Source organism: Dioscorea cayenensis, chromosome 8, assembly GCF_009730915.1.
Source record: "Dioscorea cayenensis subsp. rotundata cultivar TDr96_F1 chromosome 8, TDr96_F1_v2_PseudoChromosome.rev07_lg8_w22 25.fasta, whole genome shotgun sequence".
Lineage (NCBI taxonomy): Eukaryota > Viridiplantae > Streptophyta > Magnoliopsida > Dioscoreales > Dioscoreaceae > Dioscorea > Dioscorea cayenensis.
This window is the reverse complement of record NC_052478.1, coordinates 13,167,414-13,239,502: the sequence shown is the minus strand read 5'-3', so window position 1 is coordinate 13,239,502 and position 72,089 is coordinate 13,167,414. Positions and strand designations below refer to the sequence as shown.

Genomic DNA, 72,089 nt, shown 5'->3' with positions numbered 1-72,089 from the left:
CCTTCACATGTGAATTTATAAATCCCTCATGTGATAACACGTGAGAGATTTTAGTGATTTAAGGCTATATTGTATTTGGTTTTACTGTCATTTTGACCGTAAGCCAAAATCCCTCAACCATGGTATTTTGAAATCCTATAGAAAATCAAATCCCTTGAAACAAGCACTTGATTTCAAAAAGACAAGGGATTTGGAGTTATATGGAACTCCAAATCCCTTGAAACAAACGACGGCTTAGCATTCAAATGACTATTGAAGAGCTGGGATTGAGCTAATAACTGAGGGACGTGTGGTTAAGTTGGGGTTTTCATGGTTGACACGTGGATTAGTTGTTCTTTGTATTGTGATTGGTTGCGATGGGATGTTATAATCTCAACAGTCGGATGTATGTTAAGTCACGGTCCCACCCATTAGTTTAAATTTGAACCCTTCATATAAAGCTTGTATGGAATCTGGATCCTTAAATAGACTTTGTAACTGAGCATTGGAAAAGAGGAATAGAGAGAAAAGAGAAACGAGAGAGATTTCTTGGTTTTCTTGTTGTGAGTTCAACCATTTCTCCTTAATTTTATTGTGAATTTTTCACTGTGCATCATAAACCCTAAACCCTAAATCCTATGCCCTAAATCCTAAACAATAAATCACAAACCCCTAAGGGGTTTGTGATTTACACTTTAGGATTTAGAGAGGGAGTTTTCGGTTTGTCATTTACGATTAAAGGTTGAAATTTAGGATTTATATAATAAAGAAAATAATTTTTTTTTTAAAAAGAGATAAAGAAAAAATGACGAGGATGGCAACTTCGCATCCACGTCATTCATGAAACTTATTTGGATAATCTATCTGGTAAAAATATCATTACTCTTTGTAAAATACAGAAATTCTTGATACTTGAGCTGGATTATGTTTATTATGGTGGATTAATTATTATTATGTTGTGCACTAGATTTTGTGAGATATTATTATAACTTATTTATTTATTTTATCGATACATGATATTAGAGAAGAAAAAAGGTGTTACACTTTACATTGCCGTAAATGAAACTAAATATACAATAATTTTTTTTTAAAAAAAGCCACCACCCTTCTACCCCTAGCCAAATATAAAAGCTCAAACAGTTACAATTTTTATTGTGTATACAGTAGTTTATATGTCTAATATAACATATAATAAAATGATCAAACAAAATAAGAAAACATTTAAACTAAAAGAGAAGAAATTCATTTTTTTTGATAAAAATGAAAAAAAAGTATTTTACAATGAAAAAGTTGTCTATGCTTTGGGCACCGCGAAATATAAAATTGACTCTCGTTGTCCCATCATATTAGTGCAAATGGTTGACTGTAAAAGCAAGCAAAAAAATAATATTTAATTAATTTTGAATGTGAATGTGAAATTATGAATGAACATTCAGCCATGACTCCAAACTTTAATACCAAGCCATCACTTTCATTTCTATTACGTCTTCAGCAATGCCACGAAGCCATTACTTCCATTTCTATTACGTCTTCAACAATGCCACATCTCTCTCTCTCTCTCTCTCTCTATATCGATATATATATATATATATAGAGATATGTATGTATACGGGTATCAGTTCTTGAGATATATATAGAGATATGTATGTATATGAGTACCGGTTATCTATGAGCATTCGTAGATAACCAAATTTATGGATATTCACAAATCACCATTCATTTGAAATGGAGCAGATGTGATCATAGGATAAACAACTCTTATGAATAGTAAAGTACTAAAGAACAGTAATCCAGTAACTCTTACGAATGATAACTATTATGAATAGTGAAAAGTGTGATGTATTCTGGACCATTGGGTCATTGATCACAATAGTTTCTGTGAGATCCAAACCGTCCAAACTGATTTTCACAACCCCCCCTCCCCCCACCCCCGATAGAAAAATTTTATAAACACCATACGCTACACCTACCGGTTCAAGACTAGTGCAATGTTTTGGACACTTTTGCAATACTTGTTGCATTCTATTCTTGTCTTTCTCTTCTTCATTCTCACTCTTCCTTTTCTTTATTGTGGACATTCTATGAATGTTCACACTAAACATTTTGCCTATATAATATATATATATATATATATACATCACTATAATAAAAACAAAAATTTAGCACTCAGGTTTGGCATGGAAATATCCAAAAAACTGTGACAAATTGATTTTGGCATAGAATAGTAACAATGCCTATAGCATGTGTGACAAATATAATTTGTCATAGAATAATAAAACTATGGCCAATTTTATCATAGTTTTACTAGATCGTGCCAATATTTGTCACGGTTATTTTGTTATGGTTTTTGGCACGATTTTGTTTGATATGGTTAATTTTATCACCGTTGTTTGTACGATTTATTTTGTCATAGTTTATTTTGTCACAGTTTTTAGCACGGTTGCTTTTGTCATGATTTTTGGCATAGTTTAGTTTGTCATAGTTTTTTGGCACAATTCTTTTAGCACAATTTTTGGCACGGTGATGATTTTTGGCACAGTTTTTGTCATGATTTTAAATTTAACATGGTTGTTGGTGCATTTTTTGTTACGTTTTTTTTGGCATGGTTTTAAATTTAGTAAGTATATTGGCACAATTTTTGTCATGGAATTTGACACAATTTTATTTGAAGAAATAAAATAAATTACAAATGGATTTATTTAATATTAGAACCTGCATGTAATTTCATCAAAATATATATTACAATATTTGCAAAATAAGCAAAAATGTTATTACAATCATAACATTACAACAATAAGGTCCAATCTAACATAACTCCACAAAACTCTAACATAAACCATGTACATCATCATAAACGCTCTACATCATCCTCCAAGTCTTCAAGAAAATTATTGGTAGACCCGGAAACATGAATCTCTTCGGCATTGGAGAGTGCTCATCAGCATGTGTTTGTGACTCTCCTGTCGGTGCTCAAGGTCATGTGGCATGCTAGAAGCAATAGGCATGCTAGAAAGGTCAATACCTTGTCCACGAAGTGTGACAAGCAACGATGATTTAAATAACCGCAACAAGCCAACTCATCCTATAACCAATCATCAGCCTTAGCACAAGACCTAGCAAGCTTCGTCTCCAATTCCTTAACTCTGTCACAGAGTTATTAAGTTGATTTAGAGAATCCCAAGCGTGGCTAGTAATTGGCTGAAGACATTTGCTTAACAATATTACCCTTTCCTATCTCTCTAATATGACTCCCGATGGCCATCTCATCCAATAATTCATCTTGGCTAATAGAATTCTTATCTACCCATTGACTGCATTTATCTACGATTGCTTTGTCTAATTCCTCCTACATCCATTAAAAAATAAACAATCTTTTGGACATGTGATTACCATTTCCATCGTAAACTATATAATTTTTATTTATTTTATAAAAAAACTACATTATCAAGACTAAAAATCCATAAAAATCCTTAGAATCATCATAATTCATTACTTAGTGTAATCCAAATAACACAAAAATATCAAGGTAGGTTTTTTCATTTTTGATACTCAGAATGTAACCTTGGAAATCATCAAACACTAGTACAAGATATTCATGCATCTTGCCATAATACACAATAGTAATTTTACCTCCATTATTATCTTGAGAATGCATGACATTGAAATTTTAAAATAAGCTTGCAAAATGAATATAAATAAATGAGATGTTAATTGACATGATGCCTTGCACTTCAAACATCAATTTACCTATATTTATTAATTGAGTTTTTGGGTGAAATCACTACACAAACATATAAATACAAATTATTACATGTTCTAATGATTTAGATATATATAATTCTCTCTCTATTTTATTATGTTTGTTTATAGTATGTGTGAAATGTTGGATCTAATTTGAACCAAATTAAACTAAGCTTAGCATGTTAAAATAAAGTGGCATAGGATTTGGGTCAAACTCAATGGCTTATGTAACGACTTCTGTAAACCATATATAACATATAACCATATTGCATGTTAAATTAAAGTGGCATAGGATTGTCATATTGCATATTTGCCAAACTTCAAGGTTGGAGGAATAAAATCTTTGTTTTATAATTGGTGATGTATATGGTTCACTAGTAATAAAGAATAATATGAAATCTAATGCTCAGCTATGGGCAAGAGCACATAAACATGTTAACATAATAAGAAATCTTATATAATTGGTGATTATAAGGTTTACTATTGTTTTTTCTTTATTTTTTTTCATGTGTGGAAGATCGTAAGCATTCTCTGACTATGAAAAACTACTCTTATCAAGGAATTGAACATATATAGCTTGTAGAATGATAGAATGAGGATATAGGTTAAGTGAAGTTGAGAAAACACACAAAGCACCCGATCAACACTATCAATCACCACATTTGCTATGTTTTTCAATTTTCTCTCACACACAAAGCATTAAATTTTAAACCCTACTTAATTGAAATCAACACAAAACGAAGACGCTTATTTTCATTATGATACAAGACAAAACTAAATAAATCAAAGAAACCAAACAAAAAGGGAACGACATTAGCAAAGAATCAGAATCTCTTGGAGTTTATCCTTAATATATTTATTTATACCATGTTAAACTTAAAATTTGAATTAAATAAAGCAATGACGCAATTTAATTTCAAATACATTAATTTTGAGAAAGTTATCGCATACCTACAACAATTTGTGTGGTGTCACTGACAACGCCCCTTGCGTATGTCCCGCAAGTGCACGGGTTTGTCGAGTAATAAAATCCCAGGTGAGTGGGTATCGTATCCACAAAGAGTAGGGAGTATAAATACTTAAATTGTTCCTTAACCAAGTGAAGATGAATAATGATTGTGTTGACAAGATGCAATGCAAACAAGAATAAAAGAAACAAGAGAGAAAAACAAAAGTAAGTGAGAGATAAGGCAATCGATATAAATGGGGTACTCGGATATTGTTCTGCCTAGGACAATCGTTTCAAGTGCAAAACAGACTATTACGCCTCCCAACTAATGCATTAATGAGTCGTGGAAATCCTTCAATAAACGGTCGCAAATCTAAGGTCAACCGTGACTAACTCTATACCATGTCCCGGAGAAGAAATAGAACAATCTCAACACCTCGCACTCGGATAGAATCACATGGATTTCTAGGGATTCCAAGTGATAAACCCTCTTCATAGAATTAGACCTAACCTTTTGATCTAGGTGAGAGGTCCCTAGTCACAATTAAGCCCTAGGTGCTAAAATCACTTCAACGCTTCACTCCGTTGCCTCTGCAACTACGCCCCAGCGGAAGGTCATCCCTTAGCCCATTCACTCTACTATGACCTCAAAGAGATTAAGAAAATGAAGGTAGGATAAACAACATCAAAGGGGAAAGGGGACGCTCTGCTACCTCTCGACTTACCCTCTCGACCCTCTCCAAACTAGTTTTGTCTAACCCTCGTGGTGTGTCACTCACTCACAAGGGTTACCAATATGAACTCTCAACCCTAGTGTCACTCTAAGGGAGGATTCAATCAATCAAGCATTCAATATTGGAACTCAAATAAAACATCAATTATTGAAAGCATAATAGAAGGTTTAATGAAACAAATACATCCTAGGGTTCACAAATCCAAATAATCACTAAGGGGTTTAGCTCTCGATGGAGCTAGGTACAATTAACAATGAAATCGAATGTAAAAACAAGCAATCCATAGAAAACCCCCTCGATAGTCATGACGATGATCTTGTGGAGAAGCCTCGTCTCCTCCAAAGGTCCCCTTGTCCAGCCTAGGACACACCTCGCCGGATCGGTGCCGATGAAAGCTCTCCCAATAACCTTCTTCCAAGTGGAGTGCGATGTGGAAGCTGAAAAACTTCTTCAAAAAACCCTACCAATATCTCTTAAAACCTTAGCCGCAACCCCCTCTCAAATTTGGAAAAAAATGGAGAAAAGAATCCTCAAATCAGGGTTGAATCGCGGCTTAAATAGGGCTGAATCGGGCATCCACACGCCCCTGTGGATTTGCCACACGGGCCCGTGGAATTTCCGCACGGGCGTGGATAATTTCCACATGCCCGTGTGGATTCTCTGGAATTCTCTTTTTCAGCCTGGTGTGAACAGTACCTACTACAATAATTTGCCACAGTACCCTACTACAGTACCGGCCCGAAACACTCCCGAATCCATGTTTTCATTGAGGTAACATTAACCGTAGGGGTGGCAAAAATTCGGGCCCGGACAAAACCGGGTCCGGACAACTACTAATATAAATTGAAAAACTTGTGTCTGGACCCGGCCCGGTTTTAAATCCGGACAAACTTGCCATGTCCAAACTGGTTTATTTTAAAACCGGGTTGTCCGGATGTTCAAATTTGTCCGAATTCTATAATCTATTTTTAAGTTAGCTCAAATATTAAATTATATAAAAATAATTTAATTCACATTAAATGTAAAAAAAAAATCAATAATCCAAAACTCAACTCAAATTATAGAAAAATCTAAGTCTTAATAGAAAAAAACAATATATGTTTAAAGTTTTTAGAAGAATGGGCTTAAAACAAATGGGCCTAAGGTTGTGGGCTTTTAAAGTTTTAGGGGTTAAAAGGGCCCGGTTGTCCGAATTTCTATGTCCGGACCCGGCCTGGATTTAAATTCGGACAACCAAGCCATGTCCGGACCCGGCCCGAATTTGCAAACCTTATGTCCAAACCCTTTTTATTCCGGGCCGGACAAAACCGTGCCGGCGGGTCCGGACAGATTATTGCCACCCCTACATCAACGGGCACACGTTCATGTCGTAGATCGCTTTGTTTTTTTTCAATAATTGGCCTCATTGGTGAAAATCTTGCTATCAATGCACAAGCCGGGATACTCAATGTGACTGTCTTTATGCCCCTCCAAACCATTGTGCTAGCTTGAATACACGGAGGTTGGCACACATTCTTTCTTTAACATTCGGCTTCACAACCCTATATGCATGAAAATATCACAAATGCACAAGTATTAGCGCTAAAACCTAATAAAAATAATGCTCATCATAAGGAAAGAACACTTCGCATTCTTATCACACAAGCACTTATCAAACTCCCCCACACTTAAGCTTTTGCTTGTACTCAAGTAAAAATTAAAATATTGAAGAATAGACGAAGGAAATATTGGAAGTACTTGGCCTTAGGTTCACCAAAGCATACAAAGAGAGCATTCCACAGGTAAAGGAAATTTCAACATTAAATACGAAAAATCAATGCTCTAGCTAAAAACTTGAATCCAAAAGGACAGCAAACCGAAATTGTGTAAGTGTGTGTGCAAACTCACTCAAGCCAACCCAAAGTATACTCCTCAAAGTTCTTAGTATAAAGGACTTATTTATCTACACAAAGTAACACAAATTAAAAAAATGGTAGTAACTTCACACATCCTCTAAGGTAGCCCTTTCCAAAGCGGCCGCTAAGGTGGCTTTCACACTTTTGAGGTGGTAGCTCTTTCTACCGAGGTGGTAGCTTTCACTCATCCTATGAGATAGCTCTTTCTCTCATTAGGGCATAACTAGTATCCGACTTATGAGAGTAGCTTCATACTTCATAGGTGGTAGCTCTTTCCACCCAACAAGCACAAGTAAACAATAAAACTATTTGTTCTTCCTTTTTCCATTTTTTTCAATTAATAAAAGAAACAACTATAACTAGTCCCTTCAACAATGAACTTGAGTTTCCAAAAGAGTTTAATGAGCGAGTAGTGCAACAAGTGTCAATCGGACAAATATTCCTAAAAATTCAAGCAAGAACTAGAGCATGAGAATATTCAATGTTAAAAAGTCTCCTAAACTCAAGAATACAATCATTGCAACTAAGGTGAACCGCCATTGGCTATGTGAGCATTTATGTCAATCAAAACTAATATAAAAGACATGTGCACTATGAAATCCCCCCCACACACACACTTAAGTTGTACATTGTCCCAAATGTACACATGCAAGTCCACTCATAATGTATATCAATCGAGAGTATATGTGGAAGAAGCAATCAAAATAATACTCCCCTAACACCTAGTGTTGCATACTGACAAGACTATCTACACGCATACACGAGGGGGTTTAGTTAAGCTAAAAAAAAAACAAAAACAACTTGAGTAAATAACAGGTAAAGCAATGCATACAACTCAAGACCACAAAATGAAAAATAAACTCAGAAAGAAAGTCCTTTCTGAGTATACAAGTCCAAAATGAAATGCAAAAGTAATAAAGACGATGAAAACATAAAGTCAAGTGTCGGTGTCATCAGCTGTCGGCTCTGCTGCTGCTGCTGCTGGATAATCAAATGGTGCTGATGGATCAGGTAATGGTGAGGTTGGAGGAGCCAAAGGTCGGCTAAACTACTGTAACCTGTCGAAATGGGCCATCACATCGGTATACTGTACTGATTGTATCGCTCGAATCTCGGTGATCTCAAACCATAATACACTCATAGCACTCTCGAGCCTCTCAATACGATCATGAGCTCGAAGAGGAGTAAAAATAACCACCGAGAGCCAGAGTGTCTCCTGTGCTGCAAAGGGTGCTTCGGTCCCCGACTGTGCAAACTGATGCTCGGGAACCTGTCGGGAATCCTCCGCTGCATCCTTTCTGCCCTTAGCGATCTCTGGGGTGGCCGTAGCTATAATGTATGCTTCAGGTCCATATCTACGCACCAACCCCATCATCCTAATCGTATCAACTCCAAGAGGGGAAGGCACGACCGTCCTTTCAGCATCTTGTATAACGTCTAAAAAACCCATCCCCAAGATGAGTCTAGTGACGTAAGGACTGGCGAATAATACTCCCACTCTCGCAAACTGGCCTGATGCCTCAAAACATCTGCCACTACGTGCCCCAGGTGAATCGACACATTGCAGACCATGGAGTATAAATAGCAAGGTTGTCAGACCCAGCCCGGGCAATGACCAGGCTAGGCCTAGGGGTCAGGAGTCAATGGGTTCGACCGGGTCGAACCGGGATCAATAATTAAATATAAAAAATATTATAGTTTTATAATAAAATTACACTCATTTACTGTTTTATTTTCTTAATAAATTAAATTTTTAGAAAGTATTTACATAACATATTAATATATTTTATTTTTAAATGTTAATTTTTGTTGGTATGTTTATGATATATATTGTAATTCTATTTATTGATTATAAATTATAAATTAATATTAATAAATATACACAATTTTGTGGTTTCTAATGAGAAAATAATAATAAATTATTAAATATTGTTAAAAAAATTAAACATTGTGACCCGATTGACCCGGCTGGGTCAACCAGTTCCCGGTTGAATCGGCCGGGTCACCAGGTTAACACCGGCTTTTTTAATACCCTGGTCAATGCGGTATACCCGGGCCGACCACATGGCCGGTTCCCGGTTTTTTCGGTTGAACCGGCCGGGCCGGTTTGGGTTTAACAACCTTGATAAATAGAGTAAGTCTTACCTGCTCAAAACAGCTGTGTTGTCACCTCGACTAGACACAGACCAGCTTAAGATCGAGTGTAAGTATCTGTAGCTCAGCCGAGATAGGCTGGTGGCCTTGGACTCTTCCGGTTCATATTGCCCATGTCCACACAAAACTCGGTACACTTGCTGCGGAGTCGACATACCCGGGAAATCCGTCGGTAAGCGTCCATACTCCTCCGTACCTGTGTAACTCTCGTCGTACAAGCCCATACGAACCGAGAACTCAATGACACTCATGCAAAACGGATGTCAGAATGCTCAGAACTGTATAACATCCACGGTATCCAAACTCCCATATGACTGATCAAACTCAAAAGATGGTAACACCTCTAGCGTTAACGTGCGAAAAGCTGGCTCTCGGATCGTCAACAATCTTCTCCAGCTTCCCACTGTTAACATCTTATCAATCTCATCGGCTAGCTCGTCACCCCGCCGAATCTCTCTTAGCACACTCAAATCCACAACGTGAGACTGACCAAAACTGAGTGCCGATAATCTCTCAAATCGAGCCTGATGCTCGGGATTTGAGAATTCCATGTGTACTTGCTCAAGTGGGGTCTCACTGGGGCGGTTAACTTCTTGCTTCTTTGAACGAGATGCCATATTTTTGCAAGAATTGACGAGAAAACGATCAACAAAGCTCTTGAAATAAAACAGCAAAATTCAACACGTTTGTGTGGAAATTCCACACGCCCATGTGTATCTGTGGGGAGTGAAAATGGCACTGCTGCATGTCAATACTCCAAAAAAATACACCTTAAAACCACGTCTAAACTCTTTCTAAACATGCATAAAACATTATAGAGTGAAAATTGCCGCAAATCAACACTTTTAATCCAATAAAAACAAGAATCAGCGAATAAGAGAGAGAGAGAGCAAAAGGTTTACCGATGAAATGGGTATGAAAACTTCGAATTCGGCGTGGAAGTTGAATGGAAATCCCTCTAAAATATCGGTGAGAGGTTGGGAAATTGATCAAGAGTGTTTTTCGAGTGTTTGGAGGGGTAGTAGATGAAAGATTCAATGAAATTTTTCAAAGGAAAATCGCTTCTCTTGGAATTCTGCACATCTACATGGGCATGGGGAAATTACCCACGCCCGTGCGCCTCCACAAGAGAGAGTCACAGGGGCAGACGCACGCCCCTGTGCATTCTTAGAAAACCACTCCTCTGTCTCTGAACGCAACCGCACGGGCGTGCAGAAAATACCTACGCCCTTGCGCCCGACCCATAGGGGCAGACCCACAAGGCCGTGGATTCTTATTGGGCAGTTCACAGGGGCAGACGCACGCCCCTGTGTCTTCTCGGGATGGAGAAGAAACTCTCTACAGAGATTCACACGGGTGTGCGGAAATTACTCACGCCCGTGTGTTTATGGAAGAGTCATCCACAGGGGCGAGTCTACGCCCCTATGTTTTTTCGGGATAAATTTGTAATTCTCTGCAGGAAAACGCACACCCGTGCGGAAATTACCCACGCGCGTGTGGACCGTCACAAGGTCATTCACAGGGGAGAGTCCACTCTCCTATGCCCTCTCTGGATGAGCTCTGAACGAAAATGCACGCCTGTGCAAAAATTCCACACGGGCGCGTGTTTTCTCTGGACACTTTGAAAACACTGCAAACTCTGCTAAAAATTCCTGAACATATAAATAAACTCAATGCCTGCCTTACAAAGCAACTTTACCAGAGAAAACATTGAAAATAAGCTCAAATGACCAAAATTCTCCACCAAAACACAATAAAGCACAAGATGACACCAAAAATCCACAAGAAAAACACAACAAAAGCATATAGAAATCAAGACACCGACACTCAAAGTCTTATTCATGCAAACACTGAACTAACAACTAAGAAAATAGTAAACGCTTGGGTTGCCTTCCAAGAAGCGCTTATTTAACGTCACTAGGCTTGACGTACCTTGTCTTACCTCACGGGGGCTCATAGATGAAAGTTTCCCTCTTACCATTAGCTTGAAAGCATGATGAGCAAAGCCTCTTGAAGGTAGAGGGGAAGTTATCGGGCTCGGTACCACCTAGCAAAGGTTCATCCAACTTGTTCGGTTCGCGCAAATCCCCAACAGACTTGGGGCATTTCCTGTGGCGTCTACTCGCCCGATTCATCTTCAAGAACATTTTCTTCATGATCCCCGTAGTAGATGGTACTTCTTCCTTTAGACCAAGCATTAGCACTTCTTCATTCTCTACTTCTTGGTCTAGCAACCCCTCGTATGGGTCCGGATTGAACATATCCTGCATATATTCATCAATTATCTCATCAGTAGTGTCAAGAAAGTAGAGAGTATCATCAAAGTCAAGAGAATGTCGCATGTCTTCGGCAAAGCGGTATATGAGCTTATCATCTCCAACCCTCAGTGTCAACTCCACGCCGTCCATGTCGATCAATACCTTGGAAGTGTGCAAGAATGGCCTCCCAAGTATCAAAGGAACATCTGCATCCTCATCGACGTCCAACACCACGAAATCTATAGGAAATATATACTTGTCAACTTTGACAAGCACATCTTCAATAATGCCCCTCGGATGTCTCACTGTTCGGTCCGCAAATTGCAATGTCATCCGAGTGGGCCTAGGCTTTCCCAAACCTAAATTCTGAAAGAAGGAATATAGCATGACGTTGATACTGGCCCCTAAGTCTGCCAATGCCATTTCTTAACCCAAGTTGCCAATGTTGCACGGAATGATGAAGCTTCCTGGGTCTTTCTTCTTTTTTGGCATATTCTTTTACAAGACCGCCGAGCAAGATGCATCTAAAATCATGGAGGCACTTTCCTCCAATTTCCTTTTGTTAGTCAACAAATCTTTCAAGAACTTGGCATACCTCGGCATTTAGGATAATGCCTCAACAAAGGGAATGTTTATATATAGTTGCCTAAACAGACGCAACAACTTCTTGTACTGCTCATCCACTTGGTCGTTCTTCAATCTAGAGGGATAAGGGATTCTTGGTTTGTAAGGTGGGGGTGCTATCTCCTTCTCCTTGGTTGTTCCCTTCTCAACCTTTATGACCTCCGGTGCTTCAACATTGGTCTTCTCACTTGGAAACCTACCTTCAACCTCACGACCACTTCTCAAAGTGATCGCCTTCACATGCTCTCGTGAATTGGTCTCGGTATTGCTTGGCAAGCTTCCCTGCGGTCTTTCCGATAGAGACTTCATAATTTGCCTTACTTGATTTTCTAGGTTGTGCAATGAAGTGGTGTGGTTGCGAAGTGTAGCCTCTACCGATTAGAACCGTGTATCCGATGATTGCACAAATCTAGTCAAGGCTTTCTCTAAGTCAGGCATTCGGGTTTCCAAGCCGGACACTCTATTTTCCATGTTTGGGGCTTGTTGTTGTTAGAAACCAGGTGGTGCCATGGCCTTTGGATGTCCTTGGTTGCTCCACGGAAAATTGGGATGATTCTTCCAACCCTGATTGTAGGTCTTTCTATATGGATTACCTTGGTTCCTAGTTGCATTACCCACAAAGTCGACTTTCTCCACCGAAGATACATCACCAATAGAGATCGGACAATCAGAGGGAGCTTGTCCCCCGCCACACCCGGTGCAAGTAGTCACGGCCGCCACTCTATTCGAAGTTAGAAGGTCTAACTTCTTACTCAATGATTCCACTTGGGCTGCCAAAGAAGTGACTGCATCTATTTCATGGAGCCCGGCCACCTTCTTCCTTTCCCACACATTTCATTGATAAATGTTCATTGCCATACCTTCTACTAACTGTCTGGCTTCTTCCGGGGTTTAACTCCCCATTGTACCTCCCGCGGCAGCATCTAGCAATTACCTTGTACTCGGATTCAACCCATTATAGAAAGTTTGAATGATCATCCATTTGAGAAATCCGTGTTGTGGACACCTCCGCAAAAGGTCCTTGAAACGCTCCCATGTCTCAAACAATGATTCCAATTCCATCTTCACGAACGATGATATCTCATTCGAAGCTTGGCTGACTTTCCCGGAGGGAAGTATCTAGCAAGAAAAGCTTCGACTATCTTATTCCAAGTCATGATGGATGCTTTTGGTAAGGAATGAAGCCACTGCTTGGCTTTTCACTTGAGAGAAAATGGGCAAGACCTCTATCTAATAGCATCATATGATACACCGTTAATCTTCAGCATATCACAAACTTCCAAGAAGTTCTCTATGTGGTTGTTTGGATCCTCATCGGCCAAACCATTGAATTGAGTTGACTGCTGAATCATCAGGATGAATGCTGGTTTCAGCTCAAAGTTCGGAGCTGTAATCGGGGTTCACACAATACTAGATTGTGTCCCCAGTATCGACGGTCTGGTGTAATCAGATAATGTTCTTTGCTGTTCATTCTGCTCAGCCATGTTGTCAGATCCTTCAACTTCCACTTTAGCTAGATTTGACGGTTCTTGCACAGGTTCTTTCCTTTTCTTCGTAGTGTACGTTCGAGTTCGGGATCTCCTTCAATTAATATGGAAGGGTTCCCTCAGTTCATAACCTGGGCTGTACCAAAAGAAGAAAAATAAATCAGAACAATGATAGAAAAAGAAGATATGAAATAGAATGAATGAACGCATGGCTAAGATAACAAAGTGCAAAGTATCTCTAAACACCTACTCCCCGGTAACGGTGCCAAAAACTTGACAACGACCCTTGCGTATGTCCCGCAAGTGCACGGGTTTGTCGAGTAATAAAATCCCAGGTGAGTGGGTATCGTATCCACAAAGAGTAGGGAGTATAAATACTTAAATTGTTCCTTAACCAAGTGAAGATGAATAATGATTGTGTTGACAAGATGCAATGCAAACAAGAATAAAAGAAACAAGAGAGAAAAACAAAAGTAAGTGAGAGATAAGGCAATCGATATAAATGGGGTACTCGGATATTGTTCTGCCTAGGACAATCGTTTCAAGTGCAAAACAGACTATTACACCTCCCAACTAATGCATTAATGAGTCATGAAAATACTTTAATACACGGTCCAAAATCTAAGGTCAACCGTGACTAACTCTATACCATCTCCCAGAGTAGAAATAGAACAATCTCAACACCTCGCACTCGGATAGAATCGCATGGAGTTCCAGGGATTCCAAGTGATAAACCCTCTTCCTAGAAATAGACCTAACCCTTTGGTCCAGGTGAAAGGTCCCTAGTCACAATTAAGCATTAGGTGATAAAATCAATTCAACGCTTCACTCCGTTGCCTCTGCAACTAAGCCCAAACGGAAGGTCATCCCTTAGCCCATTCACTCTACTATAACCGCAAAGAGATCAAGAAAATGGAGGTAAGATAAATCACATCGAAGGGGAAAGGGGACGCTCCGCTACCTCTTGACTCACCCTCTCGACCCTCTCCAAACTAGCTTTGTCTAACCCTCGTGGTGTGTCACTCACTCACAAGGGTTACCAATATTAACTCTAAACCCTAGTGTCACTCTAAGTGAGGATACAATCAATCAAGCATTCAAGATTAGAACTCAAATAAAACATCAATTATTGAAAGCATAATAGAAGGTTTAATGAAACAAATACATCCTAGGGTTCACTGTTTATATAAAAAAATATATAATAAAAATGATAATAAATAAATTAAACGAGTCTCCTAATTTAAACAAAATATTCAAAATACATAAATCTCAGGACCAGTCGAGAGCACTGATCTCAAGACGGTTTAAAATACTCAAATCTCAGGATCAGCTGAGAGCACCGATCTCGAGGCGATCCAAAATATTCAAAATACACAAATCTCAGGACAAGTCGAGAGCACCGATCTCAAGACGGTCTAAAATACTTAAATCTCAGGATCAGCTGAGAGCACCGATCTCGAGGCGATCCAAAATATTCAAAATACACAAATCTCATGACCAGTCAAGAGCACCGATCTCAAGACGGTCTAAAAATACTCAAATCTCGGGGATCACCGAGAGCACCGATCTCGAGGTGATCCAAAATATTCAAAATATCCAAAATACACAAGTCTCAAGACCAGCCAAGACTACCGATCTCGAGGCGATCTAAAATACTCAAATCTCAAGATCAGCCGAGAGCACCGATCTCGAGGTGATCCAAAATATTCAAAATATCTAAATCTCAAGACCAGCCGAGAGCACAGATCTTGAGGCGGTCCAAAATTCACAAATCTTAAGATCAGCTAAGAGCACCGATCTCAAGGCGGTCTAAAATACTCAAAATACACAAATCTCAGGATCAGCCGAAAGCACTGATCTCGAGGTGATCCAAAATATCCAAAATACACAAATCTCAGGACCAGTCGAGAGCACCGATCTCAAGACGGTCTAAAATACTCAAATCTCAGGATCAGCTGAGAGCACCGATCTCGAGGCGGTCCAAAATATTCAAAAGACATAAATCTCGAAATCAGCCAAGTGCACAGATCTCGAATCGATCTAAAATAAACAAATTTTTGGATCAGCTGAGAATACATATCTCGAGGCGATCTAAAAAAAATATCAAAATCTCAAGAGCACAGATCTGGAGGCGACCTCAATCCCAAAATCAGCCATGGATACAAATCACGAAGTAAAATAAAATAAAATAAATAAATAAAAAAATTAATTAAAAAATAAATAAATAATAAAATAATAATAATAAGTCAAATAAAATCAAATTAAAATAAAATAAAATAAATGAAATCAGATAAAAATCTATATTAAGTAAATATAATCAAATCATATAATAATAATAATAATAATACAATTAGATAAAACATAATAATAAAATAAATTAAATTAATAAATAAAAAAATAAAAAATAATAATAATAAAATAAATAAATAAATAAATAATCAATAGATTAAGTCAGATAAAAGATATATAAATAATAATAAGATAAAATAATAATAATAAAAATATATATATATAATCAAATCAGATAATATATATATATATATATATATATATATATATATATATATATCAAACTAGATAAAGACAATATATAAAATAACAATAATAATGATGATAATAATAAAAAAATTTGAAATCGAAATTAAAAAGAAATAATAAAAAAAAATAATACATATGTAATTTTAAAATAATAATAATAATATTTAGAAATATATATGTACGTATATGTAAAAAAAATATAAATAAATAAATAAATAAAATCAAAATAAAATCATAATTAAATTAAACTTAATAAAAAAATTCGTGGTGTGTGGTCGTGGTTACCACACGATCAAACCGGTTACCACACGATCAAATCGAACTGCCCCACTATGAGATAACCACCCACGAAAGATGGAGGCTGGAGAGGCTTTAAAAGAAACCTGAGGACCGAAGGGAGAAGAAGACGAAGGAACATAGAGAAAGAAAAAAAAAGGAACGAACCAGAGTGAAGGAGAAAGAACAAAAGGAGAAAAAGAGGAAGAAGCAAAGGAGAAGAAAGGAAAAAGAAGGTGCTCTCTCTACTAAATGTATATATATATATATATATATATATATATATATAAAAGGTCGTTGCCTTGCCGCCATCAGCTCGCTCGATGCCGATTATTGTCGCGGATGCCATCGTTCTGCTGCTGCTCGCTCGATGCCGCTGCTCGCCACTATTACTATCACGATCGTCGTTGCTGCCATTGCTTTCGGTAGCTACGCCTTTGTTGCTCTCATCTACCAAAGCGTTCTCGCCGCCATTGTCACTTGATGTTGTTGCTCGCCGCCATCGATGTGTCGCTATTGTCACTGCCGCCCGATCGTCGTCAAGTGATGCTCTTTCCATGAAGTCTCCAAAAGGATCCGGACAACAATAGCCGCCGTCGAGGCGAAGATAGTGACACCGACCCTTTGATACACGTGAGAAAAAAAGTGAGAGCTTGAGATGGAGAAGTCGTTTGATCACGTGTTGAAGCCGGGCTTTATGGAGGTCGTAGATTGGCATTGATCTCGTCGTTTGAAGATGGCGAATGAAGATCGTAGATCGACGATCGAACTCTATGGGAGTACAAATTCGATCAAGTATCAATGCAAAAAAAAATGAATAAATAAATAAAAATTTGTCTTGGAAGATGTAGTACTGGACTGCCGCTATTTTCAAAGAAGAAATGTGCTAAGAATAAGTGGTTGCCTCATTGGAATACACCGCAAGGGGCGGGAGAAATACAAGAATATGAGACTCGGGTCAACGTCTGCTTTCAAGGACACCCGGAGGATGCTCACTTGCTCGACTCTATAACATATTATCTTCTAGTGTTGCATGGGAAGAAGTTTAAAGCCTTGCCTGTTGATTCCTAGTAAAATTGCACAATATAAGCAACTAATGGTGTTGTTGCTGCTTTTGATGAAGTAAGAAAAAGTCGAGCTCATGGTTAGTGATGTGTCAAATGGTGGTCATCTAAAAGAAGTAAAAAATGATGATAGAAACCATTACGATGAGCATAAGGAAGATGATGAAGAAGAAGAGACAATAAAAAAATATAAGTTTTGTTTGGTTTCACAATGAAACCTGTATATAAACTTCTGAGCAGCGTGCTGCCACGTATATTGCGAGTCTTACGAGGGCATTGGTCTATTGCCATGAGAAGCATGTCGTTCACAAGGATATCAAGCCAAAAAACTTGACTTGATATGGAGGGCCATCGTAAGATTGTAGATTTTAGATAGGTTGTTCAATCAAAGAGGCGTGCCATGTGTGACACCATAGATTACCTTGCACCTGAAATGATAAAAACAAAGAACATGGCCATACTGTTGATAACTGGATATTAGGTGTTCTTTGCTATAAGCTTCTTTATGGTGTTCCACCATTTGAAGAGCCTGACTAAAATGACATCTTCAGGAAGATCATGAAGGTAGATCTGAACTTCCCACCTCGTGTGTCTCCAGAAGTAAAGGATTTCTCTGGCCTCCAAGCTTGGATACTAATTTGATGCAAAGTAACTTATAGGCCATGAACATTGTGGTTGATTAATGATAACTTGTTTTGCACCTTGGTTATCTGTCACGGAAAGTTAAAACCTGTGCAGATATGTTAAGCTGAATTCTTGGTAAGCTTTGTAGAGTAATCTTAATAAGGACCGACGTTGAGAGATCTGAAACACTTGTTTTGGTGTCAACTGTGTGCTGATAGTGAAACATTTCTTTTAAGTATACAAACAATCATGATGAAAATCCAAACCTGGCATTATCAACTGGTCTTTTGTTTGAAGCATTGGTGAACTTCCACAAGGCCAAGTTCAAGGGAAGCTTTATGTAATTTGTAAAGAACGATATAAAATATAAGGATAAGTGAGCCCTACCCAAATGCATGAGAGTTTGCAAAGAACACTTGTAAATTTTATCAAGTGTGGTCTCCATTGATGTGATAAAGGTTGTATTTGATGGACGTAGTGGACCATTAACCATTATTAAAAAAAAAAAAATAGATAATTGCTGATGTGGAGATTTCAGGTGGAGCCCACATATTTTTTTTATTACATGGAAATATCCTATTATACATCAAAAATACCAATTTATTTAATGGGAAATTAATTCATGTCTGACCACTTGTTTGGTTAAAAAACTTCAAACTAGCAAAAGATGATTTGAAGGATCTTGATTGTGAAGTACCGACAAGAATGATTCGAAGCAATGGCACAAAAAAATGCTTATCTCGAGATAGCGGCAATGTCTAAAATAAATATAAATTTAAAGGCAACAATGAGATCTATACTTTAAGGTGACAACAAGGCATACAACGTGGCGACAAGGCACAGGCAGCGGCAAGCGGCAACGATATATATATATATATATATATATATATATATATATATAATGAATAACAAAATTTATAATTCATATATTTTCTCACCTTTTACTTGTACTTGAGCCCTTAATCGGAGGTTCCTAAGATCTCAGTATGGGGTAATTAATAATGGAGGCTTGCCTTTATTAGGAATGGAAGAGCCTACAAAGATAAAAATAAATAAAATAAAATAATATTTGTGATTAGATATATCGCCTAGTGTCTCTTCACCGATACGACACCAGGGCGCGTATTTTCGATCCCACATTCACAAATCAAAATAATCACTAAGGGGTTTAGCTCTCGATGGAGCTAGGTACAATCAACAATGAAATCGAATGTAAAAACAAGTAATCCATAGAAAACCCCTCGATAGTCATGACGATGATCTTGTGGAGAAGCCTCATCTCCACCAAAGGTGCCCTTGTCCAGCCTAGGACACACCTCGCCGGATCGGTGTCGATGAAAGCTCTCCCAATAACCTTTTTCCAAGTGGAGTACGATGTCGAAGCTGAAAAACTTCTTCAAAAAACCCTACCAATATCTCTCAAAACCTTAGCCGCAACCCTCTCTCAAATTTGGGAAAGAATGGAGAAAAGAATCCTCAAATCAGGGCTGAATCGCGGCTTAAATAGGGCTAGAATAGGGCATCCACACGACCTGTAGATTTGCCACACCGGCCTGTGGAATTTCCACACGGGCGTGGATAATTTCCACACGCCCATGCGGATTCTCTGGATATCTCTTTTTAGCCAGCTGTGAATAATTTGCTACAGTGTTTGCTACAGCACCCTGGTGCAGTACCGGCCCGAAACATTCCCGAATCCATGTTTTCATCGTGGTAACGTCAACGGGCACACGTTCACGTTGTAGATCACTTTGCTTTTTTCAATAATCGGCCTCATTGGTGAAAATCTTGCTATCAATGCGCAAGCCGGGATACTCGAATGTGACTGTCTTTGTGCCCCTCCAAACCATTGTGCTTGCTTGAATACACAGAGGTTGGCCCACATTCTCGCATCTTGAACCCGACTTATGTTTTCTCGTTTGACCCTTCTCAAGATTTCCTCCAAATAGTGCGCTCATGATCTATATTGGCTTCTTTCTTTAACATTCGGCTTCACAACCCTATATTCATGAAATTATCACAAATGCACAAGTATTAGCACTAAAACCTGATAAAATTAATGTTCATCATAAGGAAAGAACACTTCATATTCTTATCATACAAGCACTTATCAGTCACCAACCTCGAGTGTGCCATCCTTCTTTTTGTGCATGCGGATAAATCATTCTTTCGGTGTCATCTCTCTACCTAATTCTTTCACTTAAAGAAAAAATATTAAAGAAAAGTTAAAATTAGGGTAAATTGTAAACAAAAATATTTATGGTATTTATATGGATTAAGACATTACCAATCTAAGGTTGTGCACAGTAGTACTGACAGATCCACCACAGTAAGTAACGGTGGAGAAGTTTCCAATTTCTTCCCTATTCTGTTTGTACATTTTATTTATTCTTTTAAACTCCTTTGACTCCCAATACCTCTGTAATTCTTCCCAAACTACAGGAGTGACAACGCCCCTTGTGTGAGACCCACAAGTGCATGGGTTTGTCAAAGTAATAAATTCTAGGTGAGTGGGTATCGTATCCACAGGGAATAGTGAGTGGAAACACAACAATTGCTATCAAACTATGATGAAAATGAATCAATGGTAGTGTGAATAAAATCCTTATGAAAAGAACTAAAAGAAATAAGAAAGAGAAGCACGATAAAGTGAGAGGAAAGACAATCGATAGAAAGTGGAGCACTCGGACATTTCTCCTCCTAGGGTTATTGCTTCAAGTGCAAGACCAACTATTATATCTCTTAAATGATGCTTAATTAGTCGCGGAAATCCTAAAATACACGGTCCCAAACTTAAGGTCAACTGTGACTAACTCTACACTATGCCCCGGTGGAGGAACCTCTCAGTCTAAATACCTCACACTGTGTACAATTGCAAGAAGCTCTAGGGATTCCAAGTGATAAACCCTATTACTATATGTAGATCTAACCCTTTGGTTCAGGCGAAAGACCCCTAGTCACAATTAATCCCCAGATACTAAGGATTACTTTAACGCTTCACTCTGTTCCTCGTGCAACTAAGCTCCAGCGTAGTTCCTCTCTTAGCACTTCACTCTATGGTAACCACAAAGAACTCTAGGAACATGGAGGTAGGATAAATCACACCGGAGTGGGAAGGGGATACTCCGTTACCTCTCGACTCACCCTCTCAACCCTCTCCATTCTAGCATTATCTAACCCTCATGGTGTGCCACTCATCCACAAGGGCCACTAAGATGAACTCTTGACACGTCCGTATATGCGTGTAAACCGCAAGTGCACGGGTGTCAAAGTAATAATCCCATATTAGTGGGTATCGTATCCACAGAGAGTAGGGAATAAAGACACTTGAGTTGTTTCTTAACTAATGTGGAAGATAAATAGTGATAAGTGTGACAAAATATGAAATAACAAAAATAAAAACAACAAGATAGAAGGCAGAAGGTAAGGGAATCGATAAAGATGGGGTACCTGGATATTGATCCGCCTAGGACAATTGTTTCAAGTGCAAGAACCCACTATTATACTTCCTAATTGATGCAATAATGAGTCGTGGAAATCCTTAATTACATAATCTAAAATCTAAGGTCAACCATGCCTAACTCTATACATATCCCGGAGGAAAGATTGAATAACCTCTTAACCTCGCACTCGCATAGAATTGCAATGAGCTCTAGAGATTCCAAGTGATAAACCCTATTCCTGTGTATAGACCTAACCCTTTGGTCCAGGTGAAAGATCCCTAGCAACAATTAAGCCCTAGGTGCTAAAATCACTTCAATGCTTCACTCCGTTGCACTCGCAACTAAGCCCCAGCGGAAGGTCATCCCTTAGCCCATTCACTCTACTATGGCCGCAAAGAACTCTTGGAACATGGAGGTAGGATAGATCACATCGGAGGGGAAAGGGGACGCTCCGCTATCTCATGACTCACCCTCTCAACCTTTTCCAATCTAGCTTTGTCTAACTATCATGGTGTGTCACTCACTCACAAGAGTTACCAAGAAGAACTCTCAACCCTAGTGTCACCCTAGGGGAGTATTCATACAATAAAGTCTCCAAGATTGGAACTCACAATAAACATCAATTAATTGAAAGCATAATAAAGAAGTTCAATGAAACGAATACAACCTAGGGTTCACAAATACCCAAGTATCCACTAGGGCTTTAGCTCTCCATGGAGCTAGATACAATCAATGAAATCGAATGTAAAAACAAAGCATCCATAGAAAACCCCCTTGTTAGTCGTGGCAATGGTCTTGTGGAGAGTCCTCTACTCGTCGCAAGGGTCCCTTTGTCCGGCCTACGATACACCTCGCCAGATCGGTGCCGATGAAAGCCCTCCCACTAACCTTCTTCCAAATGGCGTGCGATGTCGGAGCCGTAGAACCTCTCCAAAGACCAAGCTAATACCTTTCAAAACCCTAGCCACCGCCCTTTCTCAAGTTGGGGAAAAGATGGAGAAAAGAATGCTGAAATCGGGGCTGAAATCGGCTTTTAAAGGGTTGGAATCGGGGATCCACACGCCCATATGGGCGCCTTTTTGGATTTTTCACATGGGCGTGTGGAATTTCCACACGCTCGTGTGGATTCTCTGTTTTTCTATTTTCTCAGCCGGCTGTAAACAGTGCTGCTACCGTATCTTTGCTACAGTATTTTCTATAGTACCCTGCTAAAGTACCGGCATGAAATACTCCTGAATCCATACTTTCATCGAGGTAATGCAAACGGGTACACGTTTACGTCATGGATCGCCTTGTTTCTTCAATAACGGACATGTTGGTAGAGATCTTGATCTATATGAACAAGTTAGAATGCTTGAATGTGACTGTTCTTGTGCCCCTCCAAATAGTTGTACTAACTCAAGTACGAGGAGGTTGGCACACATTGCTGCATCTGGAACCTCGACCTATGTCTTCACGTTTGAACCTTTAGCAAGATTTCCTCCAAAATTAGTGCATTATGAAACACATTGGCTTTTTTCTCTCATAATCGGCCTCACAATCCTACCTGCATAAAAGTAACATAAATACACCCATATTAGCGTTAAAACCCGAGAAAAATAATGCTCAACATAAGGAAAGAACACTTTGTATTCTTATCGCACAAACACTTATCAAACAACCCCACACTTAAAGTTTTGCTTGTCCTCAAGCAAAGATTAAAACATTATATGCATAGATGAAGGAAACATTGGAAGTGCTTGGCCTTAGGTTCACCAAAGCATACAAAGAGTGCATTCTACAAGTACGGGAAATTTCAACACTAAATATGAAAAATCAATGATCTAGCTAAAAACTTGAATAAAAAAGGATGACAAACCCGAAATTGTGTAAGTGTGTGAACTCACTCAAGTCAACCCAAAGTATACTCCTCAAAGTTCTACGTACAAGGGACTTATTTATGTACAAAAGGTAACAAAAATTCAAAAAGGGTAGTAGCTTCACACATCCTCTAAGGTAGCCCTTTCCAAAGCGGCCGCTAAGGTGGCTTTCACACTTTCGAGGTGGTAGCTCTTTCTACCGGGGTGGTAGCTTTCACACATCCCATGAGATACCTCTTTCTCTCATTAGGGCATAACTAGTATCTGACTTATGAGAGTAGCTTCATACATCATAGGTGGTAGCTCTTTCCACCCAACAAGCACAACTAAACAACAAAACTATTTTGTTCTTTCTTTTCACTTTTCCATTTTTTTTTCAGAATTAACACAAGAAACAACTATAACTAGTCCCTTATACAACAAACATGAGTTTCCAAAAGAGTTCAAAGAGTGAGTAGTGCAACAAGTGTCAATCGGGCAAAAATTCCTAGAAATTTAAGCAAAAACTAGAGCATGAAAACATTCAATGTTAAAAATTCTTCTAAACTCAAGAATACAATCAATACAACTAAGGTGAACCGCCATTGACTATGTGAGCATGTATATCAATCAAAACTACTATAAAAAAGATGCGTGCACTATAAAACTCCCCCCACACTTAAGTTGTACATTGTCCCCAATGTACACATTCAAGCTCATTCATAATGTGAATCAATTAAATTCAAATGTGGGAGAAGCAATCAAAACAATACTCCCCTGACTCCTAGTGTTGCATTTGATGGAGCTAAGTCCTTGGGGATGTTGTTCCAACGTGTTGTGAAGCTCACACGGCCAAGTGCCGAAACACCTTGGCCGTGCCCATGACAAAGTCTCATTTCCCATGATGACAAGACCATCCGCACGCATACACGAGGGGGTTCAGTGAAGCTCAATAAAAATAAAACAACTCGAGTATATAAAAGATGAAGTAATGAATACAACTCGAGACAGAAAAATAAAAGATAAACTCAGAAGGAGAGTCCTTTCTGATTGTACAAGTCCAAAATAAAATGCAGAAGTAAAAGACGAGGAAAAGAAAATCAAGTGTCGATGTCGTCCTGTGGCTCTGCTGCTGCTGGTGCTGATAAAGTACATGGTGGGTCAACTGGTGCTGGAATAGGGGGTGGAGGTACCGGAGATGTCGAGGGGGCCTGATAAGTCCTCGGCCGCACGACAAATGACAAGCTGACGTCTATCTCTAAGATTTGCTGTAATGTGTCGAATCGTGCCATGAACTCCATATACTATGCGGCCTGTGCAGCCCTAATATCGGCCATCTCAGCTCGGGTCTATACTACCTCTGTCCGTATCACCCCCACAGCGCTCTCGAGCCTCTCAAAGCGATCCTGGGTTCGAATGGTGAAAACATGCGCACGGGGGATGGGTCCTCTGTCACTAGAGGTACCTCGGTCTCCATAGGTGCTGACTGAGGCTCGGGGGCAGGTTGGGAAGCCTCGTCATCATTACCCTCCTCCTCGACTATCTCTGGGGCCGGTAGAACCAGAGCATAAATCCTCGTCCGAACCCTGCGAACCATGCCCATCAATCTCATCGTCTCCAGGCTCAGGGACGCAGGTATACTCGTCTTCTCGGCCCCACGAATCGCGCACAAGAGACCCATGCCCAGAACTAGTCTAGTAATGTAAGGGCCTAAGAAGATCGCTCCCAATCTAGCATAGTGGCCCTGATGTCGAATGTACTCAGCGATGATGTGCCCTAGATGGATCGGTGTGCGCTGCATCATCGAATACAAGTGCGGAAGCTCCTACCGACTCAGAACGCCAGTGCTATCACCACGACCATTCACTGACCTGCTCATGATGGCATGTAGATATCGGTACGCAGGTTGGGAAAGGCATGTGGCCTTGGACACCCCTGGCTCATACTGACCCTGACCACATAATGCTCTATAAGCTCTCTGTGGGGTCAGGGCTCAAGGATAATCGGTCGGTAACTGAGAGTATTCCTCAGTGTTTGTAAATGCCTCCTCGTACAAGCTGAGCTGAACTAAAAACTGAGTGATACTTAGACTATAGTGATGTCCAAGTGCTCTGAACTGAACAGTGTCGAAGTCGCCGAATCTTGTATAGGATCTGTCGAACTCGAATGACGATAGAACCTCCAGTGTAAGCTCCCGGATGGTTGGCTCTCTAATCGACAACAACTGCCTCCAACCACCCACCGACATGAGATCCTCAACCTCATCAGCGAACTCATCTCTTTGCTGCAAATCTCTTAGTATGCTCATGTCTAAGAATCGAGTCTGTCCGAACTGAAGTCTCGACAAACGCTCGAACCGAGCCTGGTGCTCGGGGATGGTGAATCTCATGCTCTCGAACTCAGGAGACGACTCTCGCGGTCGCTTATCAGCTTGCTTCTTTGACCGGGGTGCCATAATCTGCAAAAATTAAAAGAGGATCGATCAAACAAGTTAATTAAACATAGCTGTAGAAATCCACATGCTCGTGCGGAATTTTCACATGCCCGTGTGAATCCACGAGGCGTGAACAAACGCACGACCGTGCCTCAAACTCCACAAATGCAACATCATAACGCTTCTACTTCATTCTAAATATAAATAAACATTCTAATTGAAGAAATGAAGCATTATTGACTAGTTTCATCGATGAAAATCATGAATTTGTGAAGGAAATCAAAGATAGGGCTTACCGTCGAGTTAAGATGAGAAAGCTTTGAAAACAGCCAGAAAACGAAGCAAAATCATTCCTAATTAGCGATACGAGGTCGGGAAACAAAATAGGAGTGCTCTCAGACAAATGGAGGATATGAGGGTCAAGAGAAACGATACTCCTTTTAAAACCTCACAGGGGCAGATGCACACCTTGTGCACTCTCGGGAAAGCACTCACTGCCTTTGAACATAAATACACGGGCATGTGGGGGAATACCCACGCCAATGTGCCCGACCCACAGGGGCAGCCACACGCCCCTGTGGCATCTCTGGACATCCAAGAAAATTTGCTAAGTGTTCCACACGCCAGTGTGGAAATTTCGCACTGGCATGGACATTCACAGGCCCAACTCACAGGGGCAAGTGCATGCCCCTGTGTCTTCTCAGTATGGAGAGAGCTCCTCTGCAGAGATTCGCACGGCCGTGCAAAAATTACCCACGCCGTGCGATTTTCACAACGTCGCCCACTGGGGCGAGTCCACGCCCCTGTGTGCTTTCAGAATAATCTACCAATCTCTGCACAAATTCACACGCCCGTGCGGAAATTACCCACGGGCGTGCGAGAATCGCATGGTCGTTCACAAGGGCAAGTCCACGCCCCTATGCCTTCTCTGGATGAGCTCGTAATACAAATTCACGGGCGTGCGAAAATTCCACACGCCCGTGTGTTTTCTCTGGATGCCTTAGAAAATTCTACAGGCTCTGCAGAAAATTCCTGAGCATGTTTACACACTTAGAGCCTGCCCTAATATGTAAATTTTACCAATGAAAAACATGAGAAATAGCTCAAACGACCCAACTTTGCCAAATCCATGTGAAAACACACGATGACAATTCAAAACCCACAATAAAATCGCAGCAGAAGTATATAAAAATGAAGACACCAACACTCAACACTTTATTCATGCACACACTAAACTACTAAACTATGAAAATAGTAAACACTTGGGTTGTCTCCCAAGAAGCGCTTGTTTAATGTCACTTAGCTTGACGTACCTTGTTTTACCTCACGGGGGCTCATAGATAAAAGTTGCCCTCTTACACATGGCTTGGAAGCATGATGAGCAAAATCTCTTGAGGGTAGAGGGTCAATTATCAGGCTTGGGACCGGCTAACAATGGTTCATCCAACTTCTGCAGTTCACAAACGTCTCCAACATCCTTGGAGCGTTTCTGGTGGCGTCCCCTAGCCCTCTTCAATTTCTGGAGCACCTTCTTCAAGATCCCCGGGGTAGATGGTAGTTCTTCCCTCAAACCAAGTATCATTACTTCTTCGTTGTCCTCCTCTTGGTCGAACAAGCCTTCGTATGGATCCAGATTGAACATTTTCTGCATGTATTCATCAACAATCTCATCAGTAACATCTAGAAAATATAAAGTATCATCGAAATCAAGAGAATGCCGCATTGCTTTAGCAAGGCGGTATGTGAGCTTGTCATCTCCGACTCTCAATGTTAGCTCTCCATTGTCCATGTCAATCAGGGCTTTGGAAGTCCGCAAGAATAGCCTCCCAAGTATCAAGGGTACATCCGCATCCTCATCGACGTCTAGCACTACAAAGTCAACCGGAAAAATGTACTTGCCCACCTTGACAAGCACGTCTTTGATGATGCCCCTCAGATGTCTCACCGTTCAATCCGCCAATTGCAAAGTCATCTGAGTAGGCCTAGGTTCACCCAAGCCTAGCTTTTGAAAGAAGGTGCATGGCATGACGTTGATACTGGCCCCTGAGTCCGTCAATGCCATTTCTTCACTAAGATATACATTGCCCTCAATGTACACATTCTCCTAAATTCCCCACACTTAAGATATACATTGCCCTCAATGTACACATGCAAGCACAATACAAAGTATATCACTCAAAAATAATGTGGGAGTGGGCAATTGAAATAATACTCCCTTGAACTCCTAGTGGTGCGTTTGATGGAGCTAGATCCTTTGGAGTTAAGTTCCAACGGGTTATGAAGCACACATGGCCAAGTGTAAAACACATTGACCGTGTCTATGACTCATCCTCAATTTCCATACTGACAAGACCATCTGCACGCATACACAAGGGGGTTCAGTGAAGCTCAATAAACAAAAATAGCTCGAGTATATAAAAGTGAAGAAATGAAACACAACTCAAGATAAAAATAAAATATAAACTCAGAAGGAAGATCCATTCTGAGTATACAAGTCCAAAAGATAATTCAAAAGTAAAATACGAGAAACAAAAGAAAAGAAAACTAAAAACGCCTCAAGCACCGGTGTCGTCAGCGGTCTGCTCTGCTGCTGCTACTAAGTCGAACGGCACTGGTGGATCTGGTGATGGTGATGTTGGCGGACCAGGAGGGGTCCTGGGTCTCATGATGAAGGGTGAGGATGCGTCGCTCTCGAGTAACTGTTATAGAGTATCATGGTGCGCCATCACCTCTGCGTGCTGCACAGCCTGTGTCACACGAACCTCGGTAATCTTGGTCCGAAGAATCCCCACAGCGCCCTCAAGCCTCTCAAAATGATCATAGACTCGAGAAGGAGAAAACATGCGTACTGGAGATGGCTCCTATGCTGCAGGGGGTGCCTCAGCCTCCGTATGCTCCGGATGATGCTCGGGGACTGTATGAGAGCCCTCGGCAGCATAGCTTCCACCCTCGGCTATCTCTGGGGCAAGCATAATCAAAGCATATGCTCTGGGCCGTATCTGCACACTAGCCCCATAAGTCTCATCGTGTCTAGGCCGAGAGGGGAGGGAACGATCTCCTTCTCTGCCCCGCAGATGGCGTTCAACAGACCCAAGCCCATGACGAGTCTAGTGATGTAAGGACCAGAGAATAGTACTCCTACTCTCACATACTGGCTCTGGTGCCTCAAGTAGTCTGCCACTATGTGCCCCAGATGAATCGGTTCGCTCTGGACCATGGAATACAAGTAGAGTAACTCCTGGCGGCTCAAAACACCTGTGCTGTCACCTCGGCCACTAACTGTTCTGTTGATGATCGCATGTATATATCTATAACTCAGCCGAGACAAGCACATGGCCTTAGACACGCCTGGCTCATACTGCCCCTGTCCACATAAAACTCTGTATGCTCGCTGTGGGGTCAATGCGCCAGGATAGTCCGTAGGCAAACGGCCGTACTCCTCTGTGTTTGTGTAAGCCTTATCATACAAGCCTAGACGGACTGAAAAATGTAAGACACATGCTAAAATGCTGTCCAAGAGCTCTAAACTATATAACGTCGACACTGTCGAATCTGGAGTATGATTTATTGAACTCAAAAGATGAGAACACCTCCAAGGTAAGCTGACGAATAGCTGGCTCTCAGATCGGCAGTAATCTACACCAGCTACCGGACTGAGAGAAGCTCCTCTACCTCATCTGCCATCTCACCATCCATATAAATCTCTCTTAGTACGCTCATATTCGGGAATCGAGTCTAACTGAACCTGAGCTTTAACAATCGCTCAAACAGAGCCTGGTGCTCGGGAATTGCGAACTCTATGTGCTCTGTCTTAGGAGAGCTATCTAGGATGTTTACCGGCCGTAATCTTCGTCTTCGGTGCCATATCTACAAGAATTAAAAAGAAATCAATCAAATTTGCTCACAGGATTAATGCTGCAGAAATTCACACGGTCGTGTGGAAATTTCACACGCCCGTGTGGATCCACGGGGCGTGAAAACAGCACAGCCGCATGGTAAAAAACCAAAAATACACTTTTGAATCATTTCTAAACTCTTTCTAAATGTGCATAGGCCATTTAATCACAAAAAACAAAGCAACATTCACCATTTTAATCAATTAAAATCAAGTGTGGCGAAGAGAAGAGAAAAAGAAGGTTTACCGATGAGATGAAAGTAGAACCTTCTTCGAAATTGGCTGGAAAAGTCGAGTAGAACCCCTCTAATGGTGCAAGGTCGGGATAGTGAATATGAGTGCTCTCTGAGTGATTGGAAGTGTGGAGATGAAGAGACGCAAATAGATTTTAAAGAAAACCCGCGCCTCTTGATGTTCTATTCATCCACACGGGCGTGTGGAAATTACCCACACCCGTGTGACTCCACAAGAGAGTCTCATAGGGATAAACACACGCCCCTGTGTGCTCTCGGGATAGCAATCTTTGCCTCTGAACACATCCACATGGGCGTGTGGAAATTCCCCACGCACGTGTGCCCGACCCACAGGGGCATCCACACGCCCCTGTGGCTTCTCTGTCCAACCGAGAAAAAGTTCTAAGTGTTTCCCACGCCCATGCGGAAATTCCACATTGGCGTGTGGATCTTCACAGTGCTACTCACAGGGGTATTTACATGCCCCTGTGTCTTCTTAGGATAGAGCTCTAAACATCTGTAGAGAAACACACACCCGTATGGAATTTTCACATGAGCGTGTGACCGTCATAAGGTCATTCATAGGGGCAAACGCACGCCCCTTTGTCCTCTCAGGATGAGCTTTGAACAAAAACACACGCCCGTTTGGAATTTCCACACGGTAGTGTGTCTTCTCTTTTTAACTTAGAAAAATCTGCCGGCTCTGCAGAAATTTCCTAAGCATGTATACATTCTTAGAGCCTACCTCTACAATGCAAAATAAACCAGAGAATCATAAAAAACATGCTCAAACGACCAAGATACTCCACCATACACATTTATGCACACGATAACACCAACCAATCCACAAGAAAATCATAGCAATAGCATCTAAAAGATCTAGACACCAACACTCAAAGCTTTATTCATGCAAATACTATACTAACACTTAAAAAAATAGTAAAGACTTGGGTTGCCTCCCAAGAAGCGCTTGTTTAAAGTCACTTAGCTAGATGTATCATATCTTACCTCATGGGGGCTCATAGATGAAGGTTTCCCACTTACCCATAACTTGAAAGCATGATGAACATAGTCTTTTGAAGGTAGAGGGAGAGTTGTCGAGTTTGTTACCACTCAAGGGTTCATCACCCTTGTTCCATTTGTGCATATCCCCAACAGCCTTGGGGCATTTCTTGTGGCGTCTCCTTGCCTGCTTCATCTTCCGGAACACCTTCTTCATGATTACCGGAGTAGATGGTACTTTCTCCTCTAGACCAAACATCATTACTTTTTCATTATCCACCTCTTGGTCTAGCAACCCCTCGTATGGGTCCGGATTCAATATTTCTTGCACATATTCATCAATTATATCATCAGTAGTGTCAAGAAAATAAAGAGTATCATCAAAGTCAAGAGAATATTGTATACCTTCGGCAAGGCGGTAGGTCAACTTATCGTCGGCAACCCTCAGTGTCAACTACCCACCGTCCATGTCGATAAGTGCTTTGGAAGTGCACAAGAATGACCTCCCAAGTATCAAAGGAACATCTACATTCTCATCGATATCCAACACTATGAAGTCTACAGGGGTCTTTCTTCTTGTTTGGTATGTTCTGTTTCAACACCGACGAAAAAGAGGCATCTAAGATCACCGATGCATTCTGTTCCAACTTCTTCTAGTTGGTCAAAAGATCCTTCAAAAACTTTTCATGCCGAGACATTTAAGACAACGCCTCCACAAAAGGAATGTTGATGTGCAACTACTTGAATAGACCCAAGAACTTCTTGTATTGCTCCTCGTTTTGGTCGTTCTTCAATCATCAAGGGTAAGGGATTCTTGGTTTATAAGGTGGGGGTGCCACCTCCTTTTCCTTATTGGCTCTCTCCTCAACCTCCACGACCTCGGGTGCTTCAACACTGGTCTTCTAACTAGGAATCCCACCCTCGACCTTACGACCACTTCTTAAGGTGATCGCCTTCACATGTTCTCTCAGGTTAGTCTCGATGTTACTAGGCAAGCTCCCTTTTGGTCTCTCTAATAGAGACTTCACGATTTGCCCCATTTGATTCTCTAGATTGTGTAATGAAGTGGTGTGGTTGCTGATAAGTGCTTGTGTGTTAAGAATGCGATGTATTCTTTCCTTACGATGAACATGACTTTTATCAGGTTTAAGCACTAATATATGTGTTTTTGTGTTCTTTTGCGCATGTAGGGTTGTGAAGTTAAGTATTAAGAAAAGAAGCCAAAATTAGATCGTGAACGCACTATTTTGTGGAATCTTGGGAAGGAACAAACGCAAAGGCACAAGTCGGGCTCCAAATACAAGAATGTGTGCCAACCTCAAGGTATTCAAGCGAGTACAATGATGTGGAGGGATATAGAGGCTGTCACATTCGAGTATCTCGATTTGTGCATTGATAGCAAGATCTTCACCAATGAGGCCATTTATTGAAGAAGCGACGTGATCTACGGCATAAACGTATGTCCGTTTATGTTACCTCGATGAAAAACATGGATTCAGGAGTGTTTCTGGCGGGCACTGTAGCAGGTTAATGTAGCAAAACAATGTAGCAATTTACTGTAGTAGTATTGTTCATGGCTGGCTGAAAATGAGATTTCCAGAGAATCCACACGGACGTGTGGAAATTCCCCATGCCTGTGTGGATACTCGATTCCAGCCCTTCTAAAGCCGTGATTCTGCTCGATTTCAGCATTCTTTTCCTCATCTTTTCTCCATTTTTTAGGAGTCTTGCGGCTAGGGTTTAGAGGGGTTTTAGCAAGGCTTTTGGAGTGGTTCTCCAGCTTCGACAACGCGATTATCTTGGAAGATAGTTATTGGGGGAGCTTTCGTTGGCACAGATTCTGCAAGGTTTGCCCTAGGCTTGACAAGGGGACCTTTGGAGAGGACGAGGCCACTCCACAAGACCATCGACACGAATACCGAGGGGGTTTTCCTATGGATTGCTTATTTTTACTTTCGATTATATTATTGATTGTAGCTTGCTCCATGGAGAGCTAAACCCCCTAATGGATACTTGGATTTTGTAAACCCTAGGATGTTATTATTTCATTGACCTTTTATTATGTTTTCCTTAATTGATGTCTTTAATTAAGTTCCAATCTTGAATGCTTGTTGAATGATTTCTCCTTTAGAGTGACACTAGGGTTGAGAGCCCATCTTGGTAGCCTTTGTGGATGAGTGACACACCATGAGGGTTAGACAATGCTAGATTGGACAGGGTTGAGAGGGTGAGTCGAGAGGTAGCGAAGCGTCCCCTTTCCCCTCCGGTGTGATTTATCTTACCTCCATGTCCTAGAGTTCTTTACGGTCATAATAGAGTGAAGTGCTAAAGGATAAACTCCACTTGGGCTTAGTTGCGTGAGCAATAGAGTGAAGCATTGAAGTGACTTTAGTATCTGGGGCTTAATTGTGACTAGGGTTTTTCGCCTGGACCAAAGGGTTAGATCTATACATAGAAATAGGGTTTATCACTTGGAATCCCTAGATCTCCATGCAACTTTGCATAGTGTGAGGTGTTGAAATTGAACGATTTCTCTGCCGAGACATAGTGTAGAGTTAGTCACGGTTAACCTTAGGTTTGGGACCGTGTGTTTTAGGATTTCCACGACTCATTAAGCATCAGTTAGGAAGCATAATCGTGGTCTTGTACTTGAAATATTAACCCTAGGGGAAGCATTGTCTGAGTACCCCACTTCTATCTATTGTCTTTCCTCTCAATTTTATTGTGCCTCTCGTTCTTATTTCATTTCTCTTTTTATATCAATCTCATTTATCATACCATCGATTCATTCTCATCATAGTTAGAAATCTTTGTGTTTCCATTCACTATTCCCAGTGGATACGATACCCACTCACCTGGGATTTATTACTTTGACACCCGTGCACTTGCGGTTTACATGCATATTCAGTCATGTCAGTTGCAAAGTGTATCTTCAATCGACTGAAATCGTGTATCTGATAATTGAACAAATCTAGTCAAAGCTTTCTCTAGATCGGTCATCTGGGTCTCCAAGCTTGAAACTCAATTCTCCATGTTCGGGGCTTATTGTTGTTGAAAACCTGGTAGTGCCATGGCCTTTTTCTGCCCTTGGTTACTCCATGAGAAATTGGGGTGATTTCTCCATCCTTGGTTGTAGGTGTTGCTATAAGAATTGCCTTGTACTCTTCCCAAATTGCCCATAAAATCTACTTGTTCAGTTGGGGCTGAAGTAACAATCGAAATAGGACAATCAGACGGCATATGTGAACCCCCACAACAATCATAACTTGTGATAGTGGCTACCCTCGGTGAAGTCAATGCATCTAATTTCTTGCTCAATGCCTCTACTTGGGTTGCCAAAGATGTAACCGCATCAATTTCATGGAGTCCGGCCACTTTCTTCTTTTCTCTTGCATTCCATTGGTAGCTATTCATAGCCATTTCTTCTACCAATTGTCGGGCTTCTTCAGGGGTCTTGTTCCCCATTGTACTTTCTGTGGCAGCATCTAGAAATTATCTTGTACTTGGATTCAACCCATTGTAAAAAGTTTGAATGATCATCCATTCGGGGAACTCGTGTTGTGGGCACTTCCGCAAAAGGTCCTTGAATCACTCCCAAGTCTCAAACAAGGATTCAAGCTCCATCTGAACAAATGAAGATATCTCATTGCAAAGCTTTGCCGACTTCCAGGAGGGAAGTACCTTGCAAGGAAGGTTTCGACCATTTCTTTCTATGTTGTGATGGAAGCTCTTGGCAATGAATGAAGCCACTGTTTGGCTCTTCCTTTAGAGAAAATGGGAAGCCCTCAATCTTATAGCATTATCCGTAACACCATTGATCTTCAGCATGTCACAAACCTCCAAGAAGTTTTCAATGTGATTGTTTGGATCCTCATCAGCCAAACCATTGAACTGCGCTGACTACTGTATCATTTGGATAAATGCTGGCTTTAGCTCAAAATTTGAAGCCGTAATCGGGGGCCACACGATACTCAATTGCGTGCCCATAACTACGGGTCATATAGTTGGAAAGTGTTCTCTGTTGTTTATTCTGCTCTGCCATATTTTCTGACCCTTCACCTTCTACTTCAGCTCGAATCAACAGTTCTTGTGCAGGTTCTTTACCCCTTCTTTTGAGTGTACGTTCAAGTTCAGGATCACCTCCAACCAATATCAAAGGGTTCCCTCGGGTCATAACCTGGAGCTGCACCGAAAGAAAGAAAACAAATCAGAACGATGATAGAATAAGAAAAGGCGAAATAGAATAAATAGTAAATAGCTAAAATAGCAAAGTACAAAGTGTTTCCAAAATGCCTATTCCTCGGCAATGGCGCTAAAAACTTGACAACGCCCCTTGCGTGTGATCTGCAAGTGCACCGGTTCGTCGAAGTAATAAATCCCAGGTGAGTGGCTATCGTATCCACAGGGATTAGTGAGTAGAAACACAATAATTGCTATCTAACTATGATGAAAATGAATCAATGGTAGTGTTAATAAAATCTTCATAAAAAGAACTAAAAGAAATAAGAAAGAGAGGCACGATAAAGTGAGAGGAAAGACAATCGATAGAAAGTGGGGCACTCAGACATTTCTCCTCCTAGGGTTATTGCTTCAAGTGCAAGACCAACTATTATGTCTCCTAACTGATGCTTAATGAGTCGTGGAAATCCTAAAATACACGGTCCCAAACTTAAGGTCAACCGTGACTAACTCTACACTATGCCCCGACGGAGAAACCGCTCAGTCTAAACATCCACACTGTGTACAATTGCAAGAAGCACTAGGGATTTGAAGTGATAAACCCTATTCCTATATGTAGATCTAACCCTTTGGTCTAGGCGAAAGACTCCTAGTCACAATTAAGCCCCAGATACTAAAGATTAGTTCAACGCTTCACTCTGTTGCTCATGCAACTAAGCCCCAATAGAGTTCCTCTCTTAGCTCTTCACTCTATTGTGACCGCAAAGAACTCTAGGAATATGGAGGTAGGATAAATCACACCGGAGGGGAAAGGGGACGCTCCGCTACCTCTTGACTCATCCTCTCAATCCTCTCCAATCTAGCATTGTCTAACCCTCATGGTGTGTCACTCATCCACAAGGGCTACCAAGATGTACTCTCAACCCTAGTGTCACTCTAAGGGAGAAATCATTCAACAAGCATTCAAGAATGGAACTCAATTAAAGACATCAATTAAGGAAAGCATAATAAAAAGTCAATGAAACAATAACATCCTAGGGTTTACAAGTCCAAGCATTCACTAAGGGGTTTAGCTCTCCATGGAGCAAGATACAATCAATAATGAATTTGAAAGTAAAACCATGTAATCCATAGGAAAATCCCCTCGGTATTCATGTCGATGGTCTTATGGAGTAGCCTCGTCCTCTCCAAAGGTCCGCTGTCAAGCCTAGGGCACACCTCACTGGATCGGTGCCGATGAAAGCTCCCCCAATAATTATCTTCAAGGAAAAAAGCGGTGTTGAATACGTAGAACCACTCCAAAAGCCTTGCCAAAGCCTTTCTAAACCCTAGCCGCCAGTCTCCTAAAAGATGGAGAAAAGATAGAAGAAAGGATGAAAGATGGATCCCCAAATTGGTACAAGTCGCGGCTTTATAAAGGGCTAGAATCGGGCATCCACACGAGCGTGTGGATTTCTGGAAATCTGATTTTCTATGGGCTATGAACAGTAACTGATACAATAAATTGCTACAATGATTTACTACATTACATGCTACAGTACTCCTCCAAAATAATCCCCAATCCACACTTTTGATTGAGGCAACATAAACGGACACATGCCTATGCTGTAGATCGCATCGCTTCTTCAATAAAATGCCATATTGGTAAAGATTTTGCTAACATTGCACAAGTCAGAATATGCAAATGTGACTGCCTTTGTGCCCCTCCAAACCATGTAATTGCTTGAGCACATGGAGGTTGGCACACATTCTTGTATCTTTGATCATAACTTGTGTCTTCACATTTGTTCACTCCAAGACTTCATCAACAAAGTACAATCACAATCTACTTAGGCTTCTTTCTTTCATATTTAGCTTCACAACCCTTCATGCACGAAAGTTCACAAATACATATGTATTAGCGCTAAAATCTGATAAAAGTAATGCTTATCATAAGAAAAGAATACTTCATATTATTAATACACAAGCACTTATCAAGGAGCCATCCATGGATATAGAGCATTGTAAAGATTATGTGCAAGATAGAAATTTTTTTTCCAACCATTCACTTGCCTCATGGTTGAAATGTCTCAACACGGAAGATTCATGTTGCGTCTCCCATGTGTATATGCCCTAGGAAACAAGAAGATTAGTAAAGTTATTGTTTTACACGTAGTTAACATATATAATTTAGAACCATTAACGCATTTAATAATTTAAATGATATTTACCATAAAAGTGGTGAATATCCTTTTCCTCACATCTTTGGGCACTTTCCCCCATTCGTTCCATACCTCTTGATGAGTGTACAATGTTCATATATTTCATATCAATTTGTACACTTAATTGGTATGTATTAGAACCATAATGTCAAATTTGATGGTAAATATTATGTGTTTTGTATTAACAGGCTTAGGGCAGTACTTACAGATGAGGGAGAGCTAAAGATAGCAATTTTAGACCTAAAACGATAAAGTTGGAGCTCTCTTGGCAACATTAGAACAAGGACAAGCCAGACTGGGTGGCTTACGAGCAACTTATTGTCATTCTTACGGCCGTAAGTCTAGTTTAGAAGACTTTGTGGGAATGCTTATACCTGTAAGGGGGATTCAGAGGACCTTACTGGCAAGGCTTATGCCCGTAAGGATGCCTATAAGGACCATCCAGAGGAGCTTACGACAGTAGCATACGCCTATAATGGCAGTCGCAAGTAGCAAAATAGTAAAGTTTACGGTCCAGCGCTTACAGACGTAAACTAGGCAGTAACAAAATCAAAAGACCTTACGGATGAGGCTTACGACTGTAAGCATTCTCGTAAGGCTTGCGACAGTCTCCTCCAGCTCCCTTACGACCTAATCCTTATGTCCGTAAGCAATTCGTAAGCAGTCAGGTATAAATAGAACTTATGAGGATTTCTAGGGCATTTCCTATTTTATTTTTCTATTTTTTTTGGGGCAACCCTTGGAGGTGAGGTGGAGGAAGAAAAAGGCTGAATCTCTAGCACTCTAAGGGTGATTTGTAGAGGGATTTGGTCCTACGTTCAAGGGGATTGAAGAACGTAGCCGTCAAGCTCATCTTGACGGCGTGTGTGGAAGCTTCTTTGGTGACTCTTCAGCCTAGGGATTAAAAAGGGAATTTTCATTGGAAAATGTGGTCTTCCTCTATTCTTTGTATCTTGAATGCTTGCCCTTCATTAATGGAGGGATAATTTGTAGATGTTTGGGCATAGTTGAACTCTAGGGTTTATTTCTTTGACTTTGGTTGTTGGATCTTGGATGATTTAATTGATTTCTTATTTGCAATCAAATCTATTTGAATGTAATTGTTTATTTGAATTCTTAATTGCTAATGAGGTGAAAGCCTTAGCTATTATATTTGATGTGGTACATAACGAGTAGAAATACCCACCTAGCATAGACATGCCATGGTTAGAGGGAATTGTGAGTAAGCCTGGGTATAGGTACTTTGGAGACTTTGTCTCCCTCAATTCTCCTAAGTGAGTTGTTGGCAATTTCTGTGCTCTATGCTATCATGTGGAATGGATATTAGGAGAAATCATATTTTTACTCTGTATTCGAATTAGAGGTTATCTCTCTCTCCTTGGGGGAGATTATCAACTTAAGAGATTGTTATTAGCTTACAGTGAGGTTTCATAGAGTGTTAATATGATTGTGTGGATGTCTGTATCAGCTTTGTACCTATTCAGTTACTTTTCGCCTGAGAAATCAGGGTTTAGTATAATTCGGGAAACCTCTCGGTTCAAATAGGATTGTATGCTTGGATAACCATTGTCCTATACTCAACAACCCTAGAGGGATGCTATGCTCGGACATTGTTTTTTTCCTTAATTCTCCTCCTATTGTTTGCCATATTTTTTTTTTTACTCTCATTCACGCACAAACACTTCACTATTCTAGTTATTTTTTGGATCTAGAATTATGACTAATACTCACTTTCTTTCCTTTTGACTGACACTATATTTACGGACACTTTATTACCCGATCGGCAAGTACACTTGCGTCCCTATCAAGTTTTTGTCGCTGTTGCAGGAAAAAATACGGATATTAGGAACACTTGAATATTTGTCACTTTATTAATTTCTTTTCTTTTTCTTATTTGTTTATATTCTTTTTCTCTTTGATTGTCTTCTACTTCTTTTTTTTTCTTTTGTGTGATTTTAGTGTATGCTACCAAAGGGAAAAACACCAAGACTAGCAAAAGGCGAGAGTAGCGTAGAAAGGGTGATTGGAACCAAACTGAGAATAACCTTATTGAACGAGACATGATCTTTGATGGTGAGTGTTGAGGGAGAGCAACTGGACACTATGGCAGAGCAAGGGAGCCAACACAAGACCCTTTCAGATTATGCTCGCCCCACTCTTAATGGTTCTCAGTCAAGTATATTGTGTCCATACTAAGTTCTTGAGTAAACATAATTATCTATATGTTTTACATGCATTGAGCATCATTTTTACCATGGTTTATGTCTCATAATGTGTGTTTGGTGTTCTTTTGTGTAAATAGGTTGTGAAGGCCTTGAAAGTAAGGAAAGAAGCAAAGATAGGTTATGAAGGAACCTTTTGTGGAGTTTTTGTGCAACATAAGGATCAAGACACAAGAGGGGCTCATGCACACGGGGGTGTATGCCAACTCCCAAGAGAATTCAAGCCGAATTGTGAGTTGGAAGGGCATAAAGGCAGTCACACTCCCATGTCCCGACTTGTGTGAAGAATTCAAGTATCTTTCCAATGATAGTTAGATGACGAGAAGCCTCATAACCTACCACGCAGACTTGTGCCCATCCATGTGGCCTGAGTGTGGAGCCTTGTTATGAAGAGTACTGCAGCAAAATACTGTAGCAAAATACTGTTCATGTGGTCACGTGGGCGGTTTTTCACACCCACATGGTCACGTAGGAGGCTCACACGGTCACGTGGAGGCATGTGACAGACGCGGTTTTTTACTATAAATAGCCATTTTTCCCTATTCATTGGGGACTTTTTTGGTAGCATTTGAAAGCCAAAGCTACTAGGGTTTCAAGAGGAGGTCTTTGGCGAATTTAGGGGGTTGTTCTTTACCAACTTTCATAGATATCTTCTTTGTCATAGCAACAAGGGAGCCTTCAACGACCCATCATCGGAGAGGGATCATTCAAGACGTTGAGCGACTCATCAAGGCCATCATCATGAATTCAAGGGTGTTTAATTCCATGGTTTTCATTGATTTACATTGCATTAATTGTTTTGTAATTTGTCCCATGGAGGGCTAAACCCTATTAGGTATTTTGGTATGTGAACCCTAAGATCTTATCTTTGCATTGATTTACTTTATGTTTTCTATTAAATCCGAGTTTAATTGAGTTTCAATCTTGTTTTCTCATTGCTTGTATGTCATATTAATCCTTGTGATTGATTTGTTTACATGATTTGTTTGTCTTAGTGAGAGATACGTCTCCATTAGCGTTAGAACTCCAAGATTGAAGAGAATTGAGAGGGTGAGTCATGTGATAGTGGAGTGTCCTCTTTTCCTTCTGATTAGTGCACTCTATCTCCGTATTCACTAAGCTTTATGCAACCATATTCAGTATGAGGCGTGAGATTAAGAGATTTCTCTGCCGGGATCTTGTAGGGGGTTAGAGATCTTTCACCTAGAAGTAGGGTTATGTCTATCTTTAGGAATCGGGTGTACTCTTAGGTATCCCTAGAATCTATTGTGGTCATAGGTGGTGTGAGATATTGAGATTGAGTGATTTCTAAACCGGGACCTCATAGAGGACTAGTATCAGTGGCCTGGAGGCAGGGACCAATTATTCTTAAATTACCTTGACTCGTTTAACTTGGTTTAGAAAAACATAATAAGTCATGTGCTTCATGTTGGATCCTAAGGAGAGCATTGCCCAGGTACCTCATCTTTATTGATTGAGCCTTCCCTTATTTCTATTCTTCCTTGCTTGCTTGAGACATTCATATTCTTGTGATTGAGTTCATTTAACCAAAATCCTTATGTCGGCTAGATAACTCAAAAGTAGTTACTACTAATACTTCTATTCATTGAATATTTTATTGCTTCAGCAAACATGCACACAGGAGGTGTGGCAGCCCACCAGTTACAGCAAACAACTTTCAGCTTAAACCAGCATTTGTATAGATGGTTTAGAATTTAGAACAGTTCCATGGATTATCGAACGAGGATCCCAACAGTCATATTGGGGGATTCCTCGAGGTATGTGACATGCTTAAGATCAACAATGTTTCTGACGACGCCATTAGACTCCGCTTATTCCCACTTTCAATGAAAGAAAGAGCTAAACTGGGTCATCAGGCTCTTCCTCCAGCATTTATCACCACTTGGGAATAGCTTGTCAGACCATGCTTCATTCATTATTTCTCTCCAGGAAAAAAGACCAAGTTGCGTTAAGAGATTACATCATATGCACAGTTGGACACTGAATCATTTTTTGAGGCGTGGGAGGGATTTAAAGATTTGTTAAGGAAATGTCCACATCATAACCTACCCGAATGGATGGAAGTTTAGATTTTCCATTAAGGCCTCAATCAGAGTACCCGACAGCTAATTGATTTGTTAGAGGGAGGATCACTTGGTCGTAAGACCTCATAGGTGGCTGATGTACTCTCCGTAGGGATTGAACTTCTAGTACTAGTTGATCCTCTAATGTCTAGTCAATCCAAAGGGATAATGAAGAGATTAACTACTAAATAAAGAGAAAAGAACTAAAGGGTAGAAGAACCAGGTAGACTAGGATTGAGTTTAGATAATAAGAGAGCAATGCTCCGGGATGATTCCTATATGCTCGACATACTGACTTGAGTCCAATGCCTACCAAGGTACATTTTAAGATCCTTGTGGGTGCTCAAAAGCTATATTGCATCTACAACTCTCAAATACATCAAGTTTTGCTAATGTAACTACGGGCTTCATACACACCAAGTTTTGCAATTACTAGGGCAATCACAACTACGATAATCTACACACGCTGAGTTTTACACAAGCAACTACGCATATTAAGCATGGCAAGTTATACAACATATTAAAAACATAAGAACACTTTAGAACTCCATAGGCATTAGAAAACAAGTAGTCAAAATATAAAAAGCAACATAGTTCACAATCCCGGGGCACCGTGGAACGGTTAGCCCCTCATGAATTCATACAACTGAGAGTAAAAGATAAATGCAAACAAGAGAGAAATCATGACTTCCTCCTTTTAGAAAGATCTCTTTAGTTGTACAACAAGAACTACGTGAGTGTTTGGTTGTCAGGAGTCGATTGGGGGAAGAGTGGAATAGGAGTGAGATGAGGGGGAGTGGAGTAGGGGTGAGAATGAAGAATGTGTTTGGTTGATAAGGTTTGGAGAATGTAATTTATTGGGAATGGGAAAAGTAAAGAAATTAAATATGATAAAATGACACTTATGCCCTTTATTCAAATGAATATTATATAAATTAAGAAAAATAAATTAATTGTTATAAATAAATATTTCAAAAAATTTTGTTAATATCATTAGTAATTAATTAACTATAATAAATAACTATATCAAATAAATAATTAATGATATTTTTTTAATATAATTAATTACTAATTAATTAACTATAATAAATAATTAATTAATGAAGAAATATAACTAATTAATTATTATAAACAAATATTTAACTATAATTATTAGTTATTATTATTTCATTTTAATTATTAATTATTACTAAATTATCAACTTAATTATTATAATTAAGTAAATTATTATTATTTAATTAATAATTATTGTTAAAATTGTTTAATTATTTATTATTTAAATTAGTAGAATCGATCAAGAGTGTTCACAAAATAACACTGCAGGAATCCACACGGCCCTATGGAAATTTCACACGCCAATGTGGATCTGCGGGACGTGAAAACCGCACGGCTGCATGCCAGATATTCAAAAACACATGATCAAAATGTTCCTAAACCTCTTCTAAACATGCAATTATCCTTCTAGAATAAAAACCAAGCATATTTACCCACTATAATCCACTAAAAGCAAGTAATGGTGAAGAAATGGGGGATTGAAGGATTACAGACGAGATGAGTTAAAAACTTTGAAAACGGCCGGGAAATTGAGTAAGAATCCCTCTAAGACAATGGTACGAAGTCGGGGGGATGATCAAGAGTGTTTTTGGAGAGATTTATAGCACAATGAAGAGGAGACCTGAAGAGATTTTAAGGAAAACTTGTGTCTCTTGGAATTCTGCACATCCACATGGGCATGTGGAAATAACCCACGCCTGTGTGTAGCTTTAGGAAAGCATCCATAGGGGTAGACGCATACCCCTGTGCACTCTCGGGATAACACTCTAATACTTTGAACACTTCCACACAGGCATACAGAATATTCCCACGCCCATGCGCTAGGCCCACTAGGGGCAGACGCATGCCCTGTGGCTTCTCTGTCCAACCGAGAAAATTCTCTAAGTATTTCATACGCCTGTATGTAAATTCCACACGGGCATTGATCCTTACTAGGCAATTCACAGGGGCAGATGCCCACCCCTATGTCTTCTTGGGATGGAGAAGAAATTCTCTGCAGAGAACCACGCGAGCGTGCGGAAATTACCCACGCCCGTGCATTTATTGACAAAATCATCCACAGGGGCGAGTCTACGCCCCTATGTCTTCTCGGGAAAAATCTCTAAGTCTCTACAGCGAAACACATGCCTGTGCAAAAATTCTGCACGGGTATGGACCATCACAAGGTCGCTCATAGGGGCGAGTCCACGCCCCTGTGCCATCTCTGGATGAGCTCTGAACGAAAACGCACGGCCGTGCAGAAATTCCACATGGGCGTGTGTTTTTTATGGACACTTAGAAAACTTTGTAGGCTCTGCAGAAAATTCCTAAACACAAATATACACTCAGAGCCTACCTAATAATGCAATTTTCACTAGAGAAAACACGAAAAACACGCTCAAATGACCAAGATTCTTCGCCACACACAATTAGGCACATGATAACACCACAATGTCTATGAGAAAATCATAGAAAAAGCATCTAAAAATCAAGACACCAACACTTAAAGCCTTATTTATGCAAACACTAAACTAAAAACTAGGAAAACAATAAAGGCTTGGGTTGCCTCCCAAGAAGCGCTTGTTTAACGTCACTTAGCTTGATGTACCTTGTCTTACCTCACGGGGGCTCATAGATGAAGGTTTCCCTCTTACCCATGACTTGGAAGCATGATGAACATAGTCTTTTGAAGGTAGAGGGAGAGTTGTCGAGCTTGGTACCACTTGACAAGAGTTCATCAACCTTGTTCTATTCTTACGCATTCCCAACAGCCTTGGGGCGTTTCTTGTAGCATCTCCTTGCCCGCTTCATCTTCTGGAACATCTTCTTAATGATTTCCTGTGTAGATGGTACTTTTTCCTTTAGACCAATCATCATTACTTCTTCATTATCCACCTCTTGGTCTAGCAACCCCTCGTACGGGTCTGGATTCAATATTTCTTGCACATATTCATCAATTATCTCATCAGTAGTGTCAAGAAAATATTGAGTATCATCAAAGTCAAGAGAATGTCGCATGGCATCGGTGAGGTAGTATGTGAACATATCATCTCCAACCCTCAGTGTCAACTCCCCACCGTCCATGTCGATTAATGCCTTAGAAGTGCACAAGAATGGCCTCCCAAGTATCAATAGAACATCTACATCCTTGTCGATGTCCAACACTACGAAGTCTACATGAAATATGTACTTGTCCACCTTGACAAATATGTCTTCAATGATGCCCCTCGGATGTCTCACTGTTCGGTCCGCCAATTGCAATGTTATCCGAGTGGGCCTAGGCTCTCCCAAGCCTAGCTTCTTGAAAAGTTATACGGCATAACATTGATACTAGCCCCAGAGTCCGCCAATGCCATTTCTTCACCCATATTACCAATGTTGCATGGGATGATGAAGCTTCCAGAGTCTTTCTTCTTGTTTGGCATATTCTTTTGCAATACTGCCGAACAAGAGGCATCTAAGATCACCGATGAACTCTCCTCCAACTTCCTCTTGTTGGTCAATAAATCTTTCAAGAACTTAGTATACCGAGGCATTTGAGACGACGCCTTCATAAAAGAAATGTTGATGTGCAATTGCTTTAATAGACTCAAGAACTTCTTGTATTGCTCATCATTTTGGTCATTCTTCAATCTTGAAGGGTAGGGAATTCTCGGCTTGTAAGGTGGGGGTACCACCTCCTTCTTCTTGTTTGCTCTCTCCTCAACCTCCACGATCTTGGGTTCTTCAACATTGGTCTTCTTACTTGGAAACCTACCCTCAACCTCACGACCACTTGTGAAAGTGATCACCTTTACATGTTCTCTCGGATTAGTCTTGGTATTACTCAGTAGGCTTCCTTGTGGTCTCTCCGATAGAGATTTCGCAATTTTTCCCACTTGATTCTCTAGACTGTGCAATGAAGTGGTGTGGTTACGAAGTGTAGCTTTGACCGACTGAAACTGATTGTCCGATGTCTGGACAAATCTAGTCAAAGCTTTCTCTAAATAATTCATCCGGGTCTCCAAACCTGAAACACCATTGTCTATGTTTGGGGCTTGTTATTGTTGTTGGAAACTCAGTGGTGCTATGGCCTTCTGGTGCCCTTGGTAATTACTCCACAAAAAAGTTAGGGTGGTTCCTCCAACTCGGATTGTAGGTGTTCGTATATGGATTACCTTGTTTCCTCATGGCATTACCCACAAAATCGACTTGCTCAACTGAAGATGCATCACCAATAGAAATAGGACAATCGGTTGGAGCATGTCCTCCCCCATAACCTGTGCAAGTAGTGACGGCCTCCAATCTATTAGAAGTTAGAAGGTCTAACTTCTTGCTCAATGATTCCACTTGGGACGCCAAAGAAGTGACTGCATCGATTTTGTGGAGTCCGGCTACTTTCTTCCTTTCCCACGTGTTCCACTGGTACCTGTTCATGGCCATTTCCTCTACCAACTGTCGGGCTTCTTGAGGGGTCTTGTTCCCCATTCTACCTCCTACGACAACATCTAGAAGCTATCTTGTACTTGGATTCAACCCGTTGTAAAAAGTTTGAATAATCATCCAGTCGGGGAAACCGTGTTGCGGACACTTCCGCAAGAGGTCCTTGAATCGCTCCCATGTCTCAAATAATGATTTGAGCTCCATCTGTATGAATGAGGATATCTCATTACGAAGCCTTGTTGTCTTTCCTCGGGGAAAGTATCTCGCAAGAAAGGCTTCGACCATTTAATTCCAAGTCGTGATGGAATCCTTTGGCAATGAATGAAGCCACTGCTTGGCTTTTCTTTTGAGAGAGAATGAGAAAGCCCTTAATCTGATAGCATCATCCGACACTCCATTAATCTTTAACATATCACAAACTTTGAAGAAGTTCTCAATATGATTGTTCAGATTCTCATTGGCCAAACCATTGAACTGCGCAGACTGTTGAATCATCTGGATGAATGCCGGTTTTAGATCAAAGTTTGGAGCTATGATCGGGGTAGCATAATACTCGATTGTGTGCCCAAAACTGAGGGTCTGGCATAGTTGGAAAGTGTTCTCTATTGCTCATTCTGTTCTACCATATTATCCGACCCTTGACCTTCTACTTCAGCTCGGATTGACGGTTCTTGTACAGGTTCTTTTCCCCTTCTTCTAAGTGTATGCTTAAGCATAAGATCTCATTCAACAATTTGTGAAGGGTTCCCTCGGGTCATAACCTGGAGCTGCAACCAAAAAGAAAAGAAAAATCAGAACGATAATAGAATAAGAAAATGTGAAATAGAATAAATGATGAATAGCTAAAATAGCAAAGTGTAAAGTATCTTTAAGCGCTTATTCCCCGGCAACGGCGACAAAAACTTGACCCGCAAGTGCATGGGTTTGTAGAAATAATAAATCCCAGGTGAATGGGTATCGTATCCGCAAGGAGTAGGGAATAAAAATACCAAGATTGCTATCTAACTAAGCGAAGACGGAATAATGATTTTGTTGATAAAATATAATGAAAGCAAGAATAAAAGAAACAAGAAAGAGAGAAGCACAAATAGATGAGAGTTAAGGCAATCGATAAAAGTGGGTACTTAGATATTGTTCTACCTAGGACAATTGCTTTAAGTGCAAAATCAACTATTATATCTAATAATTGACGCTTAATAAGTCGTAAAAATCCTTAAACACACGGTCCCAAACCTAAGGTCAACCGTGACTAACTCTACATTATTTCCTGGCAGAGAAATCGATCAATCTCAACACTTCACACCATGTAAAGTTGCAAGACACTCTAGGGATTCCAAGTGATAAACCTTATTCCAATGTATAGATCTAATCCTTTGGTCCACGCGAAAGACCCCTAGTCATAATTAAGCCCTAGGCGCTAAAGTCACTTCAACGCTTCACTCCATTGCCTGTGCAACTAAACCCCAGCGGAGGTCATCCCTTAGCCCATTCACTCTACTATGACTGCAAAGAACTCTTGGAACGTAGAGGTAGGATAAATCACATCGGAGGGGAAAGGGGACGCTCCGCTATCTCTCAACTCACCCTCTCGACCCTCTCCAATCTTGCAATGTCTAACCCTCATGGTGTGTCACTCACTCACAAAGGTTACCAATGTAGACTCTCAACCCTACTGTCACTCTAAGGGAGAAATTAGGCAACAAGCATTCAAGATTGAAACTCAATTAAAGACATCAATTAAGGAAAACATAATAGAAGATTAATGAAACAAATACATCCTAGGTTTCACAAATCCAAGAACCCACTAGGGGTTTATCTCTCCATTGAGCTAGTTATAACCAACAATGAAATCAAATGTAAAAACAAGTAATCCATAGAAAAACCCTCTAAGTATTCATGTCAATGGTCTTGTGTAGTAGCCTCGTCTTCTCCAAAGGTCCCCCTGTCTGACCTAGGGCACACCTCGCCGGATCGATGCCGATGAAAGCTCCCCCAATAACCTTCTTCCAAGCAGAGCGCGGTGTCGAATACGTAGAACCACTCCAACGACTTGCCAAAATCCCCTCAAAACCCTAGCGGATGACCTCTCAAAAGATAGGAAAAAGTTGGAAAGAAGGATGAAAGATGGATCCCAAAATCGGACTGATTCGCGGCTTAAATAGGGCTGGAATCAGGCATCCACATGCCCCTGTGGATTCCCCACACGGGCCTGTGGAATTTCCACACGGGCGTGGGGAATTTCCACACGCCCGTATGAATTCTCTGGAAACCTAATTTTCAGCCGGTTGTGAATAGTAACTGCTGTAGTTTATTGCTACAGTACATGTTGTAGTACTCCTCCAAAACACTCACAATTCCACACTTCTCATCGAAGCAACATAAACGGGCACACTTTTATGCGTAGATCACGGCACTTCTTCAATAAAGAGGTTTATTGGTGAAGATCTTGCTATCATTGCACAAGTTTGGATATGCAAATGTGACTGCCTTCGTGCCCCTCCAACTCATTGTAATGGCTTGAATATATTGAGGTTGGCACACATTCACGTATCTTAGAACCCCACTTGTGTCTTCGCGTTTGTTCCTTCCAAGATTCCACCAAATAGTGCATTCACGATCTAGTTTTGGCTTCTTTTCTTAAAACTTAGCTTCACAGTCCTACATGCGCAAAAGAACACAAATACACATGTATTATCGCTTAAACCTAGTAAAAGTAATGCTCATCGTAAGGAAAGAATACTTCGCATTCTTAACACACAAGTACTTATCATGAGAAAACCTTTGAAGAGGCCGAGGCTACTCCACAAGACCATCGACATGATTACCAAGGGGGTTTTATTCATGGATTGCATCTCTTTACTTTTGACTTCATTGTTGATTGTATTTTGCTCCGTGGAGAGCTAAACCCTTAGTGGGTGCTTGGACTTGTAAACCCTAGGATGATATTGTTTCTTTGACCTTTTATTATGCTTTCCTTAAATGATGTTTTTAATTGAGTTCCAATCTTGAATGTCTGTTGTGTTGATTTTCCCTTAAAGTGACACTAGGGTTGAGAATCCATCTTGGTAATCCTTGTGGATGAGTGACACACCATGAGGGTTAGACAATACTAGATTGGAGAAGGTTGAGAGGGTGAGTCGAGAGGTAGCGGAGCGTCCCCTTTCCCCTCCGGTGTGATTTGCCTTACCTCCACATTCCAAGAGTTCTTTGCGATCACAATAGAGTGAAGTGCTAAGAGATAAACTCCGCTGGGGCTTAGTTGCGCGAGCAATAAAGTGAAGCATTGAAGCAATCTTTAGTATCTGGGGCTTAATTTTGACTAGGGGTCTTTTGCCTGGATCAAAGGGTTAGACCTATAATAGGAAATAGGGTTTATCACTTGGAATCCCTAGAACCTAAAGCAATCTAGCATAGTATGAGGTGTCGAGATTGAGAGATTTCTCTACCGGGGCATAGTGTAGGGTTAGTCACAATTTACCTTAAGTTTTGGGAACGTGTGTTTAAGGATCTTCACGACTCATTAGACATCAACTAGGAGGCACAATGATTGGTTTTGCACTTGAAGCAATAATCCTAGGGGAGCAATGTCCGAGTGCCTCACTTTCTATCGATTGCCTTTTCTCTCATTTTATTGTGCCTCTCTTTCTTATTTTCTTTAGTTCTTTTCATATTGATTTTGTTCACACCACTATTGATTCATTTTCACGTTAGTTAAATAGCAATCTTTGTGTTTCTGATCACTATTCCCTATGGGTTCGACTACCCACTAACTGGGGTATTATTACTTCGACAAACCCATGCACTTGCGGGTTACACGCAAGGGTTGTGTCAAAGGGGCTAAGTGTCATCCTGAGATAATCATGGGGAGAGCATGGTCATGCTTCCTCCATAGTAAGCCTGAGCAGCCCATGAAAGGGGCATGTATACCATACTTTCCTTAAAACTACAAGCAACTCTCATCCAGAGATAATCACCGGGAGCAAGTACTACCGTGCTCCATCCGTGCTCCTACTGAAAAGCAAAGGAGTCCCATTCATAGAAAACCATGGATAGATGGCACTCCCATAGTCCGCCCATGCTTGCGTTGGACACTTAGAGAAATTGTCTTCTTCATGCTATTTTGTCCTTGAAGAGTACATTGGAGGTGAGCAAAATACGATATGAAATGCACTCATCAGCGGCCAACCTGTTGATTGAAGAGATAGCCATGAACAATTATCAAGGGAATTCGAGAAGCAAGTCAGTTACAAAGATAGCTAGAATGATCGAGGTTAGTGAAGTCATGACATTAGCAACCTAGGTGGAAGCTTTGATAAGAAAAGATTGACAGCTTGTCTACTCAAAGATCGATTACAGTCATGGTATGCAACACGTGTGGAGGAGGACATGACTTAACAGATTGCTCTATTGTAGGAGCGGCGCATGGACTCACAGAGCAAGTAGATTTCATTAGTAGTGCCCTCCGACAATAAGGAAACCATTACAATAGCACTTACAACTCAGGTTGGCGGAATCACCCAAATTTCTCTTAGAGAAATCAAGGGTAGCAACAAAAGCCCCCGCCAGGATTCCCTCCTCATCAACACAATGACAAGAAACCCACATTCGAGGAAGTACTTACTTGGTTCATTCAAAGTATAGACATTAAGTTCTAGCATTTAGACAATTAGTTCCAAAGAATAAAAGCATCAATAAGAAACCAGCAGGGTTCTCTTTAGAACTTGGAGAACCAAGTGGGGCAAATTCCCAAACTGTTGTTTGAATGCCCTCAAGGAAGCTTATGGAGTAACACTAAAGCCACTCCCCATGAGCATTTCAAGACAATTAGTCTTCGGAGTGGTAAGGAAGTGGGAATGGGTAATAAGAAGGTGATGGAGAAGGAAAAAGAGCCAGAAATTAAATTCATTGAGAGTCCGACAAGGGAAAGCAAACCTACTCTAATTCTTGAGAAGAGAACACCACCATCGGGGAAAGACAACATTTCTTGCCTCCCTTATCCTTTAAGGATGAAGAATGATCGTACAGACAAACAATGAAAGAGATTTCTGGACTTGTTGAAGCAATTACACATCAATGTACCATTTGTGGAAGCCTTGTCTCAAATACCAAAGTACACCAAGTTTCTTAAATACCTATTAATAAACAAGCGAAAACTTGAGGAGCTGTCGACAATGACATTAAACGAAGGGAGTTTGGTGTTGCTTCAAAATCTTCTACCAATGAAACAAAAAGATGAAGAGAGTTTTACTATTCCTTGTAACATTGGTGATTTGGTTAATGAAAAAGCCCTAGCGGATCTAGGTATTAGAATTAATGTAATGCCTTACACCATGTTTAGGAGACATAGACTTTGTGACCTTAAACAAACTAGGATGATATTGCAATTGGTGAACCACTCCATTAGACATTCTAGGGGAATCATAGAAGATGTTTTGGTTAAGGTTGAAAAATTTATTTTCCCAATAGATTTTGTGATTCTAGACATAGATGAGGATGTTGAAGTTTTCCTCATTCTTGGTAAGCCATTCCTGGCCACCTCCCAAACTCTTATTGATGTTTATAATGGTAAAATGACACTTAATGTTGGGGATGAGGAAATTATGTTTGCTTTATCCAATGTAAAGAAACATCCCTCTACTTTTGATGATACATGCTATTACATTGATAAAACTAATACACTTGTGGATGAATGTGTGTGGAAGATGTTGCACAAAGAGCCTTTCAAGGAGTTATTGGATGACCCTCACATTTAAGAGACCACCTCATTGCTTACACCTACCATTGTTGAGGAAAGTATGTGAAGAAGCAATGACCCGAGGTCACTTCCCCCAAGAAAGGTAAGAGAAAATCTTCACCCAAGGAGGTAACCATCGAGTTAGTCTACTACATTGGTAAGTTCCCTATTTTCTCCGATCTTGCACTGGGGCATTATTTAAGAGACATTGGTTTTTGACAACGCCCCTTGCGTGTGACCCGCAAGTGCACTGGTTTGTAGAGTAATAAATCCCAGGTGAGTGGGGTATCGTATCCATAGGGAGTAGGGAGTAAAAATACTTAAATTGCTACTTAACCGCATGAAAGTGAACAATGATAATGTTGATAAAATATAATGAAAACAAAGATAAAAAGAAATAAGAATGAAAGGCAAAAGTAAGTGAAAGGTAAGGCAATCGATAAAAGTGGGGTACTCAGGCAATGCTCCAACTAGGATTAATGTTTCAAGTGCAAGACCAACTATTATACTTCCTAATCAATGCTCAATGAGTCGTGGAAATCCTTAAGCACACGGTCCCAAATCTAAGGTCAACCGTGACTAACTCTACACTATATCCTGGCGGAGAAATCGCTCAGTCTCAACACCTCACACTGTGTAAATTTGCATGGAGTTCTAGGGAATCAAAGTGATAAACCCTCTTCCTATGTCTAAGCCCCAAACACTAGAGTCCCTTCAAAGCTCCACTCTGTTGCTCGCGCAATAAGCCCTAGTGGAGTTCATCCTTTAGAACTTCACTCTATTGTGACTGCTAAGAACTCAAGGAAATGGAGGTAGGATAAATCACACAGGAGGGGAAAGGGGACGCTTCGTGACAAGGTCCCCTTGCTTATATCCCGCAAGTGCACGGGTTTGTCGAAGTAATAATCCCGGGTGAGCGGTGTCGAATCCACAGGGAGTAAGGAGTAAAGACACTTAATTCGATTCTTAGCTATGTGGAGTATCAACAATGATAAGTGTGATAATGATTCAATTCTCAGGAATTAAAAGCAACAAGTAAGAGAGCAAAAGTAAGGAGGAGGCAAGGCAATCGATAAAGATGGGGTACTCGGATAATGCTTCACCTAGGATAATCGTTTCAAGTGCAAGAACCATCTATTATACTTCCTAATTGATGCAATGGTGAGTCGTGGAAATCCTTACATACATAGTCCCAAATCTAAGGTCAACTATGCCTAACTCTATACATGTCCCGGAGGAGAAATCGAACAATCTCAACACCTCGCACTCGCATAGAGTTGCAATGAGCTCTAGGGATTCCAAGTGATAAATCTCTTCCTAGATTTAGACCTAACCCTTTGGTCCAGGCGGAAGGTCCCTAGCCACAATTAAGCCCTAGATACTAAGATCACCTCAACGCTTCACTCCATTGCACGCACAACTAGGCCCTAACGGAGGTTCATCCCTTAGACCATTCACTCTATTATGGCTGCAAAGAACTCGAGGAACGGAGGTAGAATCTATCACGTCGGAGGGGAAAGGGGACGCTCTTGTATCTCTCGACTTACCCTCTCAACCCTCTCCAACCTAGCTTTGTCTAACGCTCGTGGTATGTCACTCACTCACAAGGTTACCAACAAGAACTCTCAACCCTAGTGTCACACTAGGGGAAATGTTCATACAATCAAGAATTCAAGGTTGGAACTCACAATAAACATCAATTTATTGAAAGCATAATAAAGAAGTTCAAAGAAACGAATACATCCTAGGGTTCACAATCACCCAAGTACCCACTAGGGGTTTAGCTCTCCATGAGGCTAAGTACAATCAAAGAAATTGAATGTAAAAGCAATGAATCCATAAAGAAACCCCCTCGATGGTCGTGTCGATGGTCTTGTGAAAAAGTCCTCTACTAGTCGTCCAAGGATTCCTTCGTCCGGGTATAGGATACGCCTCGATCGAAGCTCCCCTACCAACCTTCTTCCTAATGGAATCATGATGTCGGAGCCGTAGAACCTCTCCAAAACCTTGGCCAATACCCCTCGAACCCCTAGCCGAAGCCCTCTCGCAAGTTTGGGGAAAAAGATGGAGAAAAAGAATACCAAAAATCGGGGCTGAATCGGCTTTTAAATAGAGTCTGGAATCGGACGACTCCACAGGGCGTATGCGGTACAGCGCCGTGCTGGGAATCTCCACACGGCCGTTGATAATTTCCACACGCCCGTGTGGATTCTCTGTTTCTGCGATTTTCGGCCTGCTATAAAGCGATGCGCTACTGATGCTTTTCTACGAGTAACTGTCTGCATTACTCTACCAGAAATACTCCCGAATCCACTTTTCATCGAGGTAACATAAACGGGCACACGTTTATGCTGTGGATCGCTTTGCTTCTTCAATGACGGATAAGATGATGGAGATCTTGTTCTATGTGCATAAGTCGGAATGCTTGAGTGTGACTGCCCTTGTGCCCCTCCAAATGGTTGTGTAAACTCAAATACGGGGAGGTTGGCACACACTCTAGCATCTCGCACCCGACTTATATCTTCGCGTTTGAACTTTAGCAAGATTTTGTCCAAAATCGGTGCATTGTGATCTACATTGGCTTCTTTCCTTCATAATTGGTTTCACAACCCTATATGCACGAAAGTAACATAAAAACACACATATTAGTGTAAAAACCCGAGGAAAGTAATGCTCAACATAAGCAAATAATGCTTCGCATTTATATCGCACAAGCACTTATCACTCCGCTATCTCTCGACTCACCCTCTCAACCCTCTCCAATCAAGCAATGTCTAACCCTCGTAGTGTGTCACTCATCTACAATGGTTACCAAGATAGACTTTCAACCCTAGTGTCACTCTAGGGGAGAAATCATTCCATAAGCACTCAAGATTGGAACTCAATTGAAACATCAATTTAGGAAAGCATAATAAAAGATCAATAAAACAATAACATCCTGGGGTTTACAAAATCCAAGTACCCAGTAGGGGTTTAGCTCTCCATAGAGCACAATACAATCAACAATGAAATCGAAAGTAAAAACAAGTGTTCCATAAGAAAAACCCCCTCGGTAGTCATGTCGATGGTCTTGTGGAGTAGCCAAGTCTTCTCCAAAGGTCCCTTTGTCTGGCCTAGGGCACACCTCGCCGGATCTATGCCGACGAAAGCTCCCCCAATAACCTTTTTCCAAGTGAATCACAGTGTCGAATACCTTAAACCACTCTAAAGACTTGCCAAAAGCCTCTCCAAACCTTAGCCGATGGCTTCCCAAACGATGGAGAAAAGTGGAAGAGAAGAGGGGAAAAAGATCCCTAAAATCGGGTTGAATCGCGGCTTAAATAGGGCTGGAATCGGGAATCCACACGCCCTTGTGGATTCTTCCCACGGGCCTGTAGAATTTCCACATAGGCGTTGGGAATTTCCACACGCCCTTGCGAATTCTCTGGAAATCTGTTTTCTGTCCAGCTGTGAATATGAACTGCTACAGTACTTTGCTATAGTGATATGCTACAGTACCTACTACAATACTTTGCCAAAATACTCCCAATTCCACACTTTTCATTGAGGCAACATAAACGGGCACACGTTTATGCCGTAGATTGCAACTCTTCTTCAATCAAAGGTTTCATTGGTGAAGATCTTGCTATCAATGCACAAGTCGAGATACGCGAATGTTACTACCTTCATGCCCTTCTGACTCGTTGTAATAGTTTGAGTACATGGAGGTTGGCACACATTCACGCATCATAAGACCCCACTTGTGTCTTCGCATTTGTTCCTTTCAAGATTCCACCAATTAGTGTGCTCATGATCTACTTTTGGCTTCTTTTCTTAATACTTAGCTTCACAACCCTACATGCATAAAAGCAACACAAATGCACAATTATTAGCACTAAAACCTGATAAAAGTAATGCTCATCATAAGGAAAGAATACTTCGTATTCTTATCACACAAACACTTATTAGTTTTGGTTATGAGGACTGTTTTTACTTTGAACCTCCATGACATATGCGTTTTAGGTACGTTAAGCTCTTCTTGGGAGTCAACCCAAGCAAGATTTTCCATATTTTGTTGAATTTGAGTCTTTAGTAGTAGTTATGTAATTTTGTTTAAATTTGCAATAAATTGCTCTGCTTGTCGTGATTTTCATGTGTTGGTTGGATGCTTGTGAACATAGACACTCATTGTTTGCTTCCTAGGTCATATATGTATTTAAGCCTAATTGTTGGAAACAGGGAAAACTCTGCTCAGTTTTCAAGGGCTCTTACGGGCTACTTACGCTCGTAAGAATTGCCAAAAGCCTTAGACAGAGTGCTTTACAGGCATCTTACCCCTGTAAGCTACCCCACAAGGGGAATTTAGAGAGTCTTACGAGTGCATTTATACCGTAAGTCCTGGAGAGCACAGTTCAAAGGTTCCTTGCGGGTGGCTTACACCCATAAGTGAGGTCATAAGGGTCATCCAGAGCACCTTACGTATCTTAAACCCTTACGGCCTATAACATTCTTGGGATTTCAGCCAAAGTTCCTTATGGGCATCTTATACCCGTAAGCCAGACCGTAAAAGCAAGACAGAGAACCTTACGGACTGCAGTGCTAAGCCTCTTACAATTATAATCTAGGTTGTAAAGGAGATGTACCCTTGTGGGGTAGGCCTTACGGCCATAAGTACCCTGTAATTATTCATTCAGAGAGACTTACGGTCATGGCTTATACCCATAAGCCGCCTGTAAGCACCTATTAAGCTCCATCGGCGACCTTTGATCTTCATTCCTAATTGTTTTTCACCGGATTATTGGTCACAGGTGCTCATCTCTCCTTCCATTATCTTTCCTTAGTCTTCCTCTTCTGCTTTTGAGTGTTTTCAAGCAGGATTAGACTAATTTTTAAGCTTCATACCGGTCAGTTTCTCCATTTTTCTTCTTTGCATCAAAGGTAATCTTTGTTTTCATGATTTTTGAGCCCATTGATTGATTTGTTGCATGGGAACAACTGCATGAATGTTGATAAATACTTGAATGATGGTTTAGAATTAAATTCTATAAATTTTGGAGCTTTATTGTATAGGAGGGACCCTTACAACATGAGCCTATGGCTTGCGGCCGTAAGGTCACTGTCAAGATGACTTCCCCTGATGCTTACAGCCGTAAGCCTCCATGTAAGTAGGGCGTAAGCATTACAGTGTTGCTCAAATTTCATTTTTTTTACATTATAAACTTCGTATTGTTCTTATGCAGGATGGTTAGAGCGAAGAGGGTTGCTTCGGGGCAGCCGATAGAGCCTACATCCTCAAACGACGCCGAGCATTAGCTTTATTTTATTTCATTTCATTTTTGTTTCTCAGATATTGTATTTAGTATTTTGCCATGGGTTAACCTTGCCTACTCTGTACTTATTTTGAGACTTCTAACGGATTTTATTTTCTTTTTTGTAGTTTTTATTTTTGTTGAACTTTAATTTTTTTTCCTTTACACCTTGTAGGACTTATTTGCAACACTCACCATCCTTAATTATAAAGGGGATGCTCATTCGGTCAATTTGTGACCTTGAGTATCCCCAAAACTACTAGGGCACAACCATGGACGGACTAGGCCGGTTCCAAGCTTCAATCATTTCACATATGTGAACTGGGGAAGTAATCATATTCCACTACCTCCCTACTATTGTTTGTATTGCCTTGCATGCTTCTCTTTTACACACATGGAGGACAATGTATGATTTAAGTGTGGGGGAGAGGTTTAAGTCTCATTGCTAACCCTATTACATGCTAAGTATGACTTGTAACGGTGATTTGAAATGAAGAGGAGTTTCATAGTATTAAAGTGGACACTTGCCAGTTTGTTCAATTTCGAGTCTTTTTTTAGTTTGCATGCTATTATTGGTTAATCACCTAATTAGATAACACAATTTCTCTATTGTAGCGACATAGACTATGTTTGATTTCCTTTAGTTGTATTCATTGTACTTCTTCTGGAGAAATTGTTTTTGCAAATTTGAAAGAATTTGTTTCAAAATAGAAAAGCAGAAAGTTGAGAAACGGAAAGAGCTACCCTTATTAGAAGTTTGAAGCTACTCTCGACAAGTCGGATACTATGTATGCCCTAACGAGAGAAAGAGCTACCTCTGTAGTTGAGTGAAAGCTACTATATTTGTTTAGTAAAAGATGTGTAAAGAGCTACCTCTCTTGCAAATGTGAAAGCCGCTCGTTTAATGTTCATGGGAAAGGGCTACATTGGGAGATGTGTGAAGCTGCCACCTTATGCATAAGAAGTTTTTTGTGTGATTGTTTGCTCTTGGAAGTCATATAGATTGAAAGAAGTGGAGTAGAGAGTTGTAACACACACAGAATGATAATCTTTAATAGAATGTTCACTATTTTTCGGACTTGAAATTTTTAGCATTCTTGTATTGTAAAAACCTTAATTGCTTGTGAAACTCCTAAATTCTTTAATGCTCGAGGTCATGCACTTCCTCCACTTGTTGTGTAATGTTCTATTTTGCTTGAGGATAAGCAAAAACTCAAGTGTGGCAGAATTTGATGAGTGTATAATGTTCATATATTTCATATCAATTTGTACATTCAATTGGCATGTATTAGAATGATAATGTGAAATTTGATGCTAAATATTGTGTGTTTTGTACTAAGAGGCTTATGGCAGTGCTTAAGATGAGGGAGACCCAAGTGGAGCATTTTTAGACCTAAAACGATGAATTTGGAGTTCTCTCGGCAACATTATAACAAGGACAAGGCAGAATGGGTGGCTTACGGGTAGCTATAATCGTTCTTACAGCCATAAGTCTAGTCTAGAAGACGTTGCGGGCATGCTTATGCCCGTAGGGGGATTCAGAGCTAATTCAGAAGACCTTATGGGAAGGGCTTACACCCGTAAAGATGCTCGTAAGGACCATCCAGAGGAGCTTATGGCCACAAGAGACGCCCGTAAGGGCAGTCATAAGAAGAAGAACAGTAAAGCATACAGTCTAGCGCTTACAGCCATAAACTGAGCCGTAACAAAATCAGAAGACCTTAAGGATGGGGCTTACAACCATAAGCATTCTCGTAAGGCTCATGACAGTATTCTCCAGCTTCCTTATGGCCTAGTCCTTACGCCCATAAACAACCCATAAGCAGTTGGGTATGAATAAAACTTATAAGGATTTCTAGGGCATTCTCTATTCTATCTTTCTAATTTTTTTTGGGAAACTCTTGGAGGTGAGGTGGAGAAAGAAAAGGGCCGAATCTCCAGCACTCTAAGAGCTATTTGGAGAAGGATTTGCTCCTACATTTAAGGGATTGAAGATTGTAGCCGTCATGCTCATCTTGACGGCGTGCGTGGAAACTTCTTCGATGACTTTTCATCCTAGGGATTGAAAATGGGGTTTTCATGGATCTCATGTCTTCCTCTATTCTTTGTATCTTGAATGCTTGCCCTCGATTAATGGAGGGCTAATTTGTAGATGTTTGGGCATAGTTGAACTTTAGGGTTTATTTCTTTAACTTTGTTTGTTGGATCTTTGATGCTTTAATTGGTTTCTTATTTGCAATCATATCTATTTAAATGTAATTGCATGTTTGAATGCTTGGTTGCTAATCAGGCGAAAGCCCTAGCTATCATGTTTGATGTGCTATGCGACGAGTAGAAATATCCACCTAGCATAGACATGCCGTGATTAGAGGAAATCGTGAGTAAACCTGGGTATAGGGTACGTTTTAGACTCTGTTTCCCTCAATTCTCCCGAGTGAGTTGTGGGCAATCTCTATGCTCTTTGTAATCATGTGGAGTGAATTTTAGGAGAAATCGTATTTCTGCTCTGCATTCAGATTAGGTGTAATCTCTCTCTCTCTCTCTCTCTCTCTCTCTCTCTCCTTGGGAGAGATTATCTACTTAAGAGAATATCATTAGCTCACAATGAGGTTTCATAGAGTGTTAATGCGATTGTGTGGATGTATGTATCAGCTCTGCATCTATTCAGTTACTCTTTAACTGAGAAATTGAGGTTTAGTATAATTCAAGAAACCTATTGGTTCAAATTGGATTGCATGCTTGGATAACCATTGCCCTGTACTCAATAACCCTAGAGGGATGCTATGCCCGGACATTGCTTTCTTCCTTGATTCCCCTCATATTATTTTTCATATTTTCTTGTTTTCTTTACTCTCATTCACGCACAAACACTTCACTAATCATGCTTTTTTTTAGATCTAGAGTTATTACTAATACTTACTTTCTTCCCTGTTGACCGACACTCTGCATTTACCCACACTTTATTATGTGATAGGCACATACATATGCGTCCCTATTACCTCTTTATAGTGCCCTTTGACCAATTCATGGATTGCTCTCTTAATTTCATAATCTCTAAAAAACCATGATATTAAAACACTTTAATTAAAATGGAGAACATCACTTTAAAAAAAAAAGTTAAACGCAAAATTATAAAATTATCATAACATAAAATTTTACTTACATAACTAGGCTATCTGGGGTGATTAGCCAGCGGCCTACTGCTCCCAGACTCATTAGAGGCCCTTCCATTGCTAGAAGTCGATCATTAATGGCATGAGCAGAAGTCTCAACATGTGCAATTAAAGAAGTCTATGCAAATGGCCCAACTATTGAAGATTGTGGAATTGGTGTCGATGGAGTCATTGTCGTTGGTGTCTGAATATTTGGATGCATACATGGAGGCATTCCTAAATTTCCAGATGTATTAGATACTAATGCTGGTTTAACAGATCTTTGATGAATATGTGGGGTACATCGGCCTCAGCTTGATGTGGATCGACCACCATGACTCAATGCTGATTAACTACTAGATTGACATCTAGATTAACTCCATCCTGAAGCTACCATATATTAATCTTGAATGGTGAAACTAAAAAACCCAAATTGGGCAATAATGAGATAAGAATACAAATATAAACAACTAAACAAAAAAAATTCCAACAATAAGTGCATATGATATACCCTTTATCCTAATTGTTGCATAGGTGCCAAAACCAAAAATTAATTTAGCTGCATCAAGGAACAAACTCATTTTTTTACTATGTTGCTTGAAGTTTAAACATGATATAACATATATATATATATATATATATATATATATATATATATATATATATATATATATAGACTTATATGTATTTCTCAAACCTAAGTTCAAATTTGAATGGCTTAAAGACCATGCCATTTGGACGTATATGATTAAGTTCGCTTTGATCTAATAATTCTGGTGAAGATGAGTGTAAGATGAGACTTTTGCAAAGGTTTCACTAATATTATAACTAAACCTAAGCAATCCTTTTCAAAGAAACATAAAATACAATCCAATGTCTAAATTAATACAAATACAATGTTTAATGCAATACATACTACACTCATTATCAAAATATTAACCCATGATATGTGGGGGAACAATTTTGTGCTAAAAACAATTAAATTAATATTATGGAAAACATGTTTTATTATTGGTACATTAAAAGAAATATTCAATGTGTTTACAAATTAAAGTTGAACGTAAGTTTGGGAAGAGGGAGGCTTATAGATAGTCAAACCCTGTAATTAACTCTCATCATTCCGCCGTAATCTCTTCCTCCTACATGATATGCGAGGTTCAAAGTAATGCATTGCAAAAATGTTGATTTCCTGTGCAATATTTACTTAACAGATTGAACCCTCAACATGTGCCTTATTCTTTAATGTTTTTTTTTTTAGTTCTTGAAGAAACTTACAAATATAAGAATGACAAAACATTACATAAACTAAGAAAATATATATTTATATATATATTTTTTTTTTTTTGATGTGTCTATGAAGTTAGATTATGGCTTGTATTACGTCTCAAAAAGATACATCTATCTATATTGAATAGGGCCTCCAATTCTAACCTTATATGGCAAATGAACAACAAGATGCTCCATAGAATTAAAAAATAGTAGTGGAAAATTGATAAGTGATTGTGTATTAGTAATACAAAGTATTATTTTCTTATATTGAGCATTACTTTTCTCAGATTTTATCACTTATGCATGAGTATTTGTGGTCTTTTATGTATTTAGGGTTATGGAGATAATTGTGGAAGAAAGTAACCAAAAGTAGATCGTGATGCATTTGTTGATCAAGTCTTGGATTCAACAAATGTGAAGATACAAGTTGTGCTCAAAGGCATATGAGTGTGTGCCAACCTCCATTGTGCTCGAGTGAAGACACAAATTGGAGGGGCACAAAGGTAGTCACACTCATGTGTTCCGACTTGTGCAATACTAGCAAGATCTTAGTCAATGTGGTTTTATTGAAGACATGATGCGATTTACCGCATGGATGTGTGCCTATACATGTGGCCTCGATGAAAAAAGTGTAATAGGGAGCATTTTGAAGAAAAAAAAAGAAATCTGGAAATCCACACGGCCGTGTGGAAATTCCATACGCCTGTGTGGATGCCCGATTTCAGCCCCTATAAAAGCCTTCATTTCAGACGTTTTAAGGGATTCTCTTTCTATCTTTTTCCTATCTTTTCCCCATCTTTAGAGGCGCTTGTGGCTAGAGTTTGGAGAGGCTTTGGCTAGGTCTTTGGAGTGGTTCTACGGCCTTCGACATCGCGTTGCTTCAGAAAATAGTTATTGGGGGAGCTTTCAACGGCATCAATTCGGCGAGGCGTGCCCTAAGCTTGATGAGGGAACCCTTGGAGAAGACAAAGCAACTCCACAAGACCATCGATATGGATACAAGGGGGTTTTATCTATGGATAGCATGCTTTTACTTTCGATTTCATTGTTGATTGTATCTTACTCCATGGAGAGCTAAATTCCTAGTGGGTGCTTGGACTTGTAAACCCTAGGATGATTTTGTTTCATTAACTCTTGTTTTGTTTCTTTAATGGATGTTTTAATTGAGTTCCAACCTTGAATGTTTATTACATTAATTTTCCCTTGGAGTGACACTAGGGTTGAGAATCTATCTTGGCAATCTTTGTGGATGAGTGACACACCATAAGAGTTAGATAAAGCAAAGTTGGAGAGGGTTAAGAGGGTGAGTCAAGAGGTAGTGGAACGTCCCCTTTCTCTTCCAATGTGATTTATCCTATCTCCACATTCTAAGATTTCTTTGCGGTCATGATAGGGTGAAGTGCTAAGAGACAAACTCCGCTGGGGCTTAGTTGCGTAAGCAATAGAGTGAAGCATTGGAGTAATCCTTAGTGGTGGGGCTTATTGTGACTAGGAGTATTTCGCCTGGACCAAAGGGTTAGATCTATATTAGGGTGTAGGGTTTATCACTTGGAGTTCCTAGAGCTTATTGTAACCCCACACAGTGTGAGGCGTCGAGAGTATTCCTTTCCACCGGGGAATAGTGTAGGGTTAGTCACGGTTAACCTTAGATTTGGGACCATGTGTTTTAGGATTTCTATGACTCATTAAACATCAGTTAGGAGACATAATTATTAGTTTTGCACTTGAAACAATAGTCCTAGGGTGAGCAATGTCTGAGTGCCCCATTTTCTATCGATTGTCTCTCCTTATATCCCTATTGCGCTTTCCTTTCTTCTCTTTACTTTTATTTGCATTGATATTGTTCACACTTCTGGTGTTGCCGGTGTGTCAAAAGAATGTTCCCATCCAAGGTTAATCGTATACGATCAAAGGTTTTCAGTCCTTGGTGGCATACCTGCAAGAAAACTGCCAAAGAAATGCAAATTTACATGAAATGCAAGCTGCAGAAATCCACACGGGCGCGTGGAAAATCCACGCGCCCGTGTGGCCAATTTTTGGCCTGAAAGCAGCCCACGCGGGCGCGTGGATTTTCCACGCGCCCGCGTGGGTTTCCTGGGCATTTTTTTTTCAGCCCACGCGGTCGCGTGGATTTTCCACGCGCCCGCGTGGGCTTCCTGGGCACAATTTTCAGCCAACGCGGTCGCGTGGGCATCCCACACGACCGCGTGAGAGCTAGGTTATGGCCAAAAATGCCATACCGACCCACAACGGCGCTCCAAAACTCTTATGAAAGTATTCTCAAGCATATTAAGGTGATTTCCATGAAGAACAATGCATAAGAACCAAGATATCCACATAAAGTTTGAAAAATGGAGGCATGGAAAAGGTTAGAAAAATGAGAGCGCACCGGTGTGAATTGAAGAATAAAGTATGATTAAATGGCCGGTAAAACCCTTCTAAACTTTTTAATGACCAAGGAAAAATGTTTGGGAGTGTGGGTGTGTGAGAAAGATGAAGGGATGTGTGAATGGAAATTGTGAATAGTGGTCCTCTTCATCTGTGAAAACTCCACATGGGGGCGTGGGTACTGTACACGGGCGCGTGGAAATTCCACGCGCCCGTGTGGGCTGCAGAATTTCTGCAGAAACACATCCATAGAGATATTTACATGAAATTAAGTCCAATTTCCAAACTAAAAACATGAATCTCATCCTAAACCATGCCACACACATGTATTTAAACTAAAACACCAAAAATCTTCACGAAGAACTCAACACTAACAAAAATCTAACAAAGCACACACTCATGATTTTATTACTGCAGAAATAAAAATCTAAGCTAGAAAACAATTAAAAACTTGGGTTGCCTCCCAAGAAGCGCTTGTTTTACGTCACTAAGCTTGACGTACCTCTTCCTTACCTTATGGGGGCTTGAAAAGAGTGTGTTCCTCCCGACTAGACATTGCATAGCTACTTCTTTGAAACCAAGAATCTAGTTGTCGGGGTGAAATATTAATTGGAGAGTCCAACCATCTAACTTTTGGCCTCCAAGGAAACAATTTGGGTTGTGAATTGTCCAAGATTAGCATAGGTGGGTCATTGGATGGCTTCAATCTCCTACCCACATCTTCTTCCCTTCCCAAAGTCTCTTTCTTGCATTGTAAGAGTTGATCAATCCCAAAGAGAAATGCTTGTTCCATTAACTTGGGGTTTGCTTCTTCTTGTGTATTTTCAACTTGAGAGGAACATGAGACTAGCAAATCCCCTTGAAAATTTCCTCGCTCACAAGCACAATCTTCATTCACACAACCCAAAATCTCAAAATGATATTCAACTTCTTTCTTTTTATTTTCTGCCCCAATGTACTCAATTTGTCCAACTTCTTCAATTGTGCTCATGGCCTCATCATGTCCCGGAGACACTTGCCTTGCTTGTTCAAATTCTTCTTTTTCCTTAGCAAGCATGTCCAAGATCTCTCCTAATTGATGCTCAATGTTTTTGATGGAGACATCGTGACAACTTAATGTGGCCTCAATATTTTGGAAACGGGCATCGGTTGCTTCAATAAATCTTGGTAACACTCTTTCCAACCGAAGTACATCTTCTTCAACTTTCTCATCCCATTGAAGTTCTTGTTGAGGTGCTTCCCATTGTTGTCCATCAATATCCCATAAGAGGTCTGGGTAGCTCTTTTGATTTGGATGATAGTTGATGCGATATGGATTGTGTTGTTGATGAACATTGATAAATTGATCAATTTTTCTAGTGAGAACATCAACCTGAAAATATAATTCTCCAACTGGATTAATCATCATTCAAGTTCCATGCAAGGAAAAGTAAATAAGACAAAATAAAACAAAATAGAACGGTGGAAGAAGATAGAGTGAAATAGATAAAAACGAAATAAAAATCGATGAGAATGATGGAAGAAAAAGAGAGTGTGGAATAGAAAAATAAAATGAAAAATGGATAAATGGCTAGAGCAACAAAGTCCTAGCATTCCTAGTATCCTATTCCCCGGCAACGGCGCCAAAAACTTGACACGTCCGAATATGCGTGTGTAAACCGCAAGTGCACGGGTGTCGAAGTAATAATTACCCCGGTGAGTGGGTAGTCGAATCCACAGGGAACAGGGCTACTAGTACTAACTTCTTCTCTGCTATCTAGCCTAATGATAATGGGATAGTGTGGTGATCTAATGTGTGAAGAGATGAACACCGGAGACGAATATGCAAGGGTAAAATGGAAGGAGAATCTCAATCAGTAAAAGTGGGGTATTCGGGCAATGCTCCCCCTAGGATTCAGGTATTAGGTACCGGATAAGCAAAGTGTTTCTATGATGAGTAAGTTAAGTCGTGGAAATCCAAACATAATCGGGTCTATCTCTAGATCACCGATACTAGTCCCCCTACGAGGTCCCGTGGAGAAATCGCTCAATCTCAACACCTCACACCACATATGACCGCAAAGCACTCTAGGGATTCCAAACGTGTATCCAATTCCTAAAGATTGATCCAACCCTAATTCCCGGCGAAGGATCCTAACCCCCTACAAGGTCCCAGCGGAGAAATCATGCAATCTCACGCCTCCCACCAAATATGGTTGCATAGAGCTTAGGGAATGGAGATAGAATACACCAATCGGAGGGGAAAAGGGGACACTTCACTATCTCATGACTCACCCTCTCAACCCTCTTCAATCTTGAGGTTCTAACCCTAATGGAGATCTCTCTCCCACCAAGGCAACAAATCATGCAAACCAAATAACCATAAGATCAATAAGGCAAGCAAGCATTAAACAATCAAGAATGAAACTTAATCAAACTCGGATTAAATAGAAACACAAAGCAAATCCACAAAAAGATGAGAATCCTAGGGTTCACAAGCCCAAATACCCTCTAGGGTTTTAGCCCTCCATGGAGCAACATACAAAAACACACCATCAATGAATGAAAGTACATTAAAACCATAGAAATAAACCCCTTATATATGAACTGATGGCCTTGATGGAGAGCTTCGACGCCTTGAAGGACCCACTCCGAAGCTAGGTTCACCGATGGCTTCCTTGATGCTATGACGGAGGAGGAATCGATCAAAGTTGGTGACGAAGCGCCTCCAAAGCCGCAAAGACCTCCTCTCCAAACCCTAGTCGTCTCACCCTCAAGAGCCGCACAAAAGATGAGAAAGAATAGGGCAAAACGGCTATTTATAGGCCTTAGATCGCGCTTGTCACGTGCCCTCACGCGCCCGTGTGGATTTTCCACGCGCTCGCGTGGGCTGCAAGAATTTCCACGCGGGCGCGGTGAATTTCCACGCGCGTCAGCGAATGACTTTTGCTACAGATCGCTACAGTGAAATTTGCTACAGATGACTTTTTCACAAAACGCGATCCGAAACACTCTTCTCTTGAGGCCACATGTCCGGGCACACGTCCATGTGGTAGACTATAAAACTTTTCTTCATCGATGTATCTTTGAGAGGTCTTGCAATCTTCACAAAAAGAAGAAACATGAAGATGTGGCTGCCTTTGTGCCCTTCCAACTAGTGAATTGACTTGAATCTTCTTGGAAGTTGGCACACATCTCCACGTTTATAAACTCCTCTCGTGTCTTGGTCATTGAATTGAACAAGAACTCCCAACATTATGTCTTTATAGCCCATCTTTGCTTCTTTTTTAATCTTCAAGGCATTCACAACCTATATGCATAAAAGAACACCAAATACACAATATGAGACATAAACCACAGTAAAAATGATGCTCAATGCATGTAAAACATATATAAAAATATGTCTACTCAAGCACTTATCAACTACCCACTCACTAGGGTACTTTATTACTTCGACAACCAGTGCACTTGCGGTACACACAGGCAAGGGATGTGTCAAAATTTTTTTCCAAGTTATATAAAATCACCGCAACCTTTTCTTTTAACTTAATAAGTTTGTCAATGTCAAGCACAACAAAACATATATTCTGGAATAATAAGCTCAATCTGTCAATAGATTCCAAATGAATGATGGAGGTAATTCCCTAAAAGCAATCGGAATGGCATAAACACATAGCAGTCATGACTGTTCGTGCCAATCATTTGCAATTCATTCATGTTAACACACTTTCCAAGATTAGAAGCATAGCCATCTAGAAACCTTAGTTCTTGAATCCATTCACAAATAATCCTCCTCTACTCTTTGATTAAAGTGTAGAGTGCTTTAGGAGTAGTTTAACATGTACTATTTGAAGTTACTGATATCTCCTTACCGTCACAAAGACCATCTTTTCTTGTGTTAATATTATCCTTGTCAATAGGGTAGATCCTAAAAAATACTTCTTTTCATTCATTTATGATCTCCTCCATGCCCTGGGGAAGTATTAATTGGGTCCTCCACTGCTGTTGAGAATATCATAACCAGATTAAAAATTTCCTTCCACGACAGTCTTGGTGACGGACCATTTTAACCACGGGCAAACCCAATTCATTCATGGTTTTCCTATGAAGGTAATAATGAGTTGGCATTGTATTATTTGGAGGAAGAACCTCTTTAATTATAGTAATCATAAAATTGAAATCAGCCTCAAACATGTTTGTATTACACTTAATAGATAACATCCTAGTAAAAAAAGACAACTGGGAGTGATTCTCACATCCTTTATACAGGGGTTGGGCAGCAATTTTTAACACATACAAAAAAAACTTCTATCGGATAATTGACTTCCATCATCAATTTGAAAACCTAAAATTGGCTCATCTAATAGTGGTTGCACACTTGAAACAACTTCATCATTATATTGAGATGATACCCATGGTGGGACATGAGAATGAAGATAATCATATACCATTCTTTGATCCCAAGTCATTTGCTCATAGTCACCCTAATTCGTCACATGTTCTACACTCTGGTCACAATCCTCATTCAACTCCTCATTAACTAGAAACAATTCTTCCCCCATAACAAGTCCAATGCCAATAGCATTGTTTAAATCCACGGCGATATAAACGCGAAACTACATCATCTGGATGAAGAAATCAAGTATTTTTTCACTTGAAACAAGGACACCTAATATTTTTCCCATTTTTACATGGGTCATCTTGATTAACTGCAAATTGGATAAATTCATCCACCTCGGCAATAAATTCATCAGTCAATCCTTTTCATCTAGCTAGATTTTGATTATACATCCACTTTCTTGATAACATTTTTGGGCTTATAACCAATCTTTTTAATTAAGCATTCACCAATATAATTCAAAAAATGTCATAAAATTATAGAACACTACAACAAGTGTTTTCTTAAAAAAATTATTAAAAATAAATCTAGGCTAGTCTTAATATAATTAACATAACTTTTATAACTAATAATGGTGATTGTTTTTGGGGTATCACAAGTGATATCATTGTAGGCAATTCACAAGATTAAGCCGTGGCATACTTGATCAAGAAGAAATTCTTGATGTGATTATTTGGATCTTCATCTGCCAAACCATTAAACTGAGTAGACTGTTGTACCATCTAGATGATGCACAGCTTGATCTCAAAACTTTGAGCTGTGATTGGTGGCCTAACAATGCTAGATTGCGTGCCACACACTGTAGGTCTTGCATAGTTTGAGAGTGTCCTCTGTTGCTCATTCTGCCCTGCTATGTTATCAGACACCTCAATCTCTATTTCACCTTGATAGTTCTATTCTTGTGCAGGTTCCTTTCCTTAGCTATTCATTATTCACTCAATCTCTGGATCACCTTCAACTAATGTCAAAGGGTTACCTCGGATCATAACCTGGAGCTAAAATCAAGAAAATAAAACAAATTAGAATGATGGAAGAGTAGAAGATATGAAATAGAATAAGGTGAATAGCTAAAATAGCAAAGTATAAATTGTTCCTAAAACACCTATTCCCTGGCAACGACACCAAAAACTTGACACACCCTTGCGTGTGTACACCGCAAGTGCACGGATGTCGAAGTAATAAAGTACCCAAAGGGTGGATAGTCAAATTCACAGGGAATAGACTCTAGAAACAAATAATCTTGCTAAATAGCCAAAGTGACAATTGACACACCCCTTGGGTGTGTGTACCGTAAGTGTATGGGTCGTTTAAGTAACAAAATCCCCTGGTAAGTGGGTAGTCTAATCCGAAGGGAATAGTTATTTAGAAACAAGAAGTATTGCTAATTAGCTAGAGTGAAAACCAATTTGTAATTGTGATTCAAACGATTAATTAAAAAAATAAAAGAGAAAAGAAAACGCAAGAGGAATAAAGAGAGGTAATCGATAGTAAAATGGGGTACTCGGACAATGCTTACCCTAGGACTATTGTTTCAAGTGCAAACCTAATATTATGTCTCATAATTGAAGTTTAATGAGCCGTGGAGATCGAAAGACACACGGTCCCAAACCTAAGTTCAACCGTGACTAGCCCTCTACACTATGCCCCAGCGGAGAGGGATACTCTTAACACCTCACATTGTTTGGGACTGCTTGAGGTTTTATGGACTCCAAGTGATAGACCTTATTCCCTAATTTAGATCTAACCTTTTGGTCTAGGGTAAAGATCGCTAATCACAATTAAGCCCCAGCACTAAGGATAACTCAACACTTTACTTTGTCACTCATGTAACTAAGCCCCAGTGGAGAAGATCTCTTAGCACTTCACTTTCTCATGATCACAAAGAACTCTTAGAACATTGAGGTATTAAATCACATCGGAAGGGAAAGGGATGTTCCGCTACCTCTCGACTCACCCTCTCAACCTTCTTCAATCTTTCTAAGTCTAACACAAGTGAAGTTGTCACCCCTTCAAAGGATTACCTAGATGGATTCTCAACCTTAGTGTTACTCTAAGGGAAAATCACAACAATAAGTATGCAAGATTGAAACTCAATTAAAACATCAATTAAAGAAACATAATATAAGTCAATGAAACAAAATCATCCTAGGGTTTACAAGTCCAAGCACCCACTAAGGGTTTAGCTCTCCATGGAACAATACAAAATCAATGATGAAATTGAAAATAAGTGCAAGAAATCCATAGAGGTAACCCCTTTGTCGTCGGTGTCGATGGTCTTCAAGAGCCGCCTCGTCTTCTCCAAAGACTCCTCCGTCAAGCCTCGACAACACCCCCCGAATTAAAGGCGTCAGAAGCTCCCCTAATAACTTTCCTTCGAAGGAAATCGATGTCGAATACCGTAGGAATGCTCTCAAATCCCAACAAATACATCTCAAAACTGTAGCCGCGTTCTCCCCAAAAAATATGCAAAAGATAGGAAAAAGATTCTCAAAATAAAGTTGCTAAGCGGTATTTAAAGCGCTGAAATCGGGCATCCACATGTCCCTGTGAAAATTCCACAAGAGAGTGTGGATTTCCAGGTTTCTCACTTCCTGTGTGCTATGAACAGTAGTTGTACAGTAATTTTGCTACAACAATTTGCTATAGCACTTTTGCAACTGTACTCCTGACTTTAATTTCTTCATCGAGGCCGCATGATTGGGCACACATCCATGTGGTAAATCATGCTGCATCTTGACCGTCAAACACATTGTTGAAGCTCTTGACAATGTTACACAAGTCGGAACATATGAGTGTCACTGCCTTTGTGCCCCTCCAATTGGTGTATTCACGTGAACAAATTGGAGGCTGGCACACACTCACATGTCTATGAGCACAACTTGTGCCTTGATCCTTGTTCGGTCCAAGAGTTTCCTCAACAATTGTGTACTTGATCTAATTTTGCTTCCTTTCTTCCAAACTTGTCTCCACAACCCTAAATGCACAAAAGAACACAAATACACATGAATGAGACATAAATTTGATAAAAGTGATGCTCAATATAGAAAAGTATACTTATTAATGCTTACACACAAGCACTTATCAACAATTATTTTGTGAACACAATCAAGATGTTATCAAAATAAGAGTAAAAAGAAAAAAAGCAAATGGCTAAGAAGAGGAAACAAATAATGATAAAGTGGGGTATCCAAATAATGTTCCCTCTAGGATTCTAGTTTTAAGTGCAATACTAAATTTAAGCTTCCCTAATTGAGATTTAATGAGTCATGAAAATCCAAAAGCACAAGGTCCCAAATCTAAGGTCAACCATGAGTAGTCCACTAAGAGATCCCTGCGGAGAGAAGACTCTCGATACCTCACACCGCATATGACTGTTTAAAGCTATAGGGATTCCAATTGATAAACCCTATTCTCAAATCTAAATCAAACCTTTTGGTCTAGGAGAAAGATCCCTAATCGCAACTAAGCCTCAGTGGAGAGGAAACTCTCGATGCCTCACTCTATATGCAATTGAAAAGAATTCTTGAAATGTGGAAGTAGAATAAATCACATCGGAGAGGAAATGTAACGT

At 40.2% G+C, this 72,089-nt stretch overlaps 4 non-coding genes across 4 annotated transcripts; 3 read left to right on the top strand and 1 right to left on the bottom strand.

Moving 5' to 3' along the window:
* The first annotated feature begins 13,322 nt into the window (after positions 1-13,322).
* LOC120268148 lies at positions 13,323-13,427 on the top strand. Its single transcript, XR_005538818.1, has one exon. It is a non-coding gene; the product is annotated as a small nucleolar RNA R71 (small nucleolar RNA).
* A 21,291-nt stretch (positions 13,428-34,718) lies between these two features.
* Positions 34,719-34,824, top strand: LOC120268002. Its single transcript, XR_005538672.1, has one exon. It is a non-coding gene; the product is annotated as a small nucleolar RNA R71 (small nucleolar RNA).
* Positions 34,825-41,731: 6,907 nt separating this feature from the next.
* LOC120268076 lies at positions 41,732-41,838 on the bottom strand. Its single transcript, XR_005538745.1, has one exon. It is a non-coding gene; the product is annotated as a small nucleolar RNA R71 (small nucleolar RNA).
* Positions 41,839-46,439: 4,601 nt separating this feature from the next.
* Positions 46,440-46,546, top strand: LOC120268049. Its single transcript, XR_005538720.1, has one exon. It is a non-coding gene; the product is annotated as a small nucleolar RNA R71 (small nucleolar RNA).
* Positions 46,547-72,089: the final 25,543 nt, after the last annotated feature.